The sequence below is a fragment of the Microtus pennsylvanicus genome, chromosome 1, assembly GCF_037038515.1.
Source record: "Microtus pennsylvanicus isolate mMicPen1 chromosome 1, mMicPen1.hap1, whole genome shotgun sequence".
Taxonomy (NCBI): Eukaryota; Metazoa; Chordata; class Mammalia; order Rodentia; family Cricetidae; genus Microtus; species Microtus pennsylvanicus.
In genome coordinates this window covers 83,668,684-83,740,772 of record NC_134579.1, presented here as the reverse complement: position 1 = coordinate 83,740,772, position 72,089 = coordinate 83,668,684, and the positions used below count along the sequence as shown (strand labels likewise).

The following is a 72,089-nucleotide window of genomic DNA, read 5'->3' as shown; positions in this document are numbered from 1 at the left end:
TAATCTTATATCCTGCTACATTACTGAAATGTTTATGAGTTGTAGAAGTTCATTGGTAGAATTTTTGGGGTCACTTATGTAAGCTATCATATTATCAGCAAATAGTGAGAGTTTGAGTTCTTTTCCAGTTTGTATCGCCTTGATCTCCTTTTTTTTGGGGTCTTATTACTCTAGCTAGAACCTCAAGAACTATGTTGGATAGATATGGAGAGACTGGAAAACCTTGTCTTTTCCCTGATTTCAGTGGGATTGTTGGGAGTTTCTCTCCATTTAGTTTGATGATGGCTGTTTTCTTGCTGTATATTGCCTTTTATGTTTAGGTATGTCCTTTGTACTTTTTTTGAAAGCTATTTCAGCATCAAATGAGATGACCATGTGTTTTTTATTTTTCAGTTTGTTTATGTAGTAAATTCCGTTGACAGATTTTTGTATGTTGAACCATCCCTGCATATCTGGGATGAAGCTGATTTGAATATGGTGGATGATGGTTCTGATGTGTTCTTGGATTCGATTTGCCAGTATTTAATTGAGTATTTTTGCATCAATGTTCATGAGTGAGTTTGGTCTGTAATTCTCTTTCTTAGTATTGTCTTTCTGTGGTTTGCATATCAGGGTAATTGTAGCCTCATAAAAAGAACTTTGCAATGTTCCTTCTGTTTCTATGGTGTGGAGTTATTTGTGGCATATTGGTAATATTTCTTTGAAAATCTTGTAGAATTCTGAGCTGAAACCATCTGGTCCTGGACCTTTTTTGGTTAGGAGACTTTTGATGACCGTTTTTAAATTTCTTTAGCAGTTATAGGTCTGTTTAATTTGCTTATCTGGTCTTGGCTTAATTTTGGTAAGTGATTATTTATCCAGTAAGTTGTCCACTTCCTTTAAGTTTTCTAATTTTGTGGAATACAGGTTTTTTAAATATGACCTAATGATTCTCTGGATTTCCTCCATGTCTGTTGTTATGTCCCTCCTTTCATTTCTGATTTTGATAATTTGGATATTTTCTCTCTGGCTTGTGGTTAGTTTGGGTAAAGGTTTGTCTGTTTTGTTTATTTTTCTCGAAGAACCAACCCTTTTTTTTTTACTTTTTTTTATTGAAAAAAAAAATTTCCACCTCCTCCCAGCCTCCCATTCCTCCCCCCCACTTCCCACTCCTCTCCCCCTCCCCCTCCGCCCACTCCTCTCCCCCTCCCTCTCCAGTCTGAAGAGCAGTCAGGGTTCCCTGCCCTGTGGAAAGTCCAAGGTCCGCCCCCCTGCATCCGTGTCTAGGAAGGTGAACATCCAAACTGGCTAGGCTCCCACAAAGCCTTGTGCCATTGTCCTTGGCTTCGCATCCACCCTCATTGTTCGTCACGTTCAGAGAGTTTGGTTTTATCCCATGCTTTTTCAGTCACAGTCCAGCTGGACTTGGTGAGCTCCCAATAGATCAGCCCCACTGTCTCCGTGGGTGGGTGCACCCCTTGTAGTCCTGACTTCTTTGCTCGTGTTCTCCCTCCTTCTGCTCCTCATTGGGACATTGGGAGCTCAGTCCTGTGCTCCAGTGTGGGTCTCTGTCTCTATCTCCTCCCATCGCCAGATGAAGGTTCTATGGTGATATGCAAGATATTCATCAGTATGGCTATAGGATAGGGTCGTTTCAGGTTCCCTATCCTCAGCTGCCCCAGGAACTAACTGGGGACCTCACCTTGGGCACCTGGGAGCCCGTCTAGGTCCAAGTCTCTTGCCAACCCTAAGATGGCTCCCTTAATTAAGATTTGTGCTTCCCTGCTCCATTATCCAACCTTCCTTTATCGCAATCATCCCGTTTCCACAAGTTCCCCCATCTTCCCCTTCTCACTTTTCTCTCCCCTTTTCTCCTTACCCTCCTCCCACCCCACCCCTAAGATCTCAATTTTTTTCCCCGGCAATCTTGTCTACTTCCTATAACCAGGAGGATAGCTATATGTTTTTCTCTGGGTTCACCTTCTTATTTAGCTTCTTTAGGATATCAAATTATAGACTCACTGACCTTTATTTATGGCTAGAACCCAAATATGAGTGAGTACATCCCATGTTCATCTTTTTGGATCTGGGTTACCTAACTCAGGATAGTATTTTCTATTTCCATCCATTTGCATTCAAAATTCGAGAAGTCATTGTTTTTTTACCACAGCGTAGTACTCTAATGTGTAGATATTCCACACTTTTTTCATCCATTCTTCCATTGAAGGACATCTAGGTTGTTTCTAGGTTCTGGCTATTACAAATAATACTGCTATGAACATAGTTGAACAAATGCCCTTGTCCTATGATCGGGCATCTCTTGGGTATATTCCCAAGAGTGGCATTGCTGGGTCCAGGGGTAGGTTGTATCCCAAATTTCCTGAGAAACCGCCAAACTGCTTTCCAAAGTGGAAGCACAAGTTTGCATTCCCACCAGCAATGGATAAGGATACCCCTTCCTCAACAACCTCTCCAGCAAAGGCTATCATTGGTGGTTTTGGTTTTAGACAATCTGACAGGTGTAAGATGATATCTCAAAAATTGTTTTGATTTGCATTTCCCTGATCGCTAAGGAGGTTGAGCATGACCTTAAGTCTCTTTTGGCCATTTGAACTTCTTCTATTGAGAATTCTCTGTTCAGATCAGTGCCCCATTTTTTAATTGGGTTAATTAGCATTTTAAAGTCTAGTTTCTGGAGTTCTCTATATATTTTGGAGATCAGACCGTTGTCTGTTGCGGGGCTGGTGAAGATCTTCTCCCAGTCAGTAGGTTGCCTTTGTGTCTTAGTGAAAGTGTCCTTTGCTTCTCAGTTTTAGTAGGTCCCATTTATTCAATGTTGCCTTTAATGTCTGTGCTGCTGGGGTTATACCTAGGAAGCGATCGCCTGTGCTCATATGTTGTAGGGTACTTCCCACTTTCTCTTCTATCAGGTTCAGTGTTTTCAGATTGATATTGAGGTCTTTGATCCATTTGGACTTGAGTTTTGTGCATGGTGATAGATATGGGTCTATTTTCATTGTTTTACAGGTTGACATCCAGTTGTGCCCCCACCATTTGTTGAAGATGCTTTCTTCCTTCCATTGTATACTTTTAGCTCCTTTATTGAAAATGAGGTGTTCATAGGGTTTTGTGTTAAAATCCAGGTCTTCTATACGATTCCATTGGTCGTCTTCTCTGTTTTTATGCCAATACCACACTGTTTTCATTACTGTGGCTCTGTAATAGAGTTTGAAGTCAGGGATGGTAATGCCTCCAGAAGTCCCTTTATTATATAAGATTGTTTTGGCTATCCTGGGGTTTTTGTTTTTCCATATAAAGTTGAGTATTGTCATCTCAAGATCTGTGAAGAATTTTGATGGGACCTTAATGGGCATTGCATTGAATCTATAAATTGCCTTTGGTAGAATTGCCATTTTTACTATGTTGATCCTCCCAATCCAAGAGCAAGGGAGATCCTTCCATTTTCTGGTATCCTCTTCAATTTCTTTCTTCAATGCCTTAAAGTTCTTGTTAAATAGATCTTTCACTTCCTTGGTTAGAGTTACCCCAAGATATTTTATGCTGTTTGTGGCTTTCGTGAAAGGTGATGCTTGTCTGATTTCCTTCTCTGCTTCCATATCTTTTGTGTATAGGAGGGCGACTGATTTTTTGGAGTTGATCTTTTATCCTACCACATTACTAAAGGTTTTGTCAGCTGTAGGAATTCTTTGGTGGAGTTTTTTGTGGTCGCTTATGTACACTATCATATCATCTGCAAATAATGAAAGTTTAACCTCTTCCTTCCCAATTCGAATCACCTTATGTTGTCTTATTGCTATTGCTAGAACTTCAAGCACTATATTTTAGAGGTATGGAGAGAGTGGACAGCCTTGCCATGTTCCTGATTTTAGTGGGATGGCTTTGCATTTCTCTCCGTTTAGGTTGATGTTAGCTGTCGGTTTGCTGTAAATAGCTTTTATTGTATTTAGGTATGACCCTTGTATCCCTAATCTCTCCAATACTTTTATCATAAAGGGATGTTGAATTTTGTCAAAAGCTTTTTCAGCACCTAATGAAATGATCATATGGTTTTTTCTTTCAGTTTATTTATATGATGGATTACATTGATAGATTTTCGTATGTTGAACCAGCCCTGCATCTCTGGAATGAAGCCTACTTGATCATAATGGATAATTTTTCTAATGTGTTCTTGGATACGTTTTGCCAGTATTTTGTTGAGGAATTTTGCGTTGATGTTCATGAGTGAGATTGGCCTGTAATTCTCTTTCTTGGTTGAGTCTTTGTGCCATTTTGGTATCAGAGTGACTGTGGCTTCATAAAAGGAATTTGGCAATGACTCTTCTGTTTCTATATTGTGAAGTACGTTAAGGAGTATAGGGATTAGGACTTCTAGGAAGTTCTGGTAGAATTCCGCATTGAAACCATATAGTCCTGGGCTTTTATTGGTAGGGAGGTTTTTGATAACAGCTTCTAATTCTTCGCGACTAACAGGTCTATTTAGATTGTTCGCCTGTTCCTGGTTTAACTTTGATATATGGTATTTATCTAAAAACGTGTCCATTTCTTTGACATTTTCCAGTTTTGTGGCATACAGGCTTTTGTAGTAAGATCTGATGATTCTTTGAATTTCCACTGCGTCTGTGGTTATGTCCCCCTTTTCATTTCTGATCTTATTAATTTGCATATTCTCTCCCTGCCATTTGATTAGTTTGGATAGGGGTTTGTCAATCTTGTTGATTTTCTCCAGGAACCAGCTTTTTGTTTCATTGATTCTTTGGATTGTTTTCTGTGTTTCTATTTTGTTGATTTCCGCCCTCAGTTTGATTATTTCAGTCTTCTACTCCTCCTAGATGAGTCTGCTTCTTTTTTTTCTAGAGCTTTCAGGTGGGCTGTTAAGTCTCCAATGTGTGCTTTCTCTGTTTTCTTTAGGTTGGCACTTAGTGCTATGAACTTTCCTCTTAGAACTGCTTTCATAGTGTCCCATAAGTTTGAGTAGGTTGTTTCTTTATTTTCATTGAATTCAGGGAAGACTTTAATTTCTTTATTTCTGCCTTGATCCAGGTGTGGTTCAGTAGTTGACTGTTCAGTTTCCATGAGTTTGTAGGCTTTCTGGGGGTAGCATTGTTGTTGAATTCTAACTTTCATCCATGGTGATCTGATAAGACGCAGGAGGTTACAAATATTTTTTTTGTAACTGGAAGTTTGCTTTGTGACTGAGTATGTGGTCAATTTTCGAGAAGGTTCCATGAGCTGCAGAGAAGAAGGTATATTCTTTCCTATTTGGGTGGAATGTTCTATAGATGTCTGTTAAGTCCATTTGATTCATTACCTCCATTAATTCTCTTATTTCCCTGTTAGGTTTCTGTCTGATTGACCTGTCCATTGGTGAGAGAGGAGTGTTGAAGTCTCCTATTATTAGTGTGTGCGGTTTGATGGCAGCCTTGAGTTTTAGTAATGTTTCTTTTACTTACGTGGGTGCTTTTATATTAGGGGCATAGATATTCAGGATTGAGACTTCATCCTGATGAATTGTTCCTGTTATGAGTATAAAATGTCCCTCTCCATCTTTTCTGATTGATTTAAGTTTGAAGTCAACTTTGTTAGAAATTAGTATGGCCACACCTGCTTGTTTCTTGGGTCCATTTGCTTGATAAGCCTTTTCCTAGCCCTTTACTCTGAGTAGGTGCCTGTCTTTGTGGTTGAGGTGTGTTTCTTGTAAACAGCAGAATGTTGGATCCTGTTTTCGTATCCAATTTCTTAGCCTGTGCCTTTTTATAGGTGAGTTGAGTCCATTGACATTAAGTGATATTAATGACCAGTGGTTCTTAACTCCGGTCACATTTTTAGTCATAGAGTTTGTGAGTTTCCCTTCTTTGATTCGTGTTGGTGAAGGGTCTCTAGATGTTTGTGTTATTGTGGTCATTGTTGGACTCCTTGGTTTGTGATTTTCCTTCTATTACTTTCTGTAAGGCTGGATTTGTGGCTACGTATTGCTTAAATTTGTTTTTATCCTGGAAAATGTTAAATTCTCCATTTATAGTGAATGAAAGCTTGGCTGGGTATAGTAGTCTGAGCTTGCATCCATGTTCTCTTAGTTTCTGCAGTACATCTATCCAGGACCTTCTGGCTTTCATGGTTTCCATAGAGAAGTCAGGTGTAAGTCTGATAGGTTTACCTTTATATATAACTTGACCATTTTCCTTTGCAGTTCTTAATATTCTTTCTTTATTCTGTATGTTTTGTGTTGTGATTATTATATGGCTTTCTGTATGCTTCTTGAACCTTCCAAGGAATATCTTTCTTTAGGTTGGGAAAGTTTTCTTCTATAATTTTATTAAATATGTTTTCTGGACCCTTGAGCTGTACTTCTCCTTCTTCTATCCCAATTATTCTTAGGTTTGGTCTTTTTATTGTTTCCCAGATTTCCTGAATGTTTTGTGATATGAATTTGTTGGTTTTGCTGTTTTCTTTGATCAGTGTGTTTATTTTCTCTATGGTATCTTCAGTGTCTGACATTCTTTCTTCTATCTCTTGTAATCTGTTGGTAGTACTTGTCTCTGTAGTTCCTGTTCATTTACCCAGATTTTCCATCTCCATCCTTCCCTCGGTTTGTGTTTTCTTCATTACTTCCATTTCAATCTTCAAGTCTGAACCGCTTCCCTTACCTGTTTGATTGCTTTTTCTTGTTTCTCTTGGTTTTCTTGGGTATCTTTGAGCGATTTATTCATTTCCTCTACCTTTTTGTTTGTAATCTCTAATTGTTTATGGCAGTTTTTCACCTCCTGTTTAAGGTCTTCTATTATTTTCATATAGTTCACTTTTGAGTCGATTTCTTCTAATTCTTCTGGAGTAGGGTGTACAATTCTTATTTCGGGATCCCTGGATTCTGGTGATGTCATGTTGCCTTTCAGGTTGTTGGAGGAATTCTTGTTTGGAGCCTTCCCATCACTTCCTTCAAATGAAGCCAGGAGAGGCCTGGTGTCTTGGTCCAATCTTTGCTGTGACTGACTCTCTGGGTGTATGTCTTCAGTGTAGAAGCAGGAACAGTTCCCGTCCAGATGGAACTCCTCAGCACCAAAACAAGGATGCCTGGTAGTCCAATGATCCGGGGACAAAAGGAAGAACAGAACGGGGCAGGCAGGGCAGTATCCAGAAGAGCACAGGACACCCTGCCGCACAAGCTGAAGGTGCGTGGGCTCCCTTTCCGGGGGTTCTTGAGGCCTGCCCAGTAGGTAGGCGCTCACCGCTCTGGGTGGGTAGCCTTAGTCTAGGAGCATAAAACTGTTCCTGAGCAAAGAATCTTGCAGAAAACCCAGATTTGGGGAGGGGTGTGTGTGTAAGAAAGACAGCCCTACAGAAGGAGCTGAAGGAGGGGTGTTGTGCTCTCTTCTGGAACAATCCGCCCCTGGATAGCACACACTTACCCGTCCAGATGGGACTCCTCAGCACCTAAACAGGGCCGCCTTGTAGCCCAATGATCCGGGGACAAAAGGATGAACGGAGCAGGCAGGGTGGTATCCAGAAGAGCTCAGGAGACCCTGGTGCACAAGCTGGAGGTGCGCGTGCTCCCTTTCCAGGGATTCTTGAGGCCTGCCCCGTAGGTAGGCACTCACTGCTCTGGGTTGGTAGCCTTAGTGTAGGAGCAGAAAACTGTTCCTGAGCAAAGGACCTTGCAAAAAACCCAGACTTGGGGGGGGGGGGGTCGTGTGTAAGCTCAACTCTTTGTTTTATTGATTGTTGTATTGTTTTCTTTGTTTTTATTTTGTTTATTTTTGCTCTTAATTTGATTATTTCTTGCCATCTAGTTCTCTTAGGTCAGTTTGCTTCTTTTTCTTCTAAAGTTTTCAAATGTTCTTTTAATTTACTAATGCACGAACCTGCAGAGGTCTCTGGTTCCTGCCCACTACATTGGAGGTCCCAGATTCATACCCCGACCCTCAGAGTTCCTGGCTCAGGACCAGTTTCTGGGAGGTCCCATATTCACCCCTGGACCTGCAGGTGTTCTGGTTCAGGTTTACTCCATCGAAGATACAGACTTACTCCCAGTCCTGCAGAGGTCACTGATTCCTGCCTATCTCCTCGTAGGTCCCAGACTCATTTCCTGAACCCGTAGAGGTCTCTGGCTCTGGCACACTCCCTCAGCATTTGCTCTGGTTGCTCTGCTGTACCTGCTCCTGTGGAGTTCACTGTCTCAGGTCTGCTCTGGCCTAGGTTGCTGGTTCCGTCCTGCTCCTGTAGAGTTCACCATCCCAGTTCCACACTCCAGCTCAGGTTGCTGACTCAGTCCTGTGCTTATGAAGTTAGCTGTCTCAGGTCTCCCTGGCAAGGATTTTTAGTACTGATCAGATATGCACCCCTCCCCAACACTGGCTGCCTATGACTTAAGAAATAGAGAGAGAGAGTGTGTGTGTGTGTGTGTGTGTGTGTGTGTGTGTGTGTGTGTGTAGTATGCATAAATCAGTTCATCAGATGAAACAGACATTCACGGTGTCGTCAAAGTGAAAATCCACAAAAGTATTTTGCTGCAGAACATGCATACTTTAAGTTGATACGTGGCCGTCATCTCACACCAGTTGTCTAAAAGGGATTGCAGAGACACATTTTTGAGCGGGAGGAGTAAAACAGGTGTGCATGAGATTTCCTCTTTCTATGTTATTATTTGCCGTGGAACGTGAATATATTTTTCCTTTATTTCTGTGTTAACATGGAAGACTGTTCAGGTAGTTAGTGGTGATTGGTTATACATGAGAAAAAGAAGATAGCCAGTAAGAAAATGTTGAGCAGATTCTTGTTTCATTCACAGACTCCATCTAAAAAAAATTGAAATCAGCACCGTTGCCAGTAACTACCACCTGGAAGTTAATCCTAGGTAAACCGCTACTAAATATTTTTAGAAAAGTAGTAGGAATTACATTTTTAGCAAAAACAAAAAAAATAGTTTACACTCCTTGTGCTCCAGCTTAGAGTTATTTTTTGAAATATTGCTGTACATTTGGAAGCTTGGTCCACAGAGCAGATTAAAGTAAAGCTGGTTGCTTGACCCACAGCCTGTGCTGTCACTGAAGCCTGCTCGCTCTGCAGAGCTCACAGTTTGCAGTTCCTTGCATGAGTTCTGTTGAGCTATCCTGACTCAGTGTTGGTGAGCATAAACAAAGCTGTCTAAAAAGTCAATCCTGTCTGGAATAAGTATCAGATACTGAGTGTGGGCCACCATCCTTCCTCGGTATATTTTTTGTTTTGCTGAGTTCCAGGGATGCATCTGCCTCTGTTTCTCCAGCTCTGAGTTTTATGAGCATCTTTTTACATGGTTTCTGGAGCTGAACTCAGGTCTTCATGCTCCAAAGTTAGATTAGCATGTTTGTCCATTACATTTATGGTTACGTGAAAAGTAATTATTTTCTTAGAACTGTGAATTCAATGTGATTATTTTCTATTGACCATCTTTAACAAAACATAAAAAAATAATAGGTTTTTTTGTAGTGTTTGAAGGCAGGAGGCCAGAGAGGGATTTTCTATGTTTGGGGCTTAGGTGTTTCTGTGTTTTTTCTTCAGAAAGTCGGGACCCATATTTCCTACCACTCTACATTCTTGTCCTTGTCTCTCCTGTTCTGCTCACTCTGCTCCCACTGCTGGGCTCTGCATGGAGCAATCCTCTTAGCAGGAAGTGCCTTTGTTCCAGAACCACCTACTTGCTCCATTCCCACTGTGTCAGGGTCCCATGTTCTCAGCCACAGATTGGGCCCTGAGGGGCCTGCTCCTGCTTATGGCTTCTGCATTCACACTGGCTGTGATCCTGTGTGTCCTGTGGGCAGTCTGTGGTTTCACATTCTCACAGCTTGCACAAGTGTTGTGGATTCCTCTTTTGACTCCCACTCAGGCATGATGTGTCTTTGTCTTTGTTCTTTTTATGGAAATGGGAATGGAGTTTGACTTTTCACCCCCTGCCCAATCACAGTTCCTGAACCTCTTAAGGCGGACTGGTCCTCGATTGCAGCCAGATGCAATTTTCCTGTATGTCTTCCCAGATTCTCCTGTTGACTGTACCCATTGGCTATGACTCTTGCATCAGAGATTTCCAAAGTATTAACAAATTCTTTGAGTTTATAGCATAGATCAGCACATCCTTGTCTTGCAACTTTGTTATGATAAAAGCTGAGATGAAGTGAGAAGTCCTAATTTAACTTATTTTGACCAGGTTTTCTTAGTCTTGTTAGATTATAACATTTTAAAAAATATGATTCTGCCCTTTGCGGAGGTGAAAGTAGAATATCAGCCATCTATTTAGGATGTCACACCTATTAATGAGGACACAGTAGAGGCAGATGGTGACTTAACGCTTGAGTGCCCTCCAGTTGAAGCTGGTTTGTTTCTTTTTGACCCAGTGGTACTATTGACAGAGGTGGACAAACTCACAAAGCATGCTCAGCATGCCTTGCGCAGAACCATGGAGAAGTACATGTCCACCTGCAGGCTGATCTTGTGTTGCAATTCCACATCTAAGGTGATCCCTCCGATCTGCAGTAGGTGCCTGGCAATTCGTGTGCCTGCTCCCAGCATTGATGACGTAAGTCAAGTTAAGCTTTCCAGAAATATCTTAGCTCAAGTTTTGTTTTCTAAAACAAGATGAAGAGCATCAGACTGACTGAAAGGTCAGCCATTAGTAGGTGTACAGAGTGATGTGTTTACTGGTAAATACAAATATAAAATATGTTCTCTTGCATCTATCTTTTAACAAATGAGTGTTATGAATTCAATGCCTAAGGACTGATGAAGTATTTAATGTCTTCTACCTTAAGCTGATTTAGTTTGTCATAGGGGAAATGGGAGCATAGGGGACATAGAGAACGTGAGAATCCCTGGTTCCTTTGTGGGAGTCAGTGCACTGTTTTCCCTTTCGTCTTAACAGCTGTCAATAACATGTAGTAGTTTCCCAGTAGACAGCGCTCACTCATAATAGACAGTGAAGACTGTACAGCAGCAGCACATGGCGTCCAGTAGGAGGCAGCAGCACTGTGAAAGGCTCCACAGCGATGCGGACAGATGTTAGACATTGGCTCATGTGCTTTCCTCCTTGTTGATTTGTCTTCCAGATTTGCAGTGTGTTATCCAGTGTCTGCAAGAAGGAGGGTCTGGCTCTTCCTTTGGAACTGGCTCACAGGCTGGCAGAGAAGTCCTGCAGGAACCTCAGGAAAGCCTTACTGATGTGTGAAGCTTGCAGAGTGCAGCAGTGAGTGGGGCCATCACACAGGGAGCATCTGGAACATGACGATGTGTGGTTAATGTATTTTCTCTGGTGTCATAGATACCCTTTTACTGAAGACCAAGAAATCCCCGAGACAGACTGGGAGGTGTGTCTGAGGGAGACTGAAAATGCTATAGTCAGTCAGCAGACTCCACAGAGGTAACAACATGGGGGAGGCACACGACATTTACAATAATTCCCGAGCTTTAGTGTGGGAGGTCCTTCTGTCTATATGTTGCTTTTATTGGTTAATGAATTAAGAAATTGGCCGGCCTGATAGGGCAGAGGAGAACTAGGTGGGAAAACTAAATGGAATGCTGGGAGAAAGAAGGGCAGAGGAGAACTAGGTGGGGAGAACTAAATGGAATGCTGGGAGAAAGAAGGGCAGAGGAGAACTGGTGGGAAGAACTAAATGGAATGCTGGGAGAAAGAAGGGCAGAGGAGAACTAGGTGGGGAGAACTAAATAGAATGCTGGGAGAAAGAAGGGCAGAGGAGAAGTAGGTGGGGAGAATTAAATGGAATGCTGGGAGAAAGGGGCAGATTGGAGAGAATCCAGGTAGCCCCTGGAGCCAGGTGGAACTTTTCCCGGTGAGTCACAGCCTCGAGACGACACACAGATTAGTAGAAATGGGTTAAATTAATATGTGAGAGTTAGCTAGTCAGAAGCTAGAGCTAATGGGCCAAGCAGTGATTTGATTAATGCATCTACTGTGTGATTATTTCGGGGCTAAGTGGCAGGGAACTAACTAGTGGCCTCCTGGCAACAGAGCCTCATTTGAAAGGGGAAAAAATTGCATGTAAGACCTGAAATATAGTGAACCTAAGTAGTTAATGCGTATAGTTTATGCTTTTCTTCAATATGTTAGCGTGTAAAATTGAACTTTATTCATCTCTTTTTCCCCCACAGAAAGTAGCTTAGTTTTATTGCACAGCATAAAGAGCCTAGTGTGTTCAGGCTGAAAGAACAATTGTCATTATTGTAATTGCTTTGTCATTGATGCGGAATGTGCTAGAAAGACCCTGAGCTTCCAGCTTGAGAGCTAACGTAGCCAAATGTTTCTCTCTTGGAGATACTGTTTGTTGTCCTGCCAAGGGCACTTGTGCTTTGGTGCAGAGATCAAAGAGATTGTACGTTGTGGGTCCAGAACTACAAGACACTGCTCATGCCCAAGGACAGGATCTGTGGTGAGAAATACGAAGTACTTAGAAAGCATCGTTGTGCCATACTCCAAAGCTGTTTCCTTTCACGTCTGTGGGTTTCTAACCCATAGTGGACAGGACTGAAATGTCTCAGCCACTAGTTGTTTCTTTTTTTTTTTATTGATAAAAGAAGAATAAAGAAAAAAAAACAAATTTCCACCTCCTCCCATCCTCCCCTTTCCCTCCCCCTCCTCCCACTCTTCTCCCCCTTTTCCCACCCCTCTCCCCTTCAGCTTAACTAAGACAGGCTCCATAGCTCTGAATAAACATGACAGTTTTGAGGTCCCCTGCTGTTGCAGTGTGGCATTTCCTCAGCCTCACTGAAGCGCAGCCTCATCCTTGCCCGTCACAGCTGAAAAGCAACCCGCCTTGAGCCCTAGGGGGAGTAGATCATTTTTCGGGTGCAGAATAGACTTGAGTGCAGCCATGAGAGCCCGGGCGTCCGTGGTTTAGATGAACACAGTGGTGAGAGGAGTGTGTGTTTCTAGGTAGCTATCTGATGAGTTAGGGTTCAGGAGATTCTTCTGTCAGTTAGTGCAGGTGGTTAGTGAGACCTTGTGCTGCTGCTGTGCTGAACTCTGTGTGTGACAGAGAGAGGAGTTTGAACCTGTGCTTTTAAGAGAGAACTTCTAAATCCCTGTCTGGATTCACCTGCAGTGGAGCATCTGCAGTAGCTTATTCAGAACCCTGGACAGTTGTTTTTTTCTTGGTAATACATTGTAGAAAGACAAAGACAGTTGTTTTCTGAGTTTAGGGAATATTGTTATTTATTCTTGTTCTGACATGCAGTATGTGCATTTCCGTCCCACCCTCCTGAAAATGCCATGAGGGGAGCCTGAGTTAGGGACTCGGGTTTGTACTTGTATTGGCTTATCCTGGTTGTGGTTATCCGGGAGCTCTGCCTGTCCCTTCCGTGAAGGTCAGCTTTGTGTCCCTGCTGTAGTTTATAGACTAGGTTCATACTTCATGCTGACATTACCTCATCTCTTGTGTGATTGACTGGAGACAGGCCAGTCTTTTCACAGCCTCTCTGTAGATACTTTAAGCATAAAATTCTAAGCTGCATAAAAAGAGTACTTGATTCATTAGTAGAGTGAGTGTATTTAGTTTCTGGTGTGAACGAGCTCAAGATCCATATTTCAAGTTCTTAATTTCTTTGTTTTCTTCTTAATTTTTATTATTCTGCTTATTTGTGTGTGTGTATGTGTCCATGTTTGTGTTTATATGCGTGTACTTGCTCATAAGCGCACACAGCCATAAGTGTGTCTCTGTAGCGATCAGAGGACGGCTTCCAGGAATCATTTTGGCCCTTCACCATGGGTTCTTGGCAATCAGACTCAGGTTATTAGATTTGTAATACAAGCAGATTACCTCTCAAACCATCTCTTAGGCCCCTGAAATCTTGATTTCTCTTCAGTACTATTGTGAGTGATACAATGAGGAGCCCTTATTATAAATAGCTACTGTTAAAATGAATGGAAAAAAACTTTCAAAAACTGAACTGGTCCTTGGCCTTGGTGGATTATCCTAGGAAGCTGAGGCAGAAAGAGTGCTACCAGTTCATAGCTGGCATGAGCTACATGAGGCCCAGGCGAGTTGGGCTACAGAATGAGACTGTTTGAGAAGACACTGAAGTGGGTGTACTGGGGCTGTCTCTCATTGGTACAGCACAAGTCAGGCAGCTTCTGTCTAGAGCTGGGTGATAAATCAAGTAAGAAACTTGACCTTACCAGCTGGGTCATTAAAATTGTTCCTTTATTATCACAAAGTGCAAATCCTTTTTTTTTTTTAGGCTCCTTGAAGTCCGCGGGAGGCTCTATGAGCTTCTCACTCACTGTATTCCTCCCGAGATGATAATGAAGGTAAGTGGCCCTGTTTGACATCTTGAACATTCCTAGCTATAACCTGACACCAGTCCTGTGATCACAGCGCTTTTGTAATGCTAAGGTACGTCATCATCAGTTTTAGCATTTCAGTAATTCTACAGATGTATTCTTCCTGTGTGCCAAGCACCCTTAGGGGACCACAGAAGACTGCAGGGAAGACCTCAGTTGTGATGCTGTGTTCGGGGGAGTGACACGGGAGACAACTGAAGAATATTTCCTAGTGCTTTGAGTCTTTAAAGAAAGGAAGGTGAAATAATAATAATAAAGAGCCGAGTTATGCACAGCCATGGTCGGCTGCTCAGGGAAAGGTTTTTTCCAGCTGACACTCAGCACTAAGGATGGAACTGTATAAGTGGATGGGAAACCAGTGTTCCAGGAAAGACGTGGTGTACGTGTAGAAATGAGGCCGAGGATGTAGGTCCAGTCTAGACTTTGTAGGATCACTCTGCTGGTCGCTTAGCTAAATTTACTAATTTCAGGCATTAGGGAATTTGCAGTTTGATTCTATTGAAATTGCACAGTAATGTGAACAAACTCACATGATACAGAATACAAGGTCGTCCTTGCTATATAGGTGTTATTAATGCTTTGAATAAACTTGTTCCTTTCACCTAGTAACAAGTGCTGTGTGTATGTGTGTGCGTGTGTGTTTGTTTAGTAGTGTGTAATCTGTTCACTGTACTGAGTCTCATTCAATAGCATAGGCTAAATGACCCTGTCAGTTTTTTGAAGATGGCCTTTATTGTTGCAACTTTGAATTGTTATTAATGTAATGAATACGGCAGTAAATCTCTTGGTTCTTAGGTCTTTGTACCCTTGTGCAAATGCACACAGCTGCTCTCAACTTATGAGGGTTTTTTCTTTTTTTTTCTTTTTTTTCTGATAAACCCATAATAAGTTGAACATGTCATGCAAATGACGTAGCCAGATCTGGTGGCCACTTGGATGAGGTAGAAGGATCTCTTGAGCACATCAGCTTGGGCCATAGTGAGACCTTGTCTGAAAGAACAGAAGAGCATCTAGTGCATCTTACTTACCCATCAGACAGCACAGGTCAGTGATAATGTGCTGCAGATATGGTCTGTCGCCATCAGGATCATGTGACTGGTGTGATTCCCTACATGGTGCCACGGTCGCAAGAGAATGTTATACTGCATATCTCTAGCCTGGAAAAAGATCAAAATCTAAGATACAATTTACTTTTTTAACCACTTATTTTAGTTTTTGAGATTATAATATAATTACCCCTTTTCTCTTTCCTCACTCTAATCCATTCCCTTTAAAATTCATGGCTACTTTTTCATTAATTATTTACAAATACACACACACATATTTCTGTGTGTGCACATGTGTATTCCTAAATACATAGGTACAGTTTGCTCAGTCTGTAAAATGTCGGTTATATCAAGATACATTTTCTTCTGCATCTTTCTTCCACATCATCAATAAAGCAAACAAAGCAAACCAAAACAAAAATCGATCCTTTAATTCAGACTGTTGCAAGGGACTTTCTGTGTTTGGAATTTTGAAAGCCTTGATTAAGTGCCAGGTTTTATTGTATACATGGTGTTTTTGGCTTTGTTGAAAACTGCTGATTCGTACAAAAAAGTAACAGATATATACATATATATACACATATATACATACATGTAAGTATATATGCCTACATACAGACATAAAACCGACATTAAAGCTTTACCTTTATGAGGGAGAGGCATAAGCATGTTTGGCTATTTTCCCCCAGACTGCTTTTTAAGTCTCCCTTCCTCCTGCAGGGCCTGCTCTCAGAGCTCTTACACAACTGCGACGGGCAGCTGAAAGGGGAGGTGGCGCAGATGGCAGCCTATTATGAGCATCGACTGCAGCTGGGCAGCAAAGCCATTTATCACTTGGAGGCGTTTGTGGCCAAGTTTATGGCCCTTTGTAAGATGTTCATGGAGGACAGGCTGGAAGGCATGGTTTTCTGATGCAGCCAGTGGCTCCTCCAAGTGCCTCAGAAGTTGTGTTTATGCAGATTTGCTCTGGGACTGTGGGTACAATAAACTTTCTTTACTAAATTAGTAATGTGGGTTTTTTTTGTTTTTAAATTAATACTCTCTGAGCTATTAATCATTTTTATTCATTATTTTTATATGTAAGGGTGTTTTGCCGGCTTGAGTATGTTTGCTTGTGTACCATGTTCATAGTTGCTGCCAGAAGAGAGTGCTGGAGCCCCTGGGACTGGAATTACAGATGTATGGGTACTGAGTATTGAACGTGGTCCTCTGGAAGAACAAGTGGCTTTTGGCCACTAAGCCATTTCTCCAGCCGCTGAACTATAAAAGACTTGCAAAGCCTCAATGATCTTGCCCTTAGTGTTTTGGCGTTCTGGAAGAAAGCTGATCCTGTTTTTTTTATTTTGTTTTGTTTTTGTTTTTTAAGGGTATAAATATAAAGGGTGGACACTGAAATGTCCAGATTCCTGTTACACTTTACAAGGAAATACTCAGAGATTGTTGTACTGAATTCACATAAGCCCTGGCCTTTTTTTGTTTGGGAGATTTTTGATGACAGCTTCTATTTTCTTGCCGTTTATAGGTCTATTTAAATTGCTCACGTGGTCTTGATTTAATTGTGGTATATGGTATCCATCTAGAAAATTGTCCATTTCCTTTATATTTTCCAATTTTGTGGAGTTCAGGTTTTTGTAGTATGACCTAATGATTCTCTTGAGATTTCTGTTCATGCTTATGACATAGTTTAATGCCAGTGGCTTTTCTTTGTTCTTGTTTGCTTGTTTCTTTGTTTTGGTGTTTAGCTTTTTAGTTCTAAGAATGTTCTAGATTTTTTTTCATACTATGGTAGTAGGAATGTTCTAGAATTTCTGTATGATATTTAGCTAGTAATGGTATTTCCCTAATCTTTCCACTGTTTCTTTTTTCAAATGTTAGTAGTCTCCTATCTATTGAAGGCACTTAGTTTTACAATGTCTCATTTGTCACTACATCGTCTTAAATATTTTGCTCCAAGGATTCTCTTCAAAACCTCCTCCTTTTGCCTACCATGAAGTGTTTGTTTAATCCGTCTTTATAAGAGAACACTGTAACAACCAACCTCACTTCCCTTGGATTTTCCACATAATAAGCTGTTGTGTCCTAAGCTAATGCACAGGTGAAACCTTAAATTATTTCCTCCACAATAAATGCTAAATACAATATAGAGATTGAATCTTGGTAAACAATGGTGTTTGTAGCACTGTCTGTTATTGGTATCAAGTGGGGTCAAGTAGAGTCAGTGACTAATCCTTGTGAAATCATTTTAAAGATTTCTGCACAGTATCCCTCAGCCCTTCCTCTTGTGATGCTCCTTGTGCTGTTCAATGAGAGAAAGAGAATAAAGCCCTTGCCATGGACAGATACACAATGAGCCACTACAACACATTATTAAGACAGCCTACAAAAGGCATAGATTCAGACTCACACATAGGACAGGATAAAAATGGATGACACCTGATGAGTGAATCAGACCGTTTAAATCTGGAGATGCTCCTGGTCAGATGACACAAAGAAGACATGATTTACTGATTTCTCTCCATAGTGCACTGTTGAAAGGAGCTGTGGGGCTGCGTTTTTGCCACCCAGCTCCTGACTACCTGGCTAGCTTATGACCCAAAATAATGACACACAAACTGTATTCATATAAACACTGCTTGGCCCATTTCTATTAATGTGTGTAGCACCACGAGGTACGCTTACCAGGAAGATTCTAGCCTATATCCATCCTGGGTCTGAGCTTCATGACATCTGCCCTGGAGAGCAGTGGCATGGTGTCTGTCTGAGGCGTCTTACCTCACTTCCTCTTTCTCCCAGCATTCTGTTCTGTTTACTCTACCCACCTATGTTCTAACCTATCAGGGCCAAGCAGTTTATTAATTAATCAATGATCTTCCTCCATCAGTGCACCTATGCATTATAGGTGACAGTGAGTATATTAATAATGTGTTTAAACTTATTATTTTTGTACCGGCACAAAATAAAGGCAATGCAGATATCAAAGAATATTTACCAGTTTATTGTTAAACTTACTGAACCAAAGTTCCAGCGTAGCTCAAAAAAAAAAAAAGAGGGGGATTAACTGGGTTAATGGGATGATTGGTATTTGTGACTTACTGTTTTTAGAAAATTATGTTGGTACTGTTTCTTGTATATTGATATATTGAATATTGAATGTGAGTGTTCCTACCTCTATTTTGGTATAAGAGTATGCTTATATTGTATGGATACATCTATCATATCACAATGTACATTTCTACCTCTGGTACTATTTATGTAATAACATTGTTTACATTTGATAAGTAATGACATTGTTTACAGGTGAAGATCATTGTCTTCATACATTGCACAATTGTTTATTCCCTTAGTTTTCAAATTAGATAGGTATTGAGAATTATATGTTTGTCATATTATTTTTAGGTTAATCAGGTCTTTTAGATACATAGAGATTATTTTCAGTATAGATAGTATAATCTTCAGCCTCTTTGAAGAGCTGTAGAAAATGGCCTTTAATCTAACCTAGAATTCTGTGCCATCGAGACACAATTTACTCCTGGCAACACCACTCTACTCCCGAGAGAACGTTGAGCACCAAAGACACTCCACTGGGAGCTTGTCTTCTTGGCAGAACTGGCCTTTGGGTTAAGAAAAACCCATACCTCAACTACTGACTAAGATATAAAACAGGATTGTCTTATCTTGCCAAGACAGGGTAGGATAATCCTAAGAAAGTTCCTTGCATTTGAGAATGGTATGTCAGTTATGTTAGGCCTTAGCCAAAGTTGGTTGACTCAACATTGCAAACGAGATTTTGGGTGATTGCCCAGGCAGTCAGTTGTCTCTGTCATTTGTTGCACATTTTGGATATCTCTTTTTTGTTAAGTAATATTTACTCCCTTCTCAGATCTTTGATGGAGTTGAAGATTATTTAATTGTAGTTACTCTTTAGCAAAACTTTTGCTCTCAATATTGTTTGTTATATTTATCATTTGTTATTATTGTTATAGTTATATTTGGTTTAGTTGTGTCTTATTTAGACAAAAGGGGGAGATGAAGGGGTTAATTCAGCTCCCTTTAGAGGGCGGGGTTTGCCTCAGGCGAATCCCGCCCTCTAAAGGGAGCTAAATTAACCCCTTCATATTTTGTTTTCCTGTGTGAGAAATGCTAAAGGAACTAAATACTTGTAATATATCTTTATAGAAGAGTGGTTGGAAAGAAAGTGTAAGTCAGAAATTGGGGGTGAATTTTATGTAATCTTCTTATGGATGTTGCAACACACATATACACACAGACACAGACACACACATACACAGATATATTGTAAAAACGTGTTTTCATGCAATTATGAAAAAAATAAAAGAAACTACTGGTAACAGTTAACCTCTTACATGATACTGCCCTGAATTGATCTCTAGTGAACAGATATAACTAAAAATCACCTGTATTTTTCAAGCTTGTACAGATACTGTGTAAAACATCTACAAACACTTTAGAAATACATTCTTAGGTTCTTGGGCTCCTTCTTTACCCATGCCCACAACTTTCATACAGAGCACTTATGTTTCAGTATAAGGATGGTTCCTAAAAGTAGAATCATCACGTGAATTACGGTAAGCACAGTATCTACTTTTTATGCATGTCAGTGTATATAAGTCCATAAGAATGTGTCATAGCATACTGGGATAACTAGCTTCATGGTTAATGAACACTGTCTAGTGCTGATACATTTTGAACTCTAATGCTTCCATTAAAAGAATCCAAAAATAGGTATAGTTCTCTCAAAATTTCCATCATGAATGACCACATTTTGACTCGAAATCGCTTTCAATTGTGCTTTATCCCATTCCACAGCTTCCATCTAAGTAGCAACTCCATCTTTGTGAACCTGGCCAGTGAAACGAAAGTGAAGTTCATGATTAGCTCTATAGAATTCTGATCTACATTTGAGTTCAGCTTTCCTTACCACATTTTTGCTTTGCCTTGGTTGAGCACAACAAATGTAACTTCACTGCTGAGCAGACCACTTGAACTCAGCAAGGGAGAAACTCATTTTAATCTCTCTTGTTTTTATGAGTATCTGTGGAACCAAGCCAGGAGCGAATACTCTCTTAATTTCTGTGTTTCTGTAGATGGTGAGTGTGCGTGTAGCAGGTGAATGGTGTCTGTTGATAATTTTAAAGCAAGTTCCTCAAGAAAGAATCCAGGAGCTACAAGGACACATCATTTTCCCTGAGACAGAAGAGAGGGCTGATTCTACAGTAAGTATGTCTCTGCTCAGAGACTATGCTCAATTTCTTCTGCAAAGGTTATATATTTATGTTGCACATCTTTACTTCTCTGTTTCTTATAGTCTAGTCTATGGAGTTTATTTTGACTGACATTTGCTTGCTTGTACTTCTTCTGAGAGATATTAATTTATATTGTTTACACAGTGTGAATTTACCTCCATTTTGTTATTGCCTGCTCATTTTTTTGGACATATACCCTCAGTTAACTGATGATATTCATCACTGGAAATTCCATTGTGACATAGGAATGTTCTAACTTACTGATGCCCATTTCCTCTATAGACTAGCTCATATCCTCATATAAAGACAGTAAATGCAAATGTATGGCAAGGCTTACATCTGAGGGCTCTGTTTGTTACTGACTTAGAAAAATTCATATTAAATCACCCAAAATGCATTGTTTAGCATAACTCTTTCAGTTATGTAGAAATAGAAATGTCATATTCTTTTTTTTCCTTTTTTTGCTCTTTTAACTTTTTTTTATTGAGAAAAGGAAAAAAAAGTTTCCGCCTCCTCCCAGCCTCCCATTTCCCTCTCCCTCTTCCCAGCCTCCTCTCCCTCCCCCATTTTTTCCCCTCCCTGTCCAGCGTAGTACTCTAATGTGTAGATATTCCACACTTTCTTAATCCATTCTTCCATTGAAGGGCATCTAGGTTGTTTCCAAGTTCTGGGTATTACAAATAATACTGCTATGAACATAGTTGAAGAAATGCTCTTGTCATATAATAGGGCATCTCTTGCGTATATTCCCAAGAGTGGTATTGCTGTTTCCAGGAGTAGGTCGATCCCGAATTTCCTGAGAAAACGAAACACTGATTTCCACAGTGGTTGCACAAGATTGCATTCCCACCAGCAATGGATGAGGGTACCCCTTCCTCCACAACCTCTCCAGCAAAGCCTATCATTGGTGTTTTTGACTTTAGCCATTCTGACAGGTGTAAGATGATATCTCAAAATTATTTGATTGGCATTTCCCTGATTGCTAAGGAGGTTGAGCATGATCTTAAGTGTCTTTTGGCCATTTGAACTTCCTCTTTTGAGAATTCTCTGTTCAGTTCAGTGCCCCATTTTTTAATTGGGTTAATTAGCATTTTAAAATCTAGTTTCTTGAGTTCTCTATATATTTTGGAGATCAGACCTTTGTCATTTGCGGGGTTGGTACCTTCCCAGTGATGGCTCTCCCCGTTGATGACTTTCCTGGCACCCAGATCAGGTCTCCATGCGGGTTGTGCAGATGGAAACAAAGCACCTACTGTGCTTGGTACAGGCAGGCCTTAGAAACAAAGGAATTCCCTCCTGCTTGGCTGCTCCGAGGATTCGGACCCAGTGCCCAGACAGGCTGGGCTGTGTGATGTTATGTGTCGAAAAAGGGCAGTGGGGCCGAAGTGGAGAGGGCTCCGGATGCAAGCTGGGTGGGATAGGAAGAAAGGGGCAGTATGCAGGGAGTACAGGCTCTGCAGAGAGCCCAAGAAGGACAGGGGGTTGAGGAACTTCTGAGTTCCCTGTCCCAGGCTGGCGCCATGGGGTCAGAAACTCACCCGAATGTTGGTTCTTCTGGCACCGAGAGATCAGGTGTCCATGCTGGTTGGGCAGCTCGCAAACAATGCACCTACCCTGCTTGGTGCAGGCAGGCTATAGAAAAAAAGGAACTCCCTCCCGCTTGGGTGCCCCGAGGACTCGGACCCAGTGCCCAGGGTGATGTTATGTGTCAAAAGAGGGCAGTGGGGCCGAAGTGGGGAGGGCTCCGGATGCAAGCTGGGTGGGATAGGAAGAAAGAGGCAGTATGTAGGGAGTAGAGGCCCTGCAGAGAGCCCAAGAAGGACAGGGGGCTGAGGAACCCCTGAGTTCCCTGTCCCGTGCTGGCGCCGCAGGGTCAGAAACTCACCCCCTATATACAGTTTTTATATTTTATTGTTTCCAATGAAGGCAGGACAGACTCCTTTTTCCCATATAGGTCAGAGAACTAGGTATGGGTGAAGAACTCACAATTTTTTTTCCAGCATCTCTAGCCCCTTGAATCTGGGCCATTTATCCCAGAAATAGCCCTCACATTTAGTTCCAATCCAATTGTTTCTCAGTGGTCCTGCTTTTAATTAAGACTGATATGTGAGGTTAGGTGGAAGAAATACTGGCCTTTCAGGCAGCCCTGGCATTTTAGGCTCCCCAAAAGATTTCTACAAAAATTCTCCAGGTTTTATGTAGAACACTAGAAAAGGAGCAAAGAACCCTGGATACATTAGGTGATACAGAAAGTTTTGACAAAGCAGGATGAATTCTATCATGGTGATGCAGATTATTGTCATGAGGAGGTAAGAGTTTCTGGTTCAGATATATGTAACATGCTAGATATTCTGAAGATAAATATTAGGCCATTTTTTCAGAGCTGAGGAACAAACCCAAGGTCTTGGGCTTGCTATACAAGCACTCTAATAGTGAACTAAATAACCAACCCCCATTTTTTATGGACATATTTTGAGAAAAGTAAGGAGGAAACAGAGGACTTAAGACTTATAGTAGTTCCTACCAATGTCTGATGCCATCTCATCGACAATCCTAGAATGTATTGAACTGATCTTGTTTGTGTTTTGGGCATATCATAGCACAGAAAGGGGTTTTTAGCATTGAACTCACTATCCCAAAGACACCCCATTTAATGATTAGTTTGTAATCCTATCAGGAAAGAGTAGATGCAGCAAGTTGATGAGATGAAATGTAGAGGTACCTGCAGTTGAAAGGTTCAGATGAGGTGGTTCACTCCAGAACGCTAATCAAGAAAAGTCAGAATAAGGAAAATTAAATACAGGAGGAACCCTGACAATATGTGAGCAAAGCCTCTATTTGTTAATCTTTACTGATTGTCATTAAATGTCATCATGGGAGTATAGGAAGTAGTACAATGTGTATCCTTCTTTGAGAAATCAAGCCCACACTGTATAGAATATTTTTAGAGGGTGGTAATATTTATTTTATCACAATTTCAGAGGTTATAATCCATAGTCATGCAGGAGAAGAGATATATGACAACATATATCCATTCAAGTATGTTCCCTATGATGTTTCCTCCAACTAGATAATCACCTACTTTATTTTTTATTTTTTATTAAATTTATTTTTAGAACAATCTTTCCTTATTTTATAATAATATCCCAGTTCCCGCTCCCTCACCTCTTCCTGCTCTCCCCACCTTCCTTTCACCGCAGCTCCATAAACTCCTCAGAGAGTGTAAGGCTTCCCAAGTGGAGACAGAAAGTCTGACACATCAGTTTAAGGCAGGACTGAGGCCCATCCCACTATATCTAGGCTAAGCAAGATATCCCTCCAAAATGAATGGTCTCCACAATGCCAGTTCAAGTACTAGGAATAATCACAATAAAAATGTAAATCTCTCTGATAATCTGTAAGAGAGGAACTGAGGTAAACTCAAAATCATGTCCCAGATATCTGGCTGATCAGCTTTCAAGCAACAAATGAAATCATGGTTATCTGGAATATCAAGATGTAGATGTAGGTTCAGTTCAGTTTCCAGTGGTCTTTTGTTACATTCAGTTTCTGGCTGTGTGTTTCAGATATTATCATATAAGAAATTATCTCAAACCTTTTTAAGTATACAGAGCAACAGTCAGATTATGATATAGTACTGCCTTGATTATTTTAATTATAGCTCATAAATGTGGGAAAATAATCAGTCAAATTAAGAACATTAATAGTTTCTTCAGATTTCTTGTCAACACTTATTTGTATTATAATGTAAAATTTGATTACCTCTGAAATGCTTGTAGCATATTAGAAAGCTTGAAATAAAACAGTACAGGACTACTGTATCATGAACTCCATAGTCAAGGCAGTCAATAAGGCATGGAAGAGAAAAGTGCTCATACCCCCCCACACACACACACACACTACTGAGAAACTGGTGGCAGATGATGACTTTTGGAGGAGGAAGGGTGAGTTTAATTTAAGGTGCTAATGCCAGGTCATTTGAGCAAACTTAGTGATGGCTCTTACATATGGGCATGGAGTGTTACCCTAGGTAGGTTATTTAAAACAAAAATAAGGATGGGGTTAGGAATGTTGGAATTAAGAGAGTGCACCAGGAACCATTGAAAAGGAATAAAGGCAAATATGAACAAAGTCACTGTGTGCGTGGATAAATTCTCAAAGAATTTCAAACCTGTCTCTGTAAAAGGTCATAGCTCAATAACATTAAAATCTGATGTAAAGTTTTATCTTGTGAAAGAAAAGTATGATAAAGTCACTGTCGGTGCAATTTAGGTTTTTGATATTGGACTAGAAGCATTTATTTGCAGACCCAGATAAGGGGCCTGGCCCAGTTGATTCACTTGTGCTTTTAATTGTCTTCTTTTTTTCCTTTGTTAGGAAGAATTACATACTGCCTCGATTCTTTTTTAGCATTTCCACAAATTCCTATGAATATAGCTTCTGCTCCTGGTGTGGGAAGTCCTTCTGTCTGTGTCGTGCTTTTATTGGTTAATGAATAAAGAAGCCGTTTTGGCCTGTGATAAGACAGAATAAAGGTAGGCAGGCAGAACTAAACTGAATGCTGGTGGAAAGAAGGCTGAGTCAGGAAGAAGCCATGTAGTCCAACTGGAGACAGACACCAGACAGGACCATACTGGTAAGCCACCATCACTTGGCCATATACAGATTAATGGAGATGGGTTAATTTAAGATATAAGAATGAGCCAGAAATACACTTAAGCTATTGGCCAAAGAGTATTACAAATAATATAGTTTCTGAGTGATTATTTTATAGTCTGGGCAGTCAGGACTGAACAAGCAGCCTCCAACAACATCCTCCATCTATTAAAAACACATGGAAAGTCATGTCATGCATAATGATTCATGCCTTAAATTCCAGAACTCGGTAGGTATAGACATGTAGATCTCTGAGAGTTCAAAGTCAACCTAGTCAACATAGTGAAATTTAGGATAGTTTGGCTATCAAGTGAAATTCTGTCTCATTGACAAAACAAAAACAATAAAATGAAGTTACCCAAAAAGGTGGAGCGTGAATGGTGATTCACACTTGTAATCCCAACATGAGAATGCAGAAGCATTTGGATATTTTTAGGCCAGCACAGTCTACATGGTGAGTTCCAGGACAGCCAGGAATACATATGGAGAGCCTGTCTTACACATCATCAAGAGCAAACATGTTACCAGAAAATGCATAACACATGGACCTACACATTAGAATAGTACATGAGTGTGTCAGGAAGGTTATAATATCCAGGTCAATTAAAAACTCTCTTCACTTTCATTTTACATGTGTGGGTGATTTGCCTGAATGTTTGTCTCTGCTGCACATGTTTGCACTGCCCAAAGGGGTCACAAGAGGACATAATATCTTCTGCAACAGGAGTCACAGAGGGCTGTGAGCCCCCATTTGCCTGAGTGTACTGCAACCTGGGTACTCTCCAAGAGCAATCATACAGTAAAAATTTTACTAAAATATCTGAGTAATGTGTCCCAGGGATGCATCATTTGTACTTTGAATTATGCCTTGCAGAATATTCCATGGTCAGTGGTTGCTCTGTACTGTCAGCAGAGGTTATCATTTCTAATGGGAGCAGCATTCATTAACCACCTGATAAGTGAACATTTATACTTTTGTACACGCACTCCAAGTATTTCTGGTTCCTAACTATGTGGAAAGATGCTCATGTATATGTACATGTTACATCATTTATACAAGGTTCACATTTTTATTTGAAATATTGTTGTAATTTAGTTTTATATGCATAGTTTTGTTTTAAATTCTTCTCTGAGATAATTGTATTCCTGGAAGTATGTCTTAAGTTCAGCCCAAGTTGAGGGCTGCAAGCATCAAGAATGAAGCATTTGCAGACTTAATGGTAAATATGCATATAACCCTTAAGGACCCTTTTGACTGATAGAGGAGTGGGCAGGTAAGTCTGTTAGTGAGATCTCTGAAAGCTTTTTAGAAAATAGAGGTGCAGGAAACAAAAAGACTTGTTGTTTATAGGGCACATCCCTCAATAATTTTATTTATTTATTTATTTTTTTTGTTTTTCGAGACAGGGTTTCTCTGTGGCTTTGGAGCCTGTCCTGGAACTAGCTCTGCAGACCAGGCTGGTCTCGAACTCACAGAGATCCCCCTACCTCTGCCTCCCGAGTGCTGGGATTAAAGGCGTGCGCCACCATTGCACGGCTTTCAATAATTTTAAAGTAAAGTGAATGGATGATGAATGCTGTAGTAGTCAATTCTTGATGATTTAGGCAAACTCCCAATGGTGTGTACTATGGGAAAAAGGGAAGCTTTAAGCAATAGAAGACACAAGTTGCTTTTGCTAAGGAATGCAGAATTGGAACAAGATTCTGTTGGAACCAGAGATAGCAGAAGTTGTTTTGGGTACATGAGTTTTCTTTGATAGGCAAATGTCCATGCAGAGATAATACGTGAACTTACCTCACAATATTATGGGCCTTATGAGGCTGTGGAAAGGAAGGAAGCTTGGCTCCTTCCAGCCAGATTTGTGTGTCCTGGGATGATATCAGAGAAGATAACATGCTTAGTCTGGTGAACACATTCTGGCCCTGCAAGGTGCTAGAGTGAACAATAGATAACCTCGGCATCTCCAACCGTATGAGTGTTTGTGAAATCTGTCAATTTTCTTTTGACATCTTGAGGTGAGACTTGAGGGTTATGAAGCCAAGCTGTACCATGTGCCACTGTGAGTAGCCTTGAGGAGGCTGTCCCCTAGATTTCTGAAGAATGTAAAGGGAAGAAGAAAAACTAGCTGACAGCAAGACTCCCTTTCCTGTAGAGGGATGGTTTAGGGCTATCATCCAGAGATTGAGAATCTCAAGGCTGCATTTTGAGTATCAGGTAGGCAAAGTCTTATCTCTCAGTTCATTTCCTGAGCACCTCCCAGATTCCATGGGTGGGTCGAGAGAAAACATTGTGGGTCATAGGTGCAGTCAGGTCATTTGGAAGAGAGTGAAGCCTATTTGTGTGGGAGACTGGTGAGATTAGAGGCAGGCACATGCAGAATGGTTTTGTGCATATTTGGCTGGGGTGGATAAGAATATCTCCTGATTTGGAGAAGTGTGTTTATGGAAGTGTGACATCTCACAATTATTTATTGCAAAGGCCAAGCTGTGTGGCGTAATAACCAGGCTAGCTTAATATGAAATAGTAAACTTTAATGAGGGAATAGCTTACAACACTAGGGTTCCAGTGATGAACAGGAAGTACAAAAAGGGACCAGCGGGGCTCACGCCCGCCAGATTTATACCTAAACATTAGCCCAAGGCTAACACACCCCCTTGGGCTGGGTTTCCCCTACACAGGTCACTTTCTTAGTTGCTGGAATTTGCTGATAATCCATTATACCTTGTTTTCTAGATCTTGTCACATCTCAGATTGATTTGCAAACCATATTCTCTCTCTCTCTCTCTCTCTCTCTCTCTCTCTCTCTCTCTCTCTCTCTCTCTCTGTATCTCACTTCTCACTTCTGCTTCTTTACCACAGCACCACTCTGTATGTTCATAAAACTTTTCATACCAGTTTTGCCAGATGTTTGGTTCTCAACTTGTTGGTCTCTACAAGACCCTATTTATAAAAAAAAGTTGCTAATCACATTCACCTGCTTAGGGCTTCCATATCTGAAATGGCACAGATCACCTGACAGACCTCATCAGCCCTAAGTTTAAGGAACATGCTTCTGTTGAGAAAGTCCAGAGATCTGGAGAAAATGAATTTCAGCCTAACGATGGGCTGGATCCTCTTTACAAGAACTGTCAGAAATAGGAAATTGAGGTTAGGCTATAACCAAACTCTTTGATTTTATAACCCCAAGCCTCTCCAAATGCCTGTCCTTCTCATGATCTCCCAATGGGTATTGTACCGAAAGCCATTAACAAGCACATATATCATAACACCTGGCTCTAGGCCAAGGAATTTGGCTTTGTTTGCTGATAGAAGGACCATAGCAGTGATGTACATCATATTCTATCCCATGATTGTGTGCCTCTTCTATCTGTATGTGTGTGCATGTGCATGTGTGTTTCCAACTTAGGGTGCCTCTTCACAGCCCCGACAGACCTCTTACTTGTCACTGCTCTTGCCTCAGTATATTGATTCAAGGTCTGGACCATCATATTGTTTCTAGGACTGTTTTTTCTAAATATCTGAGGTATCTTCTGGCCTCATGTGACTCCAACCAGACACGTCAAGAGTGAATTACATCTTCACTCACAACCTTATAGCCTGAGTGAGCTCTGCTGATTCTCCAGGGGAAATTTTTTATTACTACCTGTATAAGAGCTTCCTTCTTCCTTTTTGACCCCAGAGAGGCTCCTGATATGGCTGCTTGGTTTAAGGTCATTTTGGAGTGAGGAAATGAGTCAGAGGTAATGGCTGTACCATGGACAGAAGCAGACCCCTCCCTGGACATTCTGTTGTATCCTGGAGCCCTGATTCTCTGTGATGTCATCAGTGTTGTGGCAACACCAACTGCCTGTGGGGCATCTGCTCATTGCCTACTGGTTTTGGACGTAGCCATGTTGGCAAGACTGAGCAGGCTCCTTGGGAGACAGAAGGGAGAGCGTAAGGAGACTAGAGGGAGGCAGAAGGAAGCTGGCCTTCAACCTCAGTGTCACTCATCAAGACATAAATGGTTCTGGGGAAAACGCAGTGAGTCCTGGGGAGGGAGTGGGGAGTTTCTTGATGGTGGAGGGCCTCAGCTTGGTTTTTCATAGTGAGTCAGAGGATCTTAGAGCTTCGTGGAGGTAATGAATCTATCCTGCTTCTCTCTGTTACTAAAGAGTAGACCTGGAGTTTACGTTTCTGATGCTTAGATTGGCAGAGAGCCAGTAATGGTCAACCCTACAGCTGCTGTGCTAGGGGCCCTCTGTTTTGACTCTGAGTGGGAAGGAAGGAGAGAGGGATGAATGAGGTTTCAGTTACAGCACTGAGCTTCACCCACACTGGATTTCTTTTGATTGGGGGTCACTAATAACAGGGAGAGTAAAATCCTCTGACCAAAGCTGGAGGATCTCAAATTTTACCTCACATCCAAATGCAGGGTAGGAACCATGGGGTATTGCTGCATGTCAGTGACCCCTAAGGTTTCTGAGTTCCTGAATCTCAATAGCCAGTCATCTTTAACTTGACTTTAACTTGAGTGCAGGAATGAGCCATCACTCTCCCTGCAAGTGTCTGTTCTTGGTGAGTGAGGGCTCACCTGTGGATGCCCTTAGGTGTCTCCAGCCTGTCCTGTCACTAGGTGATCTCACCTTTGCTAACATCATGATGGATGGAATGTACTCTGCTGAAGTTTGGCGGAAATTTTCATCATTACCCATGTGACTTATCTTTGGTCTGACGGGTCACCCACAATCCCCATCACCCCCACACATTGTAACAGCCTTGTGGATATTTCCTGAGGTACTCATTCACTTCATGAAACTGAACTTCATTCCACATCAACATGAGCTGATTTCTTAGTATCCTTCACTTCCCATCTTTTTGATTAGGAGGTGAAGAGCCATTCCTTGGGAATGTTTAGAAAATGAGTCTTGACCTTCATAAATTATGAAGTATTAAATTACAATTAATTAGATTCCAACAATCAGAGAGCTGCTGACGAGCTACCCCTGCGTCTCAGGGAAGGCACGTGAAAAAGCCAGTTTGGCTTTTGGTGAACTTGGGAAGAGACAGTTATGAGATAAGTGATGGCAGTTGGCACAGACTCTAACAGTCCGTTCTCTGGACATTCTGCTGTATCCTAAAGAGTCGTTGGCATCTTTTTTTTGAAATCAACAGTGTTGTGTTCTTGGGGCACTCATTATGTGTTGAAATAGGAGCGGCGGATCAGCGTCCCGGGCACCCAGCAGCCCGCATGGCTAGCTTTACCCGAAATAATTACACAGAAACTGTATTCTTTTAAACACTTCCTGACCCTTTAGTTTCAGTTTCTTATTGGCTAGCTCTTACATATCGATCTAACCCATTTCTATTAATCTGTGTAGCCCACGAATTGGCTTACCAAGAATGACCTTAACCTGCGTCTGCCTGGAGTGGGAGAATCATGGCGACTCCTGATTCAGCTTCTTTCTCCCAGCATTCTGTTCTGTTTTCTCCGCCTACCTAAGGGTTGGCCTATCAAATGGGTCTAGGCAGTTTTTTTATTAATAAGAAATCACTCCCACATCAATTATGTGCATATAGGGTTCACCAGAAAACACAATGGCAAGATTGAGCACACTGGTTGGCAGAGAGATCTGACTTTCGAAGGAGGAGGTTGTGGGTTGAGTTGGACCTTACAGAAATGGGGTTTAGTAGCTGGGATCTTGGAAGAGATGGTTCTATGTTGCTTCTCTGGGTTACTAAAGTGCAGACCCATAGTGAAGGATTGCTGCTAGTTAGTTTGGCAGAGATCCCGGAGTTGTCAAGGTTACAGCTGCTGTTCTGTGAGTTCCTTAATTTTATTTTGAGTGGCAAAGACCAGCTAGAGGCACAGACTAATGGGGTGTGAGAGTAGGTTGTTGCTACAACTCATCATCAGTGATTTCTTTAGGTTTTGTGAGTATCCCATGGGAAATTCCCCATCTATGCACCAGGGTATCAGACATTCAGTTACTTCTATTCCAGGCCACACTAAGAGACTGAGAGTGTCTAAGCACTGGAAACTCCAGGAATTTTCTGTATCACATCAGAAATGAGTTGATATTTCCAAAGCAGCATGGCTGGGTGACATATGCCTTTCAGGGCCAGTGGGGCAGCAGGAGGGGCTGATACACATAGCTAGCCACAGTGAGTGGAGACAGAGGCATGGCTTTAGGGGCTCCCAGTTTGAGGAGTTGTCCTGATCCTTCACTGTGTTCCATGCATTCACTCTTCCTTGGCCTCTTCTTCGAACTCAACATGATCTCTCCTGGTCCTGTGCCATACTACTGCATAAATTCACTAATATTTATCTACCTGCAGGGAGTGCTGGAAAAACATCAACCCCAAACTCTGTTACTGGGCAGGAGCAGCAGATGAACAAGGTGGATACGCTGACCCTGCAGCTTCAGATGATGACCCAAGAAAGGAATGAACTTCGTGGAATTCTGGCTAATTATACCAACAAGGATTTGAACAACAGGTAGCCATTTTGTCTAGTTCCTGAGGGCATCTGAGAGGCAAAGCTGAACCCTGGGAAGGAGTGGTATCAGGACACAGGCTGTGTGATTCCTCCAAATAAAAAGCAGAACCTGTGGCCTGGATCAATCTGGGGATGGGGCAATACTTGTGAGCTCTCAGCATACATTTCATGAGGCCTTGACAGGTGTTGGCTTGTGGACGATGCTAGGTGCTGTGAGTTTATGGTGAGTCTTTGTGCTTAACCAGCAGGTGCCTGAGTACTGGCTGCTCCTGGGAGCAGCTGCAGGGGCCTAGTCGTCTTGGTGCATCTCAGTGTGTGACTTGAGGTCTGAACTTCATCACTGCTCCTCTCTAGTCTGATTTCTTATATTCTGAGACAATTCTGCCTGCCTACATTTATTTGGCATCCTCCATGTATGTGTGTGTGTGTGCGTGTGTGTGTGTGTGTCCTAGCAGTTGGGGGTCTGTGGCATGTGGTTCTTTCTGTGCCACAGTTTCCAGGTGATCCCACTAAGTTCCTTTACGGTCAGGGAACTCCACTATGACCAGTGATGGTGCTCCTGGCCCGTGTGCTCACCTTGGCAGCCCATTGGAATCCACTGGAGACTTATATATCTATCCTTAAGTCAGGTCTGCTCGCTGTTAACACTGATTTTGTGCTTTAGACATCCAAGTAACAATAGGAACCTAGGATCAAAAATCCCCGTTCTGAAGACGGGAACAACATTATCATAGATTTCTGGTGGGATCAGACTTGTGACACAGGCTCCCCAGGACTTAACTATTCTATTCCAGGCCCATTAATGGAATTCATGCAGCTCTGGATCACTCCCTTTGCACCCCTGATTGCTGGTCTGGGGCCACGTCAGCAAGTTTAAACAGCACCAGGTTGTCCTCGTTCATAGCTATCAGAATGTGACATTGACTGTGCTGGGGTGTTTAGGGCACAGCCTGAAATCATAGGATCATTAAGTCCAGAATTCACGGGGTTCTTTGCTCTGGGGCTATGCCCTAATACAGGCTAAATTTTGAGTTGGAGATGGTGAATATGGAGCATAAGAAAGTGATGTTGGATCTACAGAAATTCCCCATGGAGATGAGAGAGGCCTTGTACAAGTGCAAGGAGCTGACTGAGGAAACTGTCTCTGACAGGTGAGTGACTGACTTCACTGGGACTCTATTCCTTGGCAGTGACTGCTTTTGCCATGTTTTTGCCTTTGAACCAAAGTGAGGACTTTCCTTTTGGCCTGTCTCCCTATAAAAAGCAGTCTGTCTTATGCTCTTGACTTGGACCTACTGGACTAGTTTTGCTAAGACTGAAGTATCTGTGAGCCCATCATAACATTGTCCTGCCAGGCTCAGGAGCCTCTCGATAGAAAATCTATTTGTACCATAATAAAGGTGTCAGGCATTTGTGGGTCTTGGGGGCTCTGGTAGGGGTTTACAGAGGTGATCCCATTCTACCCATAGATAGAATATATTTCAATTGGGTCTGCTGTCCTCCCTCAGAGAATGTTTGTCTTCTACCTCTCAACCTGCTGATGCTTTCCCAATACCATGGACAGTTAAGTACATGTGGTAGGAGGCAAACCCTGCTCTCAGAAGTACATGCATTTCTTTTATTGTAACAGTTTTCAAAAGCAATCTGAGTCTTTCTGTAATTTGGCCATTCTCTGACATTTGACAGCCACTAGGGTATCCTGGCATGGTGACTGTGGGCTCTGGTCTAGGGCTGTCTGGGGACATGGGAGTTTGCATGGGTGATGTGGGAGATGGAGGCTAGGTAGGTCTCAATGTGTTTTTGTGATGTTTCAGCATCCTCCACAACCAGCTCCTGAATGAGCGAACTCAGTTGAAGAAAAAAGTGAGCATGTTGAGAGAGGAGAACCGAAAGCTATGGAGGGAGCAGATTTCAATGCAAGTGGCCTGTGAGAAGGTGAAGAATCTCTATGAAAAGACCGATGAGAAGTTCTGTGAGCTATGTGATGAGTTGGATAAGGTAGGCTGCAGCAATGTGGGCAGGCTGTCCACCATCAGTAGTAATACACACACACACACACACTCACACCCTCACACACACGTGATCATCCATCTACTTTTCCAGTAGCTCACTAACATCCTGTCCAATTGTTGATTTCTGTGATTATTCCAAGACTTTCTAAGGATTTAGCATCTTGTGAGATCAATGTATGAAAACATCTTTGAAAGAAAAAATCCCCGTGTAAATGTCAAAGGGGTGGTTATTGTCTACATTTTTTATCTTCTCTCATGTTTCATCCGTTGAACCTCCTTCCCTCCTCCCAGTCATTCAACCCCTCTTCCCCGGAACCCGGGACCACTCCTCCTTAATTTCCCTTCACAAAATAGCAGTTCTCCCATGGTTATTTGATCTAATTATTAAAATAACATTAAACCTGGGCTTTGCTCATGTTTGTTACACATTATAACAATGAGATATATCACCAAATCCTTTTAAAGTCTTGAGATATGATCACACTACGTTCCAAAGATTAGCTTTGAACTCACAGTGGAGTTCAGTCCAGACTTTAATGTTCAGTCCATCTGTCTCAGTCTCTGAGCAGCTAGGATTAAGGGTTTGCATCACAAGCTCAAACTTAGTCTAAATACTTAAATAATTGATGCTTGAACCAAATGTTCAAGGTCAGTAGATTATACGTTTGTGCTTTCTTTTTGTTGTTTTTTTGTTTTTTTTTTTTTTTTTTGGTTTTTTCGAGACATGGTTTCTCTGTGGTTTTGGAGCCTATCCTCGAACTAGCTCTTGTAGATTAGGCTGGTCTCGAACTCACAGAGATCCGCCTGCCTCTGCCTCCCGAGTGCTTCCAAAGGTCCTGAGTTCAATTCCCAGCAACCACATGGTGGCTCACAACCATCTGTAATGGGGTCTGGTGCCCTCTTCTGGCCTGCAGGCATACACACAGAATATCGTATACATAATAAATAAATTAAAAAAAAACTTCAGTTAATCCAGAGTTTATTAATTTTTGTCTGCATGACCTGCACACTGATGATATGCACATTGGTGAGACTGAGATTATTATTGGTAATAATTTCCATATTAGCATGTGGAAATCAATATGTGTTTTAAGCTATAGAAGCTATAGTAATGTTTATATTAAAAATTTACTTAGGGCATACATGTTAAGAATTGAAATGATGGCCAGGTGGTTGTGGTGCAGACTTTTAATCCCAGCTCTTGAAAAACTGAGGGAAGCAGATCTCCTTGTGCTCAAGGCCAGCCTAGTCTACAAGAGCTAGTTCCAGGACAAGCTCCAAAGCTATGGAAAAACACTGTCTCGAAAAATTAAAAAAAAATTAAAATGTTATATTTGTGGTGTGTCCTTCCCCATGTCTTTTGATTAATTTTGGTTTGAGGTCGATTTTGTTAGGTATTAAAATAGCTACACCAGCTTGTCTTTTAGGTACATTTGCTTGGAAGATTTTTTTTTCCAATTCTTTACCCAGAGGTAATATCTATAATTGATGTTGAAGTTTGTTTCTTGTATACAGAAGAAAAAAGGATCCTTTTTCTGTATCCATTCTGTTTTCTGTGTATTTTTATTAAGGAAATGAGACCATTGATACAGAGAAATATCAAATGATTAATTCTTGTTATTTTGCTGAATGTGTATGTTCTTGTACATGTATATCCAGAAGTGTTGTTGAGGAGTGAGTGTGTGTGTGTGTGTGTGTGTGTGTGTGTGCATGTGAGTGTGCAACCCTCCACTAAGAAAATAATATTCTAATGAACAGAAACAGGATATATTGGTGGAAAGACGACAATTCCGGCTGAAGCTGAGGGATCTGGTCACCAAACATATAGAAATGGCTGAAAAGCTGCAGAATCCCTTCGCTGTCTCCCAGATGAGGTAGGATCCCAGGCCACGAAGAGGGAGTTATATCAAGTAGTTCCCCAGTACCTGAATCTCTGTCCTATTTGGGTTCCTGGCCATTTGCATGACTTTTCAGTCAAAGCCAGGGAAAGAACATCTGAGAGTATTGGGCTGGCTCAGTCAACAGAAATGTCTGCACAGGAAGCAATATGTGTTATCCTTAATCTTTCTCAATTGTGTGCAGTTCTTCAATTCTGAGTGCTCTCGTGTGTTCTGAGTGCATTGATCCTTCCTATGGTAGTCCCAGACCTAATAGAGGCAGTGTTAATTGTGGAAGACGCTGTCTCCTCCTGCCACTTTATTTTCCTCCAGGAGTATCAGCTTTAGAGATAAAATCCTACACTTGGGCAGATTAGCATACAGCACCTTCTTATTGATTATGGGTTCTCTGCAGTTTGCATTTGTTTCCTGTAAGGTTTCTCTGGAATTAAAATCACATTTAGAGTTTGACATGTTGAATCCAAGGAAGTTTCTGTGCTGAAGGAATAAGCCCAGCCTTCACTGCAGTGTTGTGTTTGCTCCTCTTCAGGGCCTCATACAGTTAATTTCCCAGGTTGCTCACAGTTTTCTGGCATCTGTTCAAGGCCTGTGACCCAGACATTGCTATACTGCTGTTTTTTTCAAAAGAATGTATCTAAACTATTGGAGTAATGGGCTGTTTTTCTAGTTCACCACAATGTGTATTTCTCAGCTCACTTTCTAGCAGTTTTAAAGGTGGAGAAAAAAGAAACTCAGGTGCTGTCTTATCCTTGAAGAAGCAAGGAGTGAATGAGCCCAGCTCAAATGTAATGCTGGATTTCCCAGTTGAGTAGAGCTGGTGAGAGCTCAAAAGCTGACAGGGCAGGTCCTTAACAGACCTGTGTTCCAGCCATTTCCTCCCCTAAGATGAAAACCTCCAGCATGATCTGGCCACAGTCCAGGATGAGAGCCTCCTGCAGACAGACCTGCTGCAGCAGGAGCCCTGAGTGTGCTAGGCCAATGAGCCACCATTGACTCCTCTCCCCTGCAACCTTGGCATTCATGGGGTGGGTTTTCTTCCTTGATGTTTGTTTCCCATGTATGGACAGTCCCTGGTTTTGTCTAGGCTGTGGTCCAATGAGGCTTCCTATGCATCTGATTGCCTTTCCTTCTCTGACAGCTCCGCTTTGGAGAACTGAGGAGGCTGAAGGAAGCTTCACACATTCTCCACTTGATCAGCAACACCTACTGAGAAGCAGACCCCTCCTTGTAGCTGTGAAATAACCAGTGAGAAAAATCTCCACCTACTGCAGGGGATCCATCGCCAATCTGATTCATGTTCTATTGACCCACTATTCCTGGAGAAAGGAAATCATCAGAAAGAAGCCTGACATTCAGAGGACCCACCAAGAATGACTCCAGATCCCGACATTGGTCAGCAGGTGGACCCTGAGTGGCGCACAGCAGCATGGGGAGGATATGCTGCTGAGCAAGGCTTCCTCTGTCAGTTTACTCTCCATGTCTTTAGTAAGCCGGCTGCGCCCTCCATATGTGGTGAGGACTCTCACGAGAAAGACTGTACTGATGCCGTGCTGTATTCTGTACACACCACAGGGAAAAGAACAGGATTCCCTCTCCTGTGAGTGCTGAGGGAGACTCCATGCCACAGGAAAGTGTTGGTGAAGATAACGCAGTACAGAGACTACAGCATCCCTCACCTGTGTTAGTCATTGATCATCCATAAAGAAAATGTCAGGGGATTCTCCAGTTTCACATCCTGGACTGGCACGTCAGTCCTGAGAAAGGGTCTATAGAGGAGGTTTGGTCACCTTTGGTGTCTTTAGGGAGCCAGATGCTCTCGATTGATTTTTTGGATCTAGAGCTAGAGACTATTTTTAACTTAATTGGAGCAAGGGTTCTGGTTTGGTTTTGGTTTTCATTTGTTTGGATATTTTTTTCTGTGCTTTGGTTTAAATTTTGTTGTTGGTTTTTAAATAATTTATTCTTGTTGTTTTAATAGTTGGCTAAGGCTCTACCCTGTATATACTGACTACCCTTTCTAAAGTTCCTATTTAGTATAATGAGTATTTTTATGAATAAAATCAATTTTCGACTACTCGGTTTTACAGCCTTTCTTGAGTCAGATGTGGGGTTGCTCTCCTGTGACTACAGAACTCATGGGCAGAGATGGATTTCTGCACATTCCAGGAGCCTTGGTTACACAGCGGTTTCGCATCCAGGCAGGTCTGCACACGTCTACACAGGAGGGTAGTACCTTGGATGTGGATGGCCTGACCTACTCCTGTCTTTACTACCAAGACTTTCTGTTACAGTCATATTTAAGAGAATGTCATGAAGAAGGGATCTGGAAAGAAAGGAACTCCTTGTTCTGCACTACATTAGTTCTATCCTGGTGTCCAATCACAATTGCACATTGTGATCCTGGGATAGCAAACCACTGAAAGTTGCCTTTGAAATGCATGAGCAAAGGGTGCCCACAGCAGAGGGTAACTGCTGAGCTGCAAGTTTGTATTCTGGAGATGCCTTCCAACCTCTCACTCCTAAACCATGTATGTCACATGGGGAAGCTGTAGAGTAAGGGCCTGCTCCAACACTGTCATCTACTTACAGTAGGAATATTGGGAACAGAGTCAGAAGGATTCATTCAAAGCTCTGAAATGGTCCCACCCATTGGTTTATGTCAAAAACAGTTGATAAAATTCCATAAGGCTGTTTCATATAGGTTACTCAAAACATCATTTCATCTGCTAAATTTAAGATGTATGAGTTTATGGTTTAGAGAGATTGTTCGGTAGTTAAGCGCAGTTGGGTTTGGTTCCCAGCTTCATAAGGGTGCTCACATCCTTTTGAATCTAAAATTCCAGGGGACCCAATACCTTCTGACCTCAGCACCAAGCATGCATGTAGAGCATATACATGTGTGAAAACATTCACACACAGGCATACATGTAAAAATAAATCTGAGTGTTACAAACTAACTTAATGCTAAAAGGCAGATGAGAAACCTTGTCTACTTCTACTATTAAATAATATCTCCAGCTTTTTCTCAGGCTATCTCAGAATTTAGCATACTACATTTACATCAAATACCAAGGTTGCTGTTTTTTTTTTCCTAATAAGACCCTAGAGTAAAAGCTTGATTATAAATATCCAACAGTATAAAAAGTATAAAAAAAGTACAAGAAAAGGGATGGGGAGGGAGAAAAATGTATTGCTCAATAAAAACAATAAAAAGAAAAAAGGTACAGTTATCGTAAATGCTTCCTCTTTTTATTCAACGTTAGTTTGTAGAGTAGTTTCAATGCTATTTTTCAGTGTGAATTATGATAAAGAGTAGTACAGATCTGAGTCATCAGAACTTCGGTAATGCTGTAGCATTTGAAAATATTTTGCTATCTCTAGGGGAAGGACATGCTACTGAATTATGACAAATTGTCATGAGAAGAAATAGTTTACCCAGACATTTTAAAATGCGTAACCATTGCCTCTCCACAGAAAGACTAGATAACATGTGGTTTATCATACAACAGTCCCAACTCTGTCCCCGGAAATCCTCCTAATTTCATTTATTTGGTGGTGTTAAACAATTAAAAAGACTCTTTACAGCACCGTCCAGCTTTCCTATGAAATACTCAGCATCTTAAATATTCTGTACACTTTTTTCTTGCAATAAACTAAGCACTCTCTTAGAGTTGGTGGGTGGGCAGATGGGTATCCAATTTAAAACTGCATTAGAAACTGTCTTTTTGTAGGATGGTAGGTATCCAAGTTAAAAATAGAAAGGTCAGTGTGTTATTTTGTAGTCTTTTCAAAGTTTAAATTGTTCTTTGTCCCCTTCTACATGATGCTCAGTCACCACTCCTGAGTGGAGATAGGAGAGGCTTCTCATGAGCTGCTTTCTACTGATGCAGCAAGACTTGAAGACATATGTATCATTGAGAACTTCCCTAACTTGGCCCTGATACAGAATCCCACAACATATTTTCTGTCTTTTTGGGTAGGTAATATACAAAATGTAAAACCTTGAGTATTATTAGAGCTAGAAGTCATCTCTGTATCTGAAATGTCATCTCCCTGGTTACTGTAGCAGGGAAACTGAATTGCAGAGCACTTGAACTGTGTTGGGATTTTGATGGGGATTGCATTGAATCTCTAGATGGCGTTTGGTAGGATTGCCATTTTTATTATGATGATCGTAATTATCCAAGAGCATGGGAAATCTTCCCATTTTCTGGTATCTTCTTCAATTTCTTCAAAGACTTACTCAAATAGGTCTTTCACTTCTTTGTTTAGTGATACCCCCAAGATATTTTATGTTATTTGTGGCTATTATGACGGGTAATGTTTCTCTGGTTTCTTTCTCAGCTTCTTTATCATTTGTATATATGAGGGCTACTGATTTTTCTGAGTTGATCTTATATCCTGCAACATTACTGAAGGTTACCCACTGTAACAGCGGCAGAGATGGCTCAGTGGGTAAGAGCACTGGCTGCTCTTGTAGAGGACCTGGGTTCAGTTCCCAAGCACTCCAATGGCAGTTCACACCCATCTGTAACCTTAGTGGCAGGGGATCTGAAATCCTCTTCTGACCTTTAAGTGCACCAAGAACACAGTTCACAGATGCATGTAGGCAAAAGCTCTTTGGTATAAAAAAAAAAGAGAGAGAGAAAACCAACTCTACAAATAAAGATAAATTTCTGTGGCATAAATTTGAATGAATTTATAAATGAATGGATGAATGGAGGAAACTCCCTAAGCACTAAGACTGGATGCTCAGACTGTCATTGATGTGTCTTTAATTCCATCGAATGTTTTCTAAAATGTAACAGAGGGTGAGAATAAAGGGACGAGGATTGCACCATGAATTTCCCGAGCTGGGGTGGAGAGGCTGCTGCAAGCTTTGCTGGTGACTATTTCAGGCTCCATTCGGGTACCATAGTCTCTAATCCGGAAGTCGTCCGCTGCCAGTTGTGATGCACGGTTTGGTGCTCGCGGGAAACTCGTCTAGCTGGCTGTCGCACCGGTGGGACTCCAGCTGCCATGAGCCTCTGGGTGGACAAATACGGCTGGACTATCACGAGGAACAGGCGGCGCAGCTGAGCAACCTGGTGAGCAGACCGGGACGGCGGAGGCCAGCACGTTCTGCTGCTTCCTGAAAAGCCCGAGGATAAGATGCTCCACTGTAGGTGAATCCAGACAGGGATTTAGAAGTTCTCTCTTAAAAGCACAGGTTCAAACTCCTCTCTCTGTCACACACAGAGTTCAGCACAGCAGCAGCACAAGGTCTCACTAACCACCTGCACTAACTGACAGAAGAATCTCCTGAACCCTAACTCATCAGATAGCTACCTAGAAACATACACTCCTCTCACCACTGTGTTCATCTGAACCACGGACACTCAGGCTCTCATGGCTGCACTCAAGTCTATTCTGCACCCTAAAAATGATCTACTCCCCCTAGGGCTCGAGGCGGGTTGCTTTTCAGCTGTGACAGGCAAGGATGAGGCTGCACTTCAGTGAGGCTGAGGAAATGCCACACTGCAACAGCAGGGGACCTCAAAACTGTCATGTTTATTCAGAGCTATGGAGCCTGTCTTAGTTAAGCTGAAGGGGAGAGGGGTGGGAGGACGGGGAGAAGAGTGGGAGGAGGGGGAGAAGAATGGGAGGAGGGGGAGGGAAAGGGGAGTCTGGGAGGAGGTGGAAATTTGGTTTTTTTTTCTTTATTCTTCTTTTATCAATAAAAAAAAAAGAAAAAAAAAAGAAACAACTAGTGGCTGAGACATTTCAGTCCTGTCCACTATGGGTTAGAAACCCACAGACGTGAAAGGAAACAGCTTTGGAGTGTGGCACAACGATGCTTTCTAAGTACTTCGTATTTCTCACCACAGATCCTGTCCTTGGGCATGAGCAGTGTCTTGTAGTTCTGAACCCACAACGTACAATCTCTTTGATCTCTGCACCAAAGCACAAGTGCCCTTGGCAGGACAACAAACAGTATCTCCAAGAGAGAAACATTTGGCTAAGTTAGCTCTCAAGCTGGAAGCTCAGGGTCTTTCTAGCACATTCCGCATCAATGACAAAGCAATTACAATAATGACAATTGTTCTTTCAGCCTGAACACACTAGGCTCTTTATGCTGTGCAATAAAACTAAGCTACTTTCTGTGGGGGAAAAAGAGATGAATAAAGTTCAATTTTACACGCTAACATATTGAAGAAAAGCATAAACTGTACGCACTAACTACTTAGGTTCACTATATTTCAGGTCTTACATGCAATTTTTTCCCCTTTCAAATGAGGCTCTGTTGCCAGGAGGCCGCTAGTTAGTTCCCTGCCACTTAGCCCCGAAACAATCACACAGTAGATGCATTAATCAAATCACTGCTTGGCCCATTAGCTCTAGCTTCTGACTAGCTAACTCTCACATATTAATTTAACCCATTTCTACTAATCTGTGTGTCGTCTCGAGGCTGTGACTCACCGGGAAAAGTTCCACCTGGCTCCAGGGGCTACCTGGATTCTCTCCAATCTGCCCTGCTTTCTCCCAGCATTCCATTTAATTATCCCCACCTACTTCTCCTCTGCCCTTCTTTCTCCCAGCATTCCATTTAGTTCTCCCCACCTACTTCTCCTCTGCCCTTCTTTCTCCCAGAATTCCATTTAGTTCTTCCCACCAGTTCTCCTCTGCCCTTCTTTCTCCCAGCATTCCATTTAGTTCTCCCCACCTAGTTCTCCTCTGCCCTTCTTTCTCCCAGCATTCCATTTAGTTTTCCCACCAAGTTCTCCAATCTGCCCTTCTTTCTCCCAGCATTCCATTTAGTTTTCCCCACCTAGTTCTCCTCTGCCCTTCTTTCTCCCAGCATTCCATTTAGTTTTCCCACCTAGTTCTCCAATCTGCCCTTCTTTCTCCCAGCATTCCATTTAGTTTTCCCCACCTAGTTCTCCTCTGCCCTTCTTTCTCCCAGCATTCCATTTAGTTTTCCCTCCTAGTTCTCCTCTGCCCTATCAGGCCGGCCAATTTCTTAATTCATTAACCAATAAAAGCAACATATAGACAGAAGGACCTCCCACACTAAAGCTCGGGAATTATTGTAAATGTCGTGTGCCTCCCTCATGCTGTTACCTCTGTGGAGTCTGCTGACTGACGGTAGAATTTGCAGTCTCCCTCAGACACACCTCCCAGTCTTTCTCGGGGATTTCTTGGTCTTCAGTAAAAGGGTATCTATGACACCAGAGAAAATACATTAACTACACATCGTCATGTTCCAGATGCTCCCTGTGTGACGGCCCCACTCACTGCTGCACTCTGCAAGCTTCACACATCAGTAAGGCTTTCCTGAGGTTCCTGCAGGACTTCTCTGCCAGCCTGTGAGCCAGCTTCGAAGGAAGAGCCAGACCCTCCTTCTTGCAGACACTGTATAACACACTGCAAATCTGGAAGACAAATCAACAAGGAGGAAAGCACATGAGCCAATGTCTAACATCTGTCCGCATCGCTGTGGAGCCTTTCACAGTGCTGCTGCCTCCTACTGGACGCCATGTGCTGCTGCTGTACAGTCTTCACTGTCTATTATGAGTGAGCGCTGTCTACTGGGAAACTAGTACATGTTATTGACAGCTGTTAAGATGAAAGGGAAAACGGTGCACTGACTCCCACAAAGGAACCAGGGATTCTCGCGTTCTCTATGTCCCCTATGCTCCCATTTCCCCTATGACAAACTAAATCAGCTTAAGGTAGAAGACATTAAATACTTCATCAGTCCTTAGGCACTGAATTCATAACACTCATTTGTTAAAAGATAGATGCAAGAGAACATGGTTTATATTTGTATTTACCAGTAAACACATCACTCTGTACACCTACTAATGGCTGACCTTTCGGTCTGTCTGATGCGCTTCATCTTGTTTTAGAAAACAAAACTTGAGCTAAGATATTTATGGAAAGCTTAACATGACTTTACGTCATCAATGCTGGGAGCAGGCACACAAATTGCCAGGCACCTCCAGCAGATCGGGGGGATCACCTTAGATGTGGAATTGCAACACAAGATCAGCCTGCAGGTGGACATGTACTTCTCCATGGTTCTGCGCAAGGCATGCTGAGCATCCTCTGTGAGTTTGTCCACCTTTGTCAATAGTACCACTGGGTCAAAAAGAAACAAACCAGCTTCAACTGGAGGGCACTCAAGCGTTAAGTCACCATCTGCCTCTACTGTGTCCTCATTAATAGGTGTGACATCCTAAATAGATGGCTGATATTCTACTTTCACCTCCGCAAAGGGCAGAATCATATTTTTTAAAATGTTATAATCAAACAAGACTAAGAAACCCTGGTCAAAATAAGTTAAATTAGGACTTCTCACTTCATCTCAGCTTTTATCATAACAAAGTTGCAAGACAAGGATGTGCTGATCTATGCTATAAACTCAAAGAATTTGTTAATACTTTGGAAATCTCTGATGCAAGAGTCATAGCCAATGGGTACAGTCAACAGGAGAATCTGAGAAGACATACAGGAAAATTGTATCTGGCTGCAATTGAGGACCAGTCAGCCTTAAGAGGTTCAGGAACTGTGAGTAGGCAGGGGGTGAAAAGTCAAACTCCATTCCCATTTCCATACAAAGAACAAAGACAAAGACACATCATGCCTGAGTGGGAGTCAAAAGAGGAATCCACAACACTTGTCCAAGCTGTGAGAATGTGAAACCACAGACTGCCCACAGGACACACAGGATCACAGCCAGTGTGAATGCAGAAGCCATAAGCAGGAGCAGGCCCCACAGGGCCCAATCTGTGGCTGAGAACATGGGACCCTGACACAGTGGGAATGGAGCAAGTAGGTGGTTCTGGAACAAAGGCACTTCCTGCTAAGAAGATTGCTCCATGCAGAGCCCAGCAGTGGGAGCAGAGTGAGCAGAACAGGAGAGACAAGGACAAGAATGTAGAGTGGTAGGAAATATGGGTCCCGACTTTCTGAAGAAAAAACACAGAAACACCTAAGCCCCAAACATAGAAAAACCCTCTCTGGCCTCCTGCCTTCAAACAATACAAAAAAACCTACTATTTTTTTATGTTTTGTTAAAGATGGTCAATAGAAAATAATCACATTGAATTCATAGTTCTAAGAAAATAATTACTTTTCACGTAACCATAAACGTAATGGACAAACATGCTAATCTAACTTTGGAGCATGAAGACCTGAGTTCAGCTCCAGAAACCATGTAAAAAGATGCTCATAAAACTCAGAGCTGGAGAAACAGAGGCAGATGCATCCCTGGAACTCAGCAAAACAAAAAATATACCGAGGAAGGATGGTGGCCCACACTCAGTATCTGATACTTATTCCAGACAGGATTGACTTTTTAGACAGCTTTGTTTATGCTCACCAACACTGAAAGAGTCAGGATAGCTCAACAGAACTCATGCAAGGAACTGCAAACTGTGAGCTCTGCAGAGCGAGCAGACTTCAGTGACAGCACAGGCTGTGGGTCAAGCAACCAGCTTTACTTTAATCTGCTCTGTGGACCAAGCTTCCAAACGTACAGCAATATTTCAAAAAATAACTCTAAGCTGGAGGACAAGGAGTGTAAACTATTTTTTTTTGTTTTTGCTAAAAATGTAATTCCTACTACTTTTCTAAAAATATTTAGTAGCAGTTTACCTAGGATTAACTTCCAGGTGGTAGTTACTGGCAACGGTGCTGATTTCAATTTTTTTTAGATGGAGTCTGTGAATGAAACAAGAATCTGCTCAACATTTTCTTACTGGCTATCTTCTTTTTCTCATGTATAACCAATCACCACTAACTACCTGAACAGTCTTCCATGTTAACACAGAAATAAAGGAAAAATATATTCACGTTCCACGGCAAATAATAACATAGAAAGAGGAAATCTCATGCACACCTGTTTTACTCCTCCCGCTCAAAAATGTGTCGCTGCAATCCCTTTTAGACAACTGGTGTGAGATGACGGCCATGTATCAACTTAAAGTATGCATGTTCTGCAGCAAAATACTTTTGTGGATTTTCACTTTGATGACACCGTGAATGTCTGTTTCATCTGATGAACTGATCTATGCATACTACACACACACACACACACACACACACACACACACCTTATTTCTTAAGTCATAGGCAGCCAGTGTTGGGGAGGGGTGCATATCTGATCAGTACTAAAAATCCTTGCCAGGGAGACCTGAGACAGCTAACTTCATAAGCACAGGACTGAGTCAGCAACCTGGGCTAGAGTGTGGACCTGGGATGGCGAACTCTACAGGAGCAGGACGGAGCCAGCAACATAGGCCAGAGCAGACCTGAGACAGTGAACTCCACAGGAGCAGGTACAACATAGCAACCAGAGCAAATGCTGAGGGAGTGTGCCAGAGCCAGAGACCTCTACGGGTTCAGGAAATGAGTCTGGGACCTACGAGGAGATAGGCAGGAATCAGTGACCTCTGCAGGACTGGGAGTAAGTCTGTATCTTCGATGGAGTAAACCTGAACCAGAACACCTGCAGGTCCAGGTGTGAATATGGGACCTCCCAGAAACTGGTCCTGAGCCAGGAACTCTGAGGGTCGGGGTATGAATCTGGGACCTCCAATGTAGTGGGCAGGAACCAGAGACCTCTGCAGGTTCGGGCACTAGTGAATTAAAAGAACATTTGAAAACTTTAGAAGAAAAAGAAGCAAACTGACCTAAGAGAACTAGATGGCAAGAAATAATCAAATTAAGAGCAAAAATAAACAAAATAAAAACAAAGAAAACAATACAACAATCAATAAAACAAGGAGTTGAGCTTACACACGACCCCCCCCCCCCCAAAGTCTGGGTTTTTTGCAAGATCCTTTGCTCAGGAACAGTTTTCTGCTCCTACACTAAGGCTACCAACCCAGAGCAGTGAGTGCCTACCTACGGGGCAGGCCTCAAGAATCCCTGGAAAGGGAGCACGCGCACCTCCAGCTTGTGCGCCAGGGTCTCCTGAGCTCTTCTGGATACCGCCCTGCCTGCTCCGTTCATCCTTTTGTCCCCGGATCATTGGGCTACCAGGCGGCCCTGTTTAGGTGCTGAGGAGTCCCATCTGGACAGGTGAGTGTGTGCTATCCAGGGGCGGATAATCCCGGAAGAGAGCACAACACCCCTCCTTCAGCTCCTTCTGCAGGGCTGTCTTTCTTACACACACCCCCCTCCCCAAATCTGGGTTTTCTGCAAGATTCTTTGCTCAGGAACAGTTTTATGCTCCTAGACTAAGGCTACCCACCCAGAGCGGTGAGCGCCTACCTATGGGGCAGGCATCAAGAACCCCCGGAAAGGGAGCACGCTCACCTTCAGCTTGTGCGGCAGGGTGTCCTGTGCTCTTCTGGATACCGCCCTGCCTGCCCCGTTCTGTTCTTCCTTTTGTCCCCGGATCATTGGACTACCAGGCGTCCTTGTTTTGGTGCTGAGGAGTTCCATCTGGACGGGAACTGTTCCTGCTTCTACACTGAAGACATACACCCAGAGGGTCAGTCACAGCAAAGACTGGACCAAGACACCAGGCCTCTCCTGGCTTCATTTGAAGGAAGAGATGGGAAGGCTCCAATGCAAGAATTCCTCCAACAACCTAAAAAGCAACATGATATCACCAGAATCCAGGGATCCCGAAATAAGAATTGTACACCCTACTCCAGAAGAATTAGAAGAAATCAACTCAAAAGTGAACTATATGAAAATAATAGAAGACCTTAAACAGGAAGTGAAAAACTGCCATAAACAATTAGAGATTACAAACAAAAAGGTAGAGGAAATGAATAAATCGTTCAAAGATACCCAAGAAAACCAAGAGAAACAAGAAAAAGCAATCAAACAGGTAAGGGAAGTGGTTCAGACTTGAAGATTGAAATGGAAGTAATGAAGAAAACAAAAACCGAGGGAAGGATGGAGACGGAAAATCTGGGTAAATGAACAGGAACTACAGAGACAAGTACTACCAACAGATAACAAGAGATAGAAGAAAGAATGTCAGACACTGAAGATACCATAGAGAAAATAAACACACTGATCAAAGAAAACTGCAAAACCAACAAATTCATATCACAAAACATTCAGGAAATCTGGGAAACAATAAAAAGACCAAACCTAAGAATAATTGGGATAGAAGAAGGAGAAGAAGTACAGCTCAATGGTCCAGAAAACATATTTAATACAATTATAGAAGAAAACTTTCCCAACCTAAAGAAAGATATTCCTTTGAAGGTTCAAGAAGCATACAGAAAGCCGTATAATAATCACAACACAAAACATACAGAATAAAGAAAGAATATTAAGAACTGCAAAGGAAAATGGTCAAGTTACATATAAAGGTAAACCTATCAGACTTACAGCTGACTTCTCTATGGAAACCATGAAAGCCAGAAGGTCCTGGATAGATGTACTGCAGAAACTAAGAAACATGGATGCGAGCTCAGACTACTATGCCCAGCCAAGCTTTCGTTCACTATAAATGGAGAAAATAACATTTTCCAGGATAAAAACAAATTTAAACAATACGTAGCCACAAATCCAGCCTTACAGAAAGTAATAGAAGGAAAATCACAAACCAAGGAGTCCAACAATGACCACAATAACACAAACATCTAGAGACCCTTCACCAACACGAATCAAAGAAGGGAAACACACAAACTCTATGACTAAAAATGTGACCGGAGTTAAGAACCACTGGTCATTAATATCACTTAATGTCAATGGACTCAACTCACCTATAAAAAGGCACAGGCTAAGAGACTGGATACGAAAACAGGATCCAACATTCTGCTGTTTACAAGAAACACACCTCAACCACAAAGACAGGCACCTACTCAGAATAAAGGGCTAGGAAAAGGCTTATCAAGCAAATGGACCCAAGAAACAAGCAGGTGAGGCCATACTAATTTCTAACAAAATTGACTTCAAACTTAAATCAATCAGAAAAGATGGAGAGGGACATTTTATACTCATAACAGGAACAGTTCATCAGGATGAAGTCTCAATCCTGAATATCTATGCCCCTATTATAAAAGCACCCACGTAAGTAAAAGAAACATTACTAAAACTCAAGGCTGCCATCAAACCGCACACACTAATAGTAGGAGACTTCAACACTCCTCTCTCACCAATGGACAGGCCAATCAGACAGAAACCTAACAGATAAATAAGAGAATTAATGGAGGTAATGAAGCAAATGGACTTAACAGACATCGATAGAACATTCCACCCAAATAGGACAGAATATACCTTTTTCTCTGCAGCTCATGGAACCTTCTCGAAAATTGACCACATACTCGGTAACAAAGCAAACTTCCAGTTACAAAAAAAATATTCGTAACCTCCTGCGTCTTATCATATCACCATGGATGAAAGTTAGAATTCAACAACAATGCTACCCCCAGAAAGCCTACAAACTCATGGAAACTGAACAGTCAACTACTGAACCACACCTGGATCAAGGCAGAAATAAAGAAATTAAAGTCTTCCCTGAATTCAATGAAAATAAAGAAACAACCTACTCAAACTTATGGGACACTATGAAAGCAATCCTAAGAGGAAAGTTCATAGCACTAAGTGCCCACCTAAAGAAAACAGAGAAAGCACACATTGGAGACTTAACAGCCCACCTGAAAGCTCTAGAAAAAAAAAGAAGCAGACTCACCTAGGAGGAGTAAAAGACTGGAAATAATCAAACTGAGGGCGGAAATCAACAAAATAGAAACACAGAAAACAATCCAAAGAATCAATGAAACAAAAAGCTGGTTCCTTGAGAAAATCAACAAGATTGACAAACCCCTATCCAAACTAATCAAATGGCAGGGAGAGAATATGCAAATTAATAAGATCAGAAATGAAAAGGGGGACATAACCACAGACAAAGAGGAAATTCAAAGAAGCATCAGATCTTACTACAAAAGCCTGTATGCCACAAAACTGGAAAATGTCAAAGAAATGGACACGTTTTTAGATAAATACCATATACCAAAGTTAAACCAGGAACAGGCGAACAATCTAAATAGACCTGTTAGTCACGAAGAATTAGAAGCTGTTATCAAAAACCTCCCTACCAATAAAAGCCCAGGACCCGATGGTTTCAATGCGGAATTCTACCAGAACTTCCTAGAAGTCCTAATCCCTATACTCCTTAACGTACTTCACAATATAGAAACAGAAGAGTCATTGCCAAATTCCTTTTATGAAGCCACAGTCACTCTGATACCAAAATCGCACAAAGACTCAACCAAGAAAGAGAATTACAGGCCAATCTCACTCATGAACATCAACGCAAAAATCCTCAACAAAATACTGGCAAAACGTATCCAAGAACACATTAGAAAAATTATCCATTATGATCAAGTAGGCTTCATCCCAGAGATGCAGGGCTGGATCAACATACGAAAATCTATCAATGTAATCCATCATATAAATAAACTGAAAGAAAAAACCCATATGATCATTTCATTAGATGCTGAAAAAGCTTTTGACAAAATTCAACATCCCTTTATGATAAAAGTCTTGGAGAGATTAGGGATTCCAGGGTCATACCTAAATACAATAAAAGCTATTTACAGCAAACCGACAGCTAACATCAACCTAAACGGAGAGAAATGCAAAGCCATCCCACTAAAATCAGGAACATGGCAAGGCTGTCCACTCTCTCCATACCTCTTCAATATAGTGCTTGAAGTTCTAGCAATAGCAATAAGACAACATAAGGTGATTCGAATTGGGAAGGAAGAGGTTGAACTTTCATTATTTGCAGATGATATGATAGTGTACATAAGCGACCACAAAAAACTCCACCAAAGAATTCCTACAGCTGATAAAACCTTTAGTAATGTGGTAGGATACAAGATCAACTCCAAAAAATCAGTCGCCCTCCTATACACAAAAGATATGGAAGCAGAGAAGGAAATCAGACAAGCATCACCTTTCACGATAGCCACAAACAGCATAAAATATCTTGGGGTAACTCTAACCAAGGAAGTGAAAGATCTATTTAACAAGAACTTTAAGGCATTGAAGAAAGAAATTGAAGAGGATACCAGAAAATGGAAGGCTCTCCCTTGCTCTTGGAATGGGAGGATCAACATAGTAAAAATGGCAATTCTACCAAAGGCAATTTATAGATTCAGTGCAATCCCCATTAAGGTCCCATCAAAATTCTTCACAGATCTTGAGATGACAATACTCAACTTTATATGGAAAAACAAAAACCCCAGGATAGCCAAAACGATCTTATATAATAAAGGGACTTCTGGAGGCATTACCATCCCTGACTTCAACTCTATTACAGAGCCACAGTAATGAAAACAGTGTGGTATTGGCATAAAAACAGAGAAGACGACCAATGGAATCGTATAGAAGACCTGGATTTTAACACAAAAACCTATGAACACCTCATTTTCGATAAAGGAGCTAAAAGTACACAATGGAAGGAAGAAAGCATCTTTAACAAATGGTGGGGGCACAACTGCATGTCAACCTGTAAAACAATGAAAATAGACCCATATCTATCACCATGCACTAAACTCAAGTCCAAATGGATCAAAGACCTCAATATCAATCTGAACACACTAAACCTGATAGAAGAGGAAGTGGGAAGTACCCTACAACATATGAGCACAGGCGATCGCTTCCTAGGTATAACCCTAGCAGCACAGACATTAAGGGCAACATTGAATAAATGGGACCTACTAAAACTGAGAAGCAAAGGACACTTTCACTAAGACACAAAGGCAACCTACTGACTGGGAGAAGATCTTCACCAACCCCGCAACAGACAAAGGTCTGATCTCCAAAATATAGAGAGAACTTCAGAAACTAGACTTTAAAATGCTAATTAACCCAATTAAAAAATGGGGCACTGATCTGAACAGAGAATTCTCAACAGAAGAAGTTCAAATGGCCAAAAGACACTTAAGGTCATGCTCAACCTCCTTAGCGATCAGGGAAATGCAAATCAAAACAATTTTTGAGATATCATCTTACACCTGTCAGATTGTCTAAAACCAAAAACACCAATGATAGCCTTTGCTGGTGAGGCTGTGGAGGAAGGGGTATCCTTATCCATTGCTGGTGGGAATGCAAACTTGTGCAACCACTTTGGAAAGCAGTTTGGCGGTTTCTCCGGAAATTTGGGATACAAGCTAACCCTGGACCCAGCAATGCCACTCTTGGGAATATATCCAAGAGATGCCCGATCATATGACAAGGGCATTTGTTCAACTATGTTCATAGCAGTATTATTTGTAATAGCCAGGACCTAGATACAACCTAGATGCCCTTCAATGGAAGAATGGATGAAGAAAGTGTGGATATCTACACATTAGAGTCCTACGCATGCCGTAAAAAACAATGACTTCTCGAATTTTGCATGAAAATGGATGGAAATAGAAAATACTATCCTGAGTGAGGTAACCCAGATCCAAAAAGATGAACATGGGATGTACTCACTCATAATTGGGTTCTAGCCATAAATAAAGGTCAGTGAGTCTATAATTTGATATCCTAAAGAAGCTAAATAAGAAGGTGAACCCAAAGAAAAACATATAGCTATCCTCCTTGTTATAGGAAGTAGACAAGATTGCCGGGGAAAAACTTGGGAGCTTAGGGGTGGGGTGGGAGGAGGGTAAAGGGACATGGGGAGAGAAAAGTGAGAAGGGGAGGATGGGGAACTTAGGGAAACGGGATGATTGGGATAAAGGAAGGTTGGATAAGGGAGCAGGGAAGCACATATCTTAATTAAGGGAGCCATCTTAGGGTTGGCAAGAGACTTGGACCTAGAGGGGCTCCCAGGTGCCCAAGGTGAGGTCCCCAGTTAGTTCCTGGGGCAGCTGAAGATAGGGAACCTGAAATGACCCTATCCTATAGCCATACTGATGAATATCTTGCATATCACCATAGAACCTTCATCTGGCAATGGAAGGAGATAGAGACAGAGACCCACACTGGAGCACAGGACTGAACTTCCAATGTCTCAATGAGGAGCAGAAGGAGGGAGAACATGAGCAAAGAAGTCAGGACTACACGGGGTGCCCCCATCCACGGAGACAGTGGGGCTGATCTATTGGGAGCTCACCAAGGCCAGCTGGACTGTGACTGAAAAAGCATGGGATAAAACCGGACTCTCTGAAAGTGACGAACAATGAGGGCGGATGCGAAGCCAAGGACAATGGCACAAGGCTTTGTGGGAGCCTAGCCAGTTTGTATGTTCACCTTCCTAGACATGGATGCAGGGGGGCGGACCTTGGACTTTCCACAGGGCAGGAAACCCTGACTGCTCTTCAGATTGGAGAGGGAGGGGGAGAGGAGTGGGGGGAGGGGGAGGGGGAGAGGATTGGGGGGAGGGGAGAGGGAGGGGGAGAGGAGTGGAAAGAGGGGGGGAGGTTTGGGAGGCTGGGAGGAGGTGGAAATTTTTTTTTTCAATAAAAAAAAGTAAAAAAAAAAGGGTTGGTTCTTCGAGAAAAATAAACACAACAGACAAACCTTTACCCAAACTAACCACAAGCCAGAGAGAAAATATCCAAATTATCAAAATCAGAAATGAAAGGAGGGACATAACAACAGACATGGAGGAAATCCAGAAAATCATTAGGTCATATTTCAAAAACCTGTGTCCGCAAAATTAGAAAACTTAAAGGAAATGGACAACTTACTGGATAAATAATCACTTACCAAAATTAAACCAAGACCAGATAAGCAAATTAAACAGACCTATAACTGCTAAAGAAATTTAAAAACGGTCATCAAAAGTCTCCTAACCAAAAAAGGTCCAGGACCAGATGGTTTCAGCTCAGAATTCTACAAGATTTTCAAAGTAATATTACCAATATGCCACAAATAACTCCACACCATAGAAACAGAAGGAACATTGCAAAGTTCTTTTTATGAGGCCACAATTACCCTGATACGCAAACCACAGAAAGACAATACTAAGAAAGAGAATTACAGACCAAACTCACTCATGAACATTGATGCAAAAATACTCAATTAAATACTGGCAAATCGAATCCAAGAACACATCAGACCCATCATCCACCATATTCAAATCAGCTTCATCCCAGATATGCAGGGATGGTTCAACATACAAAAATCTGTCAACGGAATCCACTACATAAACAAACTGAAAAATAAAAAACACATGGTCATCTCATTTGATGCTGAAATAGCTTTCAAAAAAAAATACAAAGGACATACCTAAACATAAAAGGCAATATACAGCAAGAAAACAGCCATCATCAAACTAAATGGAGAGAAACTCCCAACAATCCCACTGAAATCAGGGAAAAGACAAGGTTTTCCAGTCTCTCCATATCTATCCAACATAGTTCTTGAGGTTCTAGCTAGAGTAATAAGACCAAAAAAAAAGAAGATCAAGGGGATACAAACTGGAAAAGAACTCAAACTCTCACTATTTGCTGATAATATGATAGCTTACATAAGTGACCCCAAAAATTCTACCAATGAACTTCTACAACTCATAAACATTTCAGTAATGTAGCAGGATACAAGATTAACTCAAAAAAATCAATAGCCCTCCTTTATACAGATAAATGGGTCGAGAAAGAAATCAGAGAATCAAACATCACCATTCACAATAGCCACATATAGCATAAAATATCTCGGGATAACTCTAAGGAAGACTTGTTAGATAAAAACTTTAAATTTTTGAATAAAGAACTTGAAGAAGACACCATAAAGTGGAAAGATCTTCCCTGTTCTTGGGTAGGTAGAATTAACATAGTAAAAATAGTAATCTTACCAAAAGCAATCTACAGATTCAATACAATGCCCATCAAAATCCCAGCAAAATTGTTCACAGACCTCGAAAGAACAGTACTCAACTTCATATGGAAAAGCAAAAAACCCAGGAGACCCAAAACAATCCTGTACAATAAAAGAACTTCTGGAGGCATCACAATCCCTGACTTCAAACTCTACTACAAAGCTACAGTACTAAAAACAGCCTGGTGTTGGCATAAAAATAGACAGGCAGACCAACAAACCCGAATCGAAGACATGGATATTAATTCACACACCTACAAACACCTGATTTTTGACTAAGAAGCAAAAAATATCAAATGGAAAAAAGAAAGCATACTTAACAAATGGTGCTGGCATAACTGGATATCAACTTATATAAGAATGAAAATAGACCCATATCTATCACCACAAAACCTGCACAAAACTCAAGTCCAAATGTATCAAAGACCTCAACATAAAGCCAGCCACAATGAACCTCATAGGAGAGAAAATGGGTAGTACACTCGAATGCATTGGCACAGGACACCACTTCTTAAATATAACCCCAGGAGCACAAACACTGAGAGAAACAATTAATTAAATGGGACCTCCTGAAACTGAAAAGCTTCTGTAAAGCAAAGCACATGGTCAACAAGACAAAACGACAGCCTACAGAATGGGAAAAGATCTTCACTAACCCCACATCAGATAGAGGTCTAAGCTCCAAAATAAACAAAAAGCGCAAGAAATGGGTCATCAAAAGAACAAATAATCTAGTAAAAAAAAATGGAGTATAGACCTAAACTGAGAACTCTCAACAGAAGAATCTAAAATGGCTGAAGGATACTTAAGAAAATGGTCGACATCCTTAGTCATCAGAGAAATGCAAATCAAAACAACTCTGAGATTCCATCTTATACCTGTAAGAATGGCCAAGATCAAAAACACTGATGACAACATATGCTGGAGAGGTTGTGGAGAAAAAAGAACACTCCTGCATTGCTGGTGGGAATGCAAGCTGGTACAGCCCCTTTAGATGTCAGTGTGGCGATTTCTCAGAAAATTAGTAAACAACCTTTCTCAAGACCCAGTAATACCACATTTGGGTATATATCCAAAGGATGCTCAATCATGCCAAAAGGACATATGCTCAACTATGTTCATAGCAGCATTGTTTGTCATAGCCAGAACCTGGGAATAACCTAAATGCCCCTTGACTGAAGAATGGATGAGGAAAATGTGGTACATTGACACAATGGAGTACTACCAGCAGAAAAACATAATGACATCTTGAAATTTGCAGGCAAATGGATCGATCTAGAAAATATCATATTGATTGAGGTAATCCTGGCCCAGAAAGACAAATATATGTACTCACTCATAAATGACTTTTAGATAAACAGCAAGGAAACCCAGATTACAATTCACAATCCTAGAGAATCTAGACAACAATGTGGACCCTAAAAGAGACACAGATGATTCTAATCTACATGGGAAGTAGAAAAAGACAAGATCTCCTGAATAAATTGGAAGCATGGGGACCATATGAGAGGGTTGAAGGGGAAGGAAGAAGCTTGGAGAGGAGCAGAGAAAACTGTATAGCTCGATAAAATAAAAAAGTATTTAAAAAAAAGAAAAAAAAATCCTTGCCAGAAACATCTGCCGAGCCCTGACAAGAGATGCTTACTGTGATAGGTTGAGCTCAAATCTCAAATTTTTCACCACGACACCATAAAGTTCTTGTAGGATACACATAATTCTTGTATTTTTTCAAGCACCTGATGGCCCATATACTAGGAGGTGAGGAAAGTCACCACACTGCACCTAGCGAGAAAGAACAAGGCATTTTACTTCGTCGAACAAAGGTGCTCCATGTTAAACTACTTCTAAAGCACTAAGGTATTTTGTTTACTACCCGACTCCAATAGAAAATTTATCAAACTTTCATGTTTGCTTTCTCTAGGCACTAATTTAATCTAACTTGCACGAGCAACCCAGAACATACAAGGCACAACACTAAATGCTTAAAGGCAGGGACTCCCTCAGCAAGCTCTCTGAAGGGCACTTTCAAAAATGAGGGCTGATGGGAATGTGGAACTATTCTCTGTAACTGACACAGATGCTCGTCTTGCCTGGGTTCCCAAAATGATTTTCTTGCTAAGAAGGGGGTACACTGATTCCCTTGCAAGTTCATGTGGGGGATACAGGAAGACTGCACATAAGGGATGCTATGGGAAAGAGTGTGTTATCAAACAGCAATAAGAGAATGACATCAAACTAAAGGGCACTATGGGCATGGGGGCTTGATCCGATGAGAAGATGTAGACTTTAAAAGTAAATTCATTAAGACGTAGAAATAGTATACTAACCCCTGTCCTAAGAATATAAACAAGTAGCCACAGGAATCAATAAAATGTGCCCATCCTATGGCTAGGAAACTTAACGTTGAAGCTACTATAAAAACAGGTGTGCATACACATGAAGTATAATGCTAGATTTTTATATTATTGCACGCATTATAAAAACAACAACAAAAAAGACAACTAAAACATATCTTCCACTTCCCTCCCGATTCTTCTAAAAACTCTCATATGGAGGATAGAGGCACTAGGTAAAGTAAGTCCTCGTTTTCGGAAAGGACTTAGCTGTGATTCCGAAGAGGCTAGTAACTACGAACACGGTGCAGGGCACTGTCCCCTGCATCAGCCCACCATCTAGCTACCTGCAGCAGGAGAGCCTATGGGCCCCAGCCCTTCCTACAACCCGGGTTTGCAGCCTCCGCCAGGTCCGCACCCCAAGCTCACGGGACCCCGGGCAGCAGAAGCAGCACTCTGGGGAACTTGTCACTTTGGGTCCCCGCTAGCCCTGCAGCTCCTGCCTTCTCACTGCCTTATCCTCGGGCTTTTCAGGAAGCGGCGGAACGTGCCGGCCTCCGCCGTCCCGGTCTGCTCACCAGGTTGCTCAGCTGCGCCGCCTGTTCCTTGTGATAGTCCGGCCGGTCGAGGGAGCACGGCCGGTATTTGTCCACCCAGAGGCTCATGGCAGCTGGAGTCCAACCAGTGCGCCAGCCAGCTAGACAAGATTCCCGCGAGCTCCAAACCGCGGGTCACTTCCGGCAGCGGACGACTTCCGGATTAGAGACTATGGTACCCGAATGGAGCCTGAAATAGTCACCGGCAAAGCTTGCAGCAGCCTCTCCACCCCAGTTCCTTTGCTCCGGTCCAGCACGGGAAATTCATGGTGCAATCCTCGTCCCTTTATTCTCACCCTCTGTTACATTTTAGAAAACATTCGATGGAATTAAAGACACATCAATGACAGTCTGAGCATCCAATCTTAGTGCTTAGGAAGTTCCTCCGTTTCATTCATCCATTCATTTATAAATTCATTCAAATTTATGCCACAGAAATTTATCTTTATTTGTAGAGTTTGTTTTCTCTTATTTTTTTTTATACCAAAGAGCTTTTGCCTACATGCATCTGTGAACTGTGTTCTTGGTGCACTTAGAGGTCAGAAGAGGATTTCAGATCCCCTGCCACTAAGGTTACAGATGGGTGTGAACTGCCATGGGAGTGCTTGGGAACTGAACCCAGGTCATCTACAAGAGCAGCCAGTGATCTTACCCACTGAGCCATCTCTGCAGCTGTTACAGTGGGTAACCTTCAGTAATGTTGCAGGATATAAGATCAACTCAGAAAAATCAGTAGCCCTCCTATATACAAATGATAAAGAAGCTGAGAAAGAAACCACAGAAACATTACCCTTCATAATAGCCACAAATAACATAAAATATCTTGGGGGTATCACTAAACAAAGAAGTGAAAGACCTATTTGAGTAAGTCTTTGAAGAAATTGAAGATGATACCAGAAAATGGGAAGATTTCCCATGCTCTTGGATAGTTATGATCAACATAATAAAAATGGAAATCCTACCAAACGCCATCTAGAGATTCAATGCAATCCCCATCAAAATCCCAACACAGTTCAAGTGCTCTGCAATTCAGTTTCCCTGCTACAGTAACCAGTGAGATGACATTTCAGATACAGAGATGACTTCTAGCTCTAATAATACTCAAGGTTTTACATTTTGTATATTACCTACCCAAAAAGACAGAAAATATGTTGTGGGATTCTGTATCAGGGCCAAATTAGGGAAGTTCTCAATGACACATATGTCTTCAAGTCTTGCTGCAGCAGTAGAAAGCAGCTCATGAGAAGCCTCTCCTATCTCCACTCAGGAGTGGTGACTGAGCATCATGTAGAAGGGGACAAAGAACAATTTAAACTTTGAAAAGACTACAAAATAACACACTGACCTTTCTATTTTTAACTTGGATACCTACCATCCTACCAAAAGACAGTTTCTAATGCAGTTTTAAATTGGATACCCATCTGTCCACCCACCAACTCTAAGAGAGTGCCTAGTTTATTGCAAGAAAAAAGTGGACAGAATATTTAAGATGCTGAGTATTTCATAGGAAAGCTGGACAGTGCTGTAAAGAGTCTTTTTAATTGTTTAACACCACCAAATAAATGAAATTAGGAGGCTTTCCAGGGACAGAGTTTGGACTGTTGTATGATAAACCACATGTTATCTAGTCTTTCTGTGGAGAGGCAGTGGTTACGCATTTTAAAATGTCTGGGAAAACTATTTCTTCTCATGACAATTTGTCATAATTCAGTAGCATGTCCTTCCCCTAGAGATAGCAAAATATTTTCAAATGCTACAGCATTATCGAAGTTCTGATGACTCAGATCTGTACTACTCTTTATCATATTTCACACTATAAAATAGAATTGAAACTACTCTACAAACTAACGTTAAATAAAAAGACGAAGCATTTACGATAACTGTACCTTTTTTCTTTTTATTGTTTTTATTGAGCAATACATTTTTCTCCCTCCCCGTCCCTTTTCTTGTACTTTTTTAATACTTTTTATACTGTTGGATATTTATAATCAAGCTTTTACTCTAGGGTCTTATTAGAAAAACAAACAGTAACCTTGGTATTTGATGTAAATGTAGTATGCTAAATTCTGAGATAGCCTGAGAAAAAGCTGGAGATATTATTTAATAGTAAAAGTAGACAAGGTTTCTCATCTGCCTTGTAGCATTAAGTTAGTTTGTAACACTCAGATTTATTTTTACATGTATGCCTGTGTGTGAATGTTTTCACACATGTATATGCTCTACATGCATGCTTGGTGCTGAGGTGAGAAGGTATTGGGTCCCCTGGAATTTTAGATTCAAAAGGATGTGAGCCCCCTTCTGAAGCTGGGAACCAAACCCAAGTGCCCTTAACTACCGAACAATCTCTCTAAACCATAAACTCACACTTCTTAAATTTAGCAGATGAAATGATGTTTTGAGTAACCTATATGAAACAGCCTTATGGAATTTTATCAACTGTTTTGTGACATAAACCAATGGGTAGGACCATTTCAGAGCTTTGAATGAATCCTTCTGACTCTGTTCCCAATATTCCTACTGTAAGTAGATGACAGTGTTGGAGCAGGCCCTTACTCTACAGCTTCCCCATGTGACATACATGGTTTAGGAGTGAGAGGTTGGAAGGCATCTCCAGAATACAAACTTGCAGCTCAGCAGTTCCCCTCTGCTGTGGGCACCCTTTGCTCATGCATTTCAAAGGCAACTTTCAGTGGTTTGCTATCCCGGGATCACAATGTGCACTTGTGATTGGACACCAGGATAGAACTAATGTAGTGCAGAACGAGGAGTTCCTTTCTTTCCAGATCCCTTCTTCATGACATTCTCTTAAATATGACTGCAACAGAAAGTCTTGGTAGTAAAGACAGGAGTAGGTCAGTGTAGTAATATGGAAGCAGCGGGGCTTCGTCCCTAAAACCCCAGCCGCCTGCCCGGCTAGCTCAGTCGGTAGAGCATGAGACTCTTAATCAGGGTCGTGGGTTCGAGCCCCACGTTGGGTGCCATTTGTAGTAATATGGAAGCAGCGGGGCTTCGTCCCTATAACCCTAGCCGCCTGCCCGGCTAGCTCAGTCGGTAGAGCATGAGACTCTTAATCTCAGGGTCGTGGGTTTGAGCCCTACGTTGGTCGCCATTTGTAGTAATATGGATGGCGGGGCTGCGTCCCCAACACCCCAGCCGCCTGCCCAGCTAGTTTATGCCCCGAAATAATTACAGGGACACTGTATTCTTTTAAATACTGCTTGGCCCTTTAGCCCTAACCCTTACTGGCTAATTCTGATATTCCGATCAACCCATCTCTAATAATCTGTGAGCACCGGTCTTACCGGGAAGATTCTAGCCTAAGTCCATCCTGGGTCGGAGCTTCATAGCGTGCGTCTTCCCTGGAGCAGGTAGCATGGCATCTCTCCTGCGTATGCTCCGGAGAGGAGAGCTGTTGAGTCTGACCTCACTTCCTCTTCCTCCCGGCATTCTGTTCTGTTTACTCCTCCCACCTATCTCATAACCAATGAGAGCCAAGAAGATTCTTTTTATTTAACCAATGACCTTCCTCCATCAGGTCAGGCCATCCACATCCAAGGTACTACCCTCCTGTGTAGACGTGTGCAGACCTGCCTGGATGCGAAACCGCTGTGTAACCAAGGCTCCTGGAATGTGCAGAAATCCATCTCTGCCCATGAGTTCTGTAGTCACAGGAGAGCAACCCCACATCTGACTCAAGAAAGGCTGTAAAACCGAGGAGTCGAAAATTGATTTTATTCAAAAAATACTCATTATACTCAATAGGAACTGTAGAAAGGGTAGTCAGTATATACAGGGTAGAGCCTGAGCCAACTATTAAAACAACAAGAATAAATTATTTAAAAACCAACAACAAAATTTAAACCAAAGCACAGAAAAAAATATCCAAACAAATGAAAACCAAACCCAAACCAGAACCCTTGCTCCAATTAAGCTAAAAATAGTCTCTAGCTCTAGATCCAAAAAATCAATACAGAGCATCTGGCTCCCTAAAGACACCAAAGGTGACCAAACCTCCTCTATAGACCCTTTCTCAGGACTGACGTGCCAGTCCAGGATGTGAAACTGGAGAATCCCCTGACATTTTCTTTATGGATGATCAATGACTAACACAGGTGAGGGATGCTGTAGTCTCTGTACTGCGTTATCTTCACCAACACTTTCCTGTGACATGGACTCTCCCTCAGCACTCACAGGAGAGGGAATCCTGTTCTTTTCCCTGTGGTGTGTACAGACTACAGCACGGCATCAGTACAGTCTTTCTCGTGAGATTCCTCACCACATATGGAGGGCGCAGCCGGCTTACTAAAGACATGGAGAGGAAACTGACAGAGGAAGCCTTGCTCAGCAGCATATCCTCCCCATGCTGCTGTGCGCCACTCAGGGTCCACCTGCTGACCAATGTCGGGATCTGGAGTCATTCTTGGTGGGTCCTCTGAATGTCAGGCGTCTTTCTCATGATTTCCTTTCTCCAGGAATAGTGGGTCAACAGAACATGAATCAGATTGGCGATGGATCCCCTGCAGTAGGTGGAGATTTTCCTCACTGGTTATTTCACAGCTACAAGGAGGGGTCTGCTTCTCAGTAGGTGTTGCTGCTCGAGTGGAGAATGTGTGAAGGTTCCTTCAGCCTCCTCAGTTCTCCAAAGCGGAGCTGTCAGAGAAGAAAAGGCAATCAGATGCATAGGAAGCCTCGGACTGTCCACACAAGGGAAACAAACATCAAGGAAAGAAACCCACCCCATGAATGCCAAGGTTGCAGGGGACAGGAGTGAATGGTGGCTCACTGGCCTGGCACACACACGGATCCTGCTGCAGCAGGTTTGTCTGCAGGAGGCTCTCATCCTGGACTGTGGCCAGATCATGCTGGAGGTTTTCATCTTAGGGGAGGAAAATGGCTGGGACACAGGTCTGTTAAGGACCTGCCCTGTCAGCTTTTGAGCTTCCACCAGCTCTACTCAACTGGGAAATCCAGCATTACATTTGAGCTGGGCTCATTCACTCCTTGCTTCTTCAAGGATAAGACAGCACCTGAGTTTCTTTTTTCTCCACCTTTAAAACTGCTAGAAAGTGAGCTGAGAAATACACATTGTGGTGAACTAGAAAAACAGCCCATTACTCCAATAGTTTAGATACATTCTTTTGAAAAAACAGCAGTATAGCAATGTCTGGGTCACAGGCCTTGAACAGATGCCAGGAAACTGTGAGCAACCTGGGAAATTAACTGTATGAGGCCCTGAAGAGGATCAAACACAACACTGCAGTGAAGGCTGGGCTTATTCCTTCAGCACAGAAACTTCCTTGGATTCAACATGTCAAACTCTAAATGTGATTTTAATTCCAGAGAAACCTTACAGGAAACAGATGCAAACTGCAGAGAACCCATAATCAATAAGAAGGTGCTGTATGCTAATCTGCCCAAGTGTAGGATTTTATCTCTAAGGCTGATACTCCTGGAGGAAAATAAAGTGGCAGGAGGAGACACCGTCTTCCACAATTAACACTGCCTCTATTAGGTCTGGGACTACCATAGGAAGGATCAATGCACTCAGAACACACGAGAGCACTCAGAATTGAAGAAGTGCACACAATTGAGAAAGATTAAGGATAACACATATTGCTTCCTGTGCAGACATTTATGTTGACTGAGCCAGCCCAATACTCTCAGATGTTCTTTCCCTGGCTTTGACTGAAAAGTCATGCAAATGGCCAGGAACCCAAATAGGACAGAGATTCAGGTACTGGGGAACTACTTGATATAACTCCCTTTTCGTGGCCTGGGATCCTACCTCATCTGGGAGACAGCGAAGGGATTCTGCAGCTTTTCAGCCATTTCTATATGTTTGGTGACCAGATCCCTCAGCTTCAGCAGGGATTGTCGTCTTTCCACCAATATATCCTGTTTCTGTTCATTAGAATATTATTTTCTTAGTGGAGGGTTGAACACTCACATGCACACACACACACACACACACACACACACTCACTCCTCAACGCACACTTCTGGATATACATGTACAAGAACATACACATTCAGCAAAATAACAAGAATTAATCATTTGATATTTCTCTGTATCAATGGTCTCATTTCCTTAATAAAAATACACAGAATGACAGAATGGATGCAGAAACAGAATATATTTTTCTTCTGCATACAAGAAACAAACTTGAACATCAATTATAGACATTACCTCTGGGTAAGGAATTGGAAAAAAATCTTCCAAGCAAATGTCTAAAAGACAAGCTGGTGTAGCTATTTTAATACCTAACAAAATCGACCTCAAACCAAAATTAATCAAAAGACATGGGGAAGGACACACCACAAACATAACATTTTAATTTTTTTTTTTAAATTTTTCGAGACAGTGTTTTTCCATAGCTTTGGAGCTTGTCCTGGAACTAGCTCTTGTAGACTAGGCTGGCCTTGAGCACAAGGAGATCTGCTTCCCTCTGTTTTTCAAGAGCTGGGATTAAAAGTCTGCACCACCACCACCTGGCCATCATTTCAATTCTTAACATGTATGCCCTAAGTAAATTTTTAAGATAAACATTACTATAGCTTCTATAGCTGAAAACACATATTGATTTCCACATGCTAATATGAAAATTATTACCAATAATAATCTCAGTCTCACCAATGTGCATGTCATCAGTGTGCAGGTCATGCAGACAAAAATTAATAAACTCTGGATTAACTGAAGTTTTTTTTCATTTATTTATTATGTATACGATATACTGCGTGTATGCCTGCAGGCCAGAAGAGGGCACCAGACCCCATTACAGATGGTTGTGAGCCACCATGTGGTTGCTGGGAATTGAACTCAGGACCTTTGGAAGCACTCGGGAGGCAGAGGCAGGCAGATCTCTGTGAGTTCGAGACCAGCCTAATCTACAAGAGCTAGTTCCAGGACAGGGTACAAAACCACAGAGAAACCATGTCTCGAAAAAAACCAAAAAAAAAAAAACAAAAAAACAACAAAAAGAAAGCACAAACGTATAATCTACTGACCATGGACATTTGGTTCGAGCATCAATTATTTAAGTATTTAGACTAAGTTTGAGCTTGTGATGCAAACCCTTAATCCTAGCTACTCAGAGACTGAGACAGATGGACTGAACATTAAAGTCTGGACTGAACTCCACTGTGAGTTCAAAGCTAATCTTTGGAATGTAGTGTGATCATATCTCAAGACTTTAAAAGGATTTGGTGATATATCTCATTGTTAGAATGTGTAACAAACATGAGCAAAGCCCAGGTTTAATGTTATTTTAATAATTAGATCAAATAACCATGGGAGAACTGCTATTTTCTGAAGGGAAATTAAGGAGGAGTGGACCCGGGTTCCGGGGAACAGGGGTTGAATGACTGGGAGGAGGGAAGGAGGTTGAACGGATGAAACATGAGAGAAGATAAAAAATGTAGACAATAACCACCCCTTTGACTTTTACACGGGGATTTTTTCCTTCAAAGCTGTTTCCAGCCATTGATCTCACAAGATGCTAAATCCTTAGAAAGTCTTGGATAATCACAGAAATCAACAATTGGACAGGATGTTAGTGAGCTACTGGAAAAGTGGGTGGATGATCACGTGTGTGTGTGTGTGTGTGTGTGTGTGTGTGTGTGTGTGTGTGTGTGTATTACTACTGATGGTGGACAGCCTGCCCACATTGCTGCAGCCTACCTTATCCAACTCGTCACATAGCTCACAGAACTTCTCATCGGTCTTTTCATAGAGATTCTTCACCTTCTCACAGGCCACTTGCATTGAAATCTGCTCCCTCCATAGCTTTCGGTTCTCCTCTCTCAACATGCTCACTTTTTTCTTCAACTGAGTTCGCTCATTCAGGAGCTGGTTGTGGAGAATGCTGAAACATCACAAAAACACATTGAGACCTACCTAGCCTCCATCTCCCACATCACCCATGCAAACTCCCATGTCCCCAGACAGCCCTAGACCAGAGCCCACAGTCACCATGCCAGGATACCATAGAGGCTGTCAAATGTCAGAGAATGGCCAAATTACAGAAAGACTCAGACTGCTTTTGAAAACTGTTACAATAAAAGAAATGCATGTACTTCTGAGAGCAGGGTTTGCCTCCTACCACATGTACTTAACTGTCCATGGTATTGGGAAAGCATCAGCAGGTTGAGAGGTAGAAGACAAACATTCTCTGAGGGAGGACAGCAGACCCAATTGAAATATATTCTATCTATGGGTAGAATGGGATCACCTCTGTAAACCCCTACCAGAGCCCCCAAGACCCACAAATGCCTGACACCTTTATCATGGTACAAATAGATTTTCTATCGAGAGGCTCCTGAGCCTGGCAGGACAATGTTGTGATGGGCTCACAGTTACTTCAGTCTTAGCAAAACTAGTCCAGTAGGTCCAAGTCAAGAGCATAAGACAGACTGCTTTTTATAGGGAGACAGGCCAAAAGGAAAGTCCTCACTTTGGTTCAAAGGCAAAAACATGGCAAAAGCAGTCACTGCCAAGGAATAGAGTCCCAGTGAAGTCAGTCACTCACCTGTCAGAGACAGTTTCCTCAGTCAGCTCCTTGCACTTGTACAAGGCCTCTCTCATCTCCATGGGGAATTTCTGTAGATCCAACATCACTTTCTTATGCTCCATATTCACCATCTCCAACTCAAAATTTAGCCTGTATTAGGGCATAGCCCCAGAGCAAAGAACCCCATGAATTCTGGACTTAATCATCCTATGATTTCAGGCTGTGCCCTAAACACCCCAGCACAGTCAATGTCACATTCTGATAGCTATGAACGAGGACAACCTGGTGCTGTTTAAACTTGCTGACGTGGCCCCAGACCAACAATCAGGGGTGCAAAGGGAGTGATCCAGAGCTGCATGAGTTCCATTAATGGGCCTGGAGGAATAGAATAGTTAAGTCCTGGGGAGCCTGTGTCACAAGTCTGATTCCATCAGAAATCTATGATAATGTTGTTCCCGTCTTCAGAACGGGGATTTTTGATCCTAGGTTCCTATTGTTACTTGGATGTCTAAAGCACAAAATCAGTGTTAACAGCGAGCAGACCTGACTTAAGGATAGGTATATAAGTCTCCAGTGGATTCCAATGGGCTGCCAAGGTGAGCACACGTGCCAGGAGCACCATCACTGGTCATAGTGGAGTTCCCTGACCCTAAGGGAACTTAGTGGGATCACCTGGAAACTGTGGCACAGAAAGAACCACATGCCACAGACCCCAACTGCTAGGACACACACACACATACATGGAGGATGCCAAATAAATGTAGGCAGGCAGAATTATCTCAGAATATAAGAAACCAGACTAGAGAGGAGCAGTGATGAAGTTCAGACCTCAAGTCACACACTGAGATGCACCAAGATGACTAGGCCCCTGCAGCTGCTCCCAGGAGCAGCCAGTACTCAAGCACCTGCTGGTTAAGCACAAAGACTCACCATAAACTCACAGCACCTAGCATCATCCACAAGCCAACACCTGTCAAGGCCTCATGAAATGTGTGCTGAGAGCTCACAACTATTGCCCCATCTTCAGATTGATCCAGGCCACAGGCTCTGCTTTTTATTTGGAGGAATCACACAGCCTGTGTCCTGATATCACTCCTTCCCAGGGTTCAGCTTTGCCTCTCAGATGCCCTCAGGAACTAGACAAAATGGCTACCTGTTGTTTAAATCCTTGTTGGTATAATTAGCCAGAATTCCACGAAGTTCATTCCTTTCTTGGGTCATCATCTGAAGCTGCAGGGTCAGCGTATCCACCTTGTTCATCCGCTGCTCCTGCCCAGTAACAGAGTTTGGGGTTGATGTTTTTCCAGTACTCCCTGCAGGTAGACAAATATTAGTGAATTTATGCAGTAGTATGGCACAGGACCAGGAGAGATCATGTTGAGTTCGAAGAAGAGGCCAAGGAAGAGTGAATGCATGGAACACAGTGAAGGATCAGGACAACTCCTCAAACTGGGAGCCCATAAGCCATGCCTCTGTCTCCACTCACTGTGGCTAGCTATGTGTATCAGCCCCTCCTGCTGCCCCACTGGCCCTGAAAGGCTTATGTCACCCAGCCATGCTGCTTTGGAAATATCAACTCATTTCTGATGTAATACAGAAAATTCCTGGAGTCTCCAGTGCTTAGAGATTCTCAGTCTCTTAGTGTGGCCTGGAATAGAAGTAACTGAATGTCTGAGACCCTGGTGCATAGATGGGGAATTTCCCATGGGATACTCACAGAAGCTAAAGAAATCACTGATGATGAGTTGTAGCAACAACCTACTCTCACACCCCATTAGTCTGTGCCTCCTGCTGGTCTTTGCCACTCAAAATAAAATTAAGGAACTCTCAGAACAGCAGCTATAACCTTGACAACTCCTGGATCTCTGCCAAACTAACTAGCAGCAATCCTTGACTATGGGTCTGCAACTTTAGTAACCCAGAGAAGCAATATAGAACCATCTCTTCCAAGATCCCAGCTACTAAACCCCATTTCTATAAGGTCCAACTCAACCCCAACCTCCTCCTTCGAAAGTCAGATCTCTCTGCCAAGAAGTGTGCTCAATCTTGCCATTGTGTCTTCTGGAGAACCCTATATGCACATAATTGATGTGGGAGTGATTTCTTATTAATAAACTGCCTAGACCCATTTGATAGGCCAACCCTTAGGTAGGCGGAGAAAACAGAACAGAATGCTGGGAGAAAGAAGCTGAATCAGGAGTCGCCATGATTCTCAGACTCCAGGCAGACGCAGGTTAAGATCATTCCTGGTAAGCCAGCTTGTGGGCTACACAGATTAATAGAAATGGGTTAGATCGATATGTAAGAGCTAGCCAATAAGAAACTGAAACTAAAGGGTCAGGCAGTGTTTAAAAAATACAGTTTCCGTGTAATTATTTCGGGTAAAGCTAGCCATGCGGGCGGCCGGGTCCCGAGGACGCAGCCCCAGTGCTCCTATTTCAACACATAATGAGTGCCCCAAGAATACAACACTGTTGATTTAAAAAAAAGATGCCAACGACTCTTTAGGATACAGCAGAATGTCCAGAGAAGGGACTGTTAGGGTCACTGCCAACTGACATCACTTATCTCATAACTGTCTCTTCCCAAGTTCACCAAAAGCCAAGCTGGCTTTTTCAGGTGCCTTCCCTGAGACACAGGGGAAGCTCGTCAGCAGCTCTCTGATAGTTAGACTCTAATTAATTATAATTTAATACTTCATCATTTATGGAGGTCAAGACTCATTTTCTAAACATTCCCAAGAAATGGCTCTTCACCTCCGAATCAAAAAGATGGGAAGTGAAGGATACTAAGAAATTAGCTCATGTTGATGTGGAATGAAGTTCAGTTTCATGAAGTGAATGAATACCTCAGGAAATATCCACAGGGCTGTTACAATTTGTGGGGATGATGGGGATTGTGGGTGACCCGTCAGACAAAAGATGACTCACATTGGTAATGATGAAAATTTCCCCCAAACTTCAGCAGAATACATTCCATCCATCATGATGTTAGCAAAGGTGAGATCACCTAGTGACAGGACAGGCTGGAGACACCTAAGGGCATCCACAGGTGAGCCCTCACTCACCAAGAACAGACACTTGCAGGGAGAGTGATGGCTCATTCCTGCACTCAAGTTAAAGTCAAGTTAAAGATGACTGGCTATTGAGAGTCAGGAACTCAGAAACCTTAGGGGTCACTGACATGCAGCAATACCCAATGGTTCCTACCCTGAAAGTGGATGTGAGGTAAAATTTGAGATCCTCCAACTTTGGCCAGAGGATTTTACTCTTCCTGTTATTAGTGACCACCAACCAAAAGAAAACCAGTGTGGGTGAAGCTCAGTGCTGTTACTGAAACCTCATTCATCCCTCTCTCCTTCCTTCCACTCAGATTCAAAGCAGTGGGCCCTAGCACAGCAGCTGCAGGGTTGACCATTACTGGCTCTCTGCCAATCTAAGCATCAGAAACCCTAAACTCCAGGTCTACTCTTTAGTAACAGAGAGAAGCAGGATAGATTCATTACCTCCACGAAGATCTAAGATCCGGTGACTCACTATGAAAAATCAAGCTGAAGCCTTCCACCATCAAGAAACTCCCCACTCCCTCCCCAGGACTCACTGCATTTTCCCCAGAACCATTTATGTCTTGATGAGCGACACTGAGGTTGAAGGCCATCTTCCTTCTGCCTCCCTCTAGTCTCGTTACGCTCTCCCTTCTGTCTCCCAAGGAGCCTGCTCAGTCTTGCCAACATGGCTATGTCCAAAACCAGTAGGCAATGAACAGATGCCCCACAGGCAGTTGGTGTTGCCACAACACTGATGACATCACAGAGAACCAGGGCTCTCCAGGATACAATAGAATGTCCAGGGAGGGGTCTGCTTCTGTCCATGGTACAGCCATTACCTCTGACTCATCTCCTCACTCCAAAATGACCTTAAACCAAGCAGCCATATCAGGAGCCTCTCTGGGGTCAAAAAGAGAAAAGAAAGCTCTTATACAGGTAGTAATAAAAAATTTCCCCTGGAGAATCAGCAGAGCTCACTCAGGCTATAAGGTAGTGAGTGAAGATGTGATTCACTCTTGACGTGTCTGGTTGGAGTCACATGAGGCCAGATGATCCCTCAGATATTTAGAAAAAACTGTCCTAGAAACAATATGATGGTCCAAACCTTGAATCAATATACTGAGGCAAGAGCAGTGACAAATCAGAGGTCTGTCGGGGCTGTGTAGAGGCACCCTAAGTTGGAAACACACATGCACACACATACAGATAGAGGAGGCACACAATCATGGGATAGAATATGATGTACATCACTGCTATGGTCCTTCCTTCAGCAAACAAAAGCCAAATTCCTTGGCCTAGAGCCAGGTGTTATGATGTATGTGCTTGTTAATGGCTTTCGGTACAATACCCATTAGGAGATCATGAGAAGGACAGGCATTTGGAGAGGCTTGGGGTCATTAAATCAAAGAGTTTGGTTATAGCTTAACCTCAATTTTCTATTTCTGACAGTTCTTGTAAAGAGGATCCAGCCCATCGTTAGGCTGAAATTCATTTTCTCCAGATCTCTGGACTTTCTCAACAGAAGCATGTTCCTTAGAACTTAGGGCTGATGAGGTCTGTCAGGTGATCTGTGCCATTTCAGATATGGAAGCCCTCAGCAGGTGAATGTGATTAGCAACTTTTTTTCTAAATAGGGTCTTGTAGAGACCAACAAGTTGAGAACCAAACATCTGGCAAAACTGGTATGAAAAGTTTTATGAACATACAGAGTGGTGCTGTGGTAAAGAAGCAGAAGTGAGAAGTGAGATACAGAGAGAGAGAGAGAGAGAGAGAGAGAGAGAGAGAGAGAGAGAGAGAGAATGTGGTTTGCAAATCAATCGGAGATGTGACAAGATCTAGAAAACAAGGTATAATGGATTACCAGCAAATTCCAGCAACTAAGAAAGAGGCCTGTGTAGGGGAAACCCAGCCCAAGGGGGTGTGTTAGCCTTGGGCTAATGTTTAAGGATAAATCTGGCGGGTGCGAGCCCCGCCGGTCCCTTTTTGTACTTCCTGTTCATCACTGGATCCCTAGTGTTGTAAGCTATTCCCTCATTAAAGTTTACTATTTCAATTTAAGGTATCCTGGTTATTACGCCACACAGCTTGGCATTTTCAATAATTAATTGTGAGATATCACACTTCCATAAACACACTTCTCCAACTCAGGAGATATACTTATCCACCCCAGCCAAATATGCACAAAACCATTCTGCATGTGCCTGCCTCTAATCTCACCAGTCTCCCACACAAATAGGCTTCACTCTCTTCCAAATGACCTGACTGCACCTATGACCCACAATGTTTTCTCTCGACCCACCCATGGAATCTGGAAGGTGCTCAGGAAATGAACTGAGAGATAAGACTTTGCCTACTTGATACTCAAAATGCAGCCTTGAGATTCTCTATCTCTGGATGATAGCCGTAAACCATCCCTCTACAGGAAAGGGAGTCTTGCTGTCAGCTAGTTTTTCTTCTTCCCTTTACATTCTTCAGAAATCTAGGGGACAGCCTCCTCAAGCCTTTTCACAGTGGCACATGGTACAGCTTGGCTTCCTAACCCTCAAGTCAAACGTCAAGAAGTCAAAACCGCACAAAGACTCAACCAAGAAAGAGAATTATAGACCAATCTCACTCACGAACATCGATGCAAAAATCCTCAACAAAATACTGGCAAACCGAATGCAAGAACACATCCGAAAAATCATCCATTTTGATCAAGTAAGCTTTATCCCAGGGATGCAGGGCTGGTTCAACATACAAAAATCTATTAATGTAATCCATCATATAAATAAACTGAAAGAAAAAACCATATGATCATTAAATTAGATGCTGAAAAAGCTTTTGACAAAATTCAACATCCCTTTATGATAAAAGTCTTGGAGAGATTAGGGATACAAGGGTCATACCTAAATATAATAAAAGCTATATACAGCAAGCCGACAGCTAACATCAAATTAAATGGAGAGAAACTCAAAGCCATCCCACTAAACTCAGGAACACGACAAGGCTGTCCACTCTCGCCATACCTCTTCAATATAGTGCTTGAAGTTGTAGCAATAGCAATAGGACAACATAAGGGGATCAAGGGAATTCGAATTGGAAAGGAAGAAGTGAAACGTTCGTTATTTGCAGATGATATGATAGTGTATATAAGCGACCCCCAAAACTCCACCAAAGAACTT

General features: G+C 42.1%; 2 protein-coding genes across 3 annotated transcripts; one reads left to right on the top strand and one right to left on the bottom strand.

The window, feature by feature from the left end:
• Nucleotides 1–14,214: 14,214 nt before the first annotated feature.
• On the top strand, nt 14,215–37,746 carry LOC142849346 (disks large homolog 5-like). Its single transcript, XM_075971316.1, has 7 exons — nt 14,215–14,284; nt 20,469–20,597; nt 31,603–31,762; nt 32,782–32,913; nt 33,577–33,760; nt 35,533–35,648; nt 36,811–37,746. The coding sequence occupies exons 3-7, from the start codon at nt 31,656–31,658 to the stop codon at nt 36,827–36,829; spliced, it is 558 nt and encodes a 185-aa protein (XP_075827431.1). The 5' UTR covers nt 14,215–14,284; nt 20,469–20,597; nt 31,603–31,655; the 3' UTR covers nt 36,830–37,746.
• Nucleotides 37,747–38,905: 1,159 nt separating this feature from the next.
• On the bottom strand, nt 38,906–57,483 carry LOC142849326 (uncharacterized). Of its 2 annotated transcripts, none has more exons than XM_075971281.1 (6): nt 57,355–57,483; nt 56,089–56,225; nt 46,977–47,253; nt 42,948–43,084; nt 42,774–42,872; nt 38,906–40,803 (listed from the first exon to the last, which is right to left on the bottom strand). In XM_075971281.1, the coding sequence occupies exons 3-6, from the start codon at nt 47,103–47,105 to the stop codon at nt 40,656–40,658; spliced, it is 513 nt and encodes a 170-aa protein (XP_075827396.1). In that variant the 5' UTR covers nt 47,106–47,253; nt 56,089–56,225; nt 57,355–57,483; the 3' UTR covers nt 38,906–40,655. The 2 variants fall into 2 exon arrangements, with proteins under 2 accessions (XP_075827396.1, XP_075827387.1); XM_075971272.1 differs by having other exon boundaries at nt 46,977–47,133.
• Nucleotides 57,484–72,089: the final 14,606 nt, after the last annotated feature.

What these genes read in the sequence shown, in the direction of transcription:
- LOC142849326 (XM_075971272.1), bottom strand. Translation starts at nt 56,156, where the DNA reads ATGTGTATCCTACAAGAACTTTATGGTGTCGTGGTGAAAAATTTGAGA. An exon ending in TTTGAGCTCAACCTATCACA is followed by an intron (nt 47,134 to 56,088) that starts GTAAGCATCTCT and finishes GTATGTCTTCAG; the next exon opens with TGTAGAAGCAGGAACAGTTC. An exon ending in AGTCAGCAGACTCCACAGAG is followed by an intron (nt 40,804 to 42,773) that starts GTAACAGCATGA and finishes CGGGCTTTTCAG; the next exon opens with GAAGCAGCAGAACGTGCTGG.
- LOC142849346 (XM_075971316.1), top strand. Translation starts at nt 31,656, where the DNA reads ATGAACAAGGTGGATACGCTGACCCTGCAGCTTCAGATGATGACCCAA. An exon ending in AACAAGGATTTGAACAACAG is followed by an intron (nt 31,763 to 32,781) that starts GTAGCCATTTTG and finishes GCCCTAATACAG; the next exon opens with GCTAAATTTTGAGTTGGAGA. An exon ending in TATGTGATGAGTTGGATAAG is followed by an intron (nt 33,761 to 35,532) that starts GTAGGCTGCAGC and finishes TCTAATGAACAG; the next exon opens with AAACAGGATATATTGGTGGA.